The sequence below is a fragment of the Protopterus annectens genome, chromosome 9.part0, assembly GCF_019279795.1.
Source record: "Protopterus annectens isolate FY-2018-M chromosome 9.part0, PAN1.0, whole genome shotgun sequence".
NCBI classification, from domain to species: domain Eukaryota; kingdom Metazoa; phylum Chordata; order Ceratodontiformes; family Protopteridae; genus Protopterus; species Protopterus annectens.
Genome location: NC_056743.1, coordinates 924,275,892 through 924,347,980, shown reverse-complemented (window position 1 = coordinate 924,347,980; position 72,089 = coordinate 924,275,892).

Sequence of the window (72,089 nt, the reverse complement as noted above, 5' to 3'; positions counted from 1 at the left end):
TAATGAATATTGGTAAACCGTGTATTTACCATTAAACGTAAAATGTCAAACAGTTTTGCATTTACCTGACAGCCAAAGCTCATGGCCAAGCTTCTTTTCATCAGCACACCACTGACTTACATATCTGGGCACTTCAACTGCAGCTTGCTGAGCTTCAGTAAGCTGACAAGCAATTCACCAAGTTGAAACAGCCATTTTTGTAACTCGTTGAGAGTGCAGCAGATCGATAGGCAGCTATGAGACTGCATTACTGTTATGTTGTTACTGTAAACATGTTTGTATTTCAATGTAGAATGACAAAGGAAACGGTAATCCATTTGGCTACCCTTGCTGGACTACCTGCTGCAATAATACAATAATGCTCCCCCCTCTTGACTCGGGAGATTCCAAAAGTGGTTAACCAGCCTCAGCTGTGCAAAGCTTTAAAATGTGGCATGCTGTGGCTTCTATATAGCATGTTGTTCAGCACCATGTCATCTTCTAGTGCAAAATATCAAGAATCATCCCAAGGAGCTAAACGACAGGTTTGTAGAACTGTGTTGTCCCAGTGCGATAAGCCTACATTAGTAATAAAGGCATTTGATACCACAGGGAGTGCATCAGCAAGAAAGGGTCTTAGGGGAACATGTGCAGAAATGTACCATCCAGGGCTGGCTGACTGGCACCCTAGGGAAAAGGCTCAGTGGCAACTGTCCTTCCCATCCTGGCCTACTGACTATCCAGATTACTTTCTTACTTCCTTTTTCTCAAAAGTTATCTTACTCTTCGTTTTTTTAAGCAGCTATTCATTTATTCCACAGTTATTCATTCATTCATTCAACATGTTCTATTTTGGAAAAAATGCACTCTGATAACCAGATAACCACAGAGGAGACAACTGCATTAAGCTGAGAGTCTGAAGGTCACAAGGCCCCCAGAAGCCATGACATTTCTAGATACTCCCATCTCCATTTTAGAGTTTTTTTCAGTAACCATTTTCATCCAAAAACTACCTGAACAAAAACAATAATCCAAAAAAGAAATTCAGTCTTACTCTTCAACATTGCTTTTTCTTGCATCCTTTCAACCCATCCTAACTAACCAAGACTACACTGCAGTAAGTGCAGTGGAAATAAACACTGTTTAGCTGGGGGCCTGGGGTTTGCTAGGCCCCCAGAAGCCATGAGGTTCCTGTGTGCTCCACGATGCATTTCAGAGTTTATTTACCTTCTTATCCAATGATTACTTAGACAAAAACCATTATGGAAAGAAATTCAGTATTATTATTAAACTCTGTTTTGTCCTACATCCTTTTCATGCATTCTAACCAAGACTACTAAGTAATAGCTAAACTAAGCTGGAGTCTGTTAGGAACCCAGAAGCCATGGAGTTATAGATGCTCCGAGGTGCATTTTACATTTTATTTCTAACATTGTAATCCAATGATGGCCTGAACAAAATCATGCATATGGAAAAAAAATAATTCCTACTTTTTTATTTCAAGGAGGAAATAAGTTGTATCAAAGTTTTAACTCTCAAAGCTGATTAAATAAACAGACTCGAAAAGGCAAATGCCTGCTGGGATATATATATCTGGAATAGTACCTGCCCCCTCTCCTCACACACATACATCAAAATTGATGGTCACTTTCTGTGTACTCCACTCTGGTGTTAAACTGGGATTCAATTAAGGCATAATGCCCACAGTCATATTTATATACAGCATACCTTCTTACCCGCACCCCCACCTCCAAAATGTATCCACCTTCTGTGCACTCTTCTGATGTCAGACTTAGACAAAACTGAAAAAAAAATATGAAATGTAACATATTTGCTGCCAGGCTTATATAAGTAGCATGCTTACTTATTCTACCCACAAATACAGCCACCTGCATATGCAAAGATTGTGAGGAAAATGAAAAAAAAATGATTGCAATAATGTTTTCAGTTTATTACCTCTACAAACAGTACAGTGCTCCTCTACAAAATATAGTAACCTTCTGTGCACACCTCTGAAGTGTGTGAGGAAAGTTAAAGAAATAATGCCTACACTGTCCCAAGCCCAACAACACAAGATTTAGTGATCTCTGGGGGTTTGGGAGGAATATTAAAAAAAAAAAGATCCTCTGCTGTGAAAAATAAGGAAATATACACCTCTATGATACTCTGCTATGATTTTTAAAGGCCAGTGCTATGATTTTTACTGCTTGGAAGTTAAGAGGTATGCCTCCTGGATGAGTACATCAAACAGCTCAGGAACTTACATTTATTTATCATCTTAGTTTAAGGAAGTATGAAGGTGGGCAATATATCAGCAGCCTAAATAATAATAAACTTCCAATTCCAAAAGCAGGCAACCACTTTAAACATATTAAAAGCTACTGACTTATTATACTAAGCTCATCTGCCACAATTCTTCAGACATAACACCTTAAAGTTAATACCTTTCTAAGCACAATATAATGACTCAAAAATAATTCAAAACCACACCACTGGGTCAAAGCAGTTCTGTCTGAATTTATGCATTACTCTACTCATTTTGCTGCAACTTTGTTCCAATTTATTTCTATCAAACAGACTCATTTGTGTGCATATATGAAACATTTCTTCTCTGCTCAAGAACTGTGAGCAAAGCCCCCCCCCCCCCAAAAAAAAAAAACAACAGGGGGATAAAATCAGGGGCAGTTTTAAATGTTACTCTAAGTCACTTACAAAGTTAGTAGAACAGATTTTGCAACAACATGCATTTTTCAGAATAAGCATGAAACAAAATTAATGGCATTACTGATTGACTAGTTAGTGGTTAACAAGAAAGCAAGGTTTATGGGAGAAAGGGCAAACTATGACAATCAGCAGAATAACTTGCAGTAAGTATGAAACTCTAATGGCAGGCATTTATGACTGTCTCATTGTAATGCTCTGCGATTTACCAGAAACAAGTGTACCTCAGGAATATTCCTCATTTTGAGTCTTAAAAAGTCCATGTTCCTCATCTTTCCACACGGACAGGGTCTGTCACACATTCAGTGTTAAGAATTTAACTGCTATTGTTTATGGTAAATAATACTGAATATTAATTCATCAGAACAACTTTTTATAAACATAAAAGGGTGGCAGCTTGTACAGAGGACTAAAGCTCTGAGATCTTAATGAGCTACTTTCTGCATCCAGGGTTTGATTACTTCCACTTCATTTGCTCATGGTATAACTCTGAGTAAGTCACTTAAAGCTCCCAGCTCACTGAAAAGGAATGAGTAGTCCAGTAGGCTTACCCTGTCAAAGAATTACAAAAAAGGAAAAACAAAATTTTAACCATACTGTGAGCTTCCTAGTTTGTTATTAGTAAACTGTTAACTAAGTGCTCTACATTTTGCCCACGTGTTCCATGTTATGAGAGGTAGAGCTCCACATTTTGCACATCTGTTCTGCATTATGTAGGATCATAGGAGGTTACTAGGCTAATGGCCCTGGGGCCCTTACAAGCCTAGCAAAGAGGGTTTATCCCCAAAAAGAAACCTCAGTCAGCACCTGTCAATGAGGAACACAGGTGGAACCCTTGGGACAAATTTGCGGGTTTCCATCCACTCATCAAGGTTGCGCTTGAAGAGGGTCTCGAGGTGCCCTATTTGACATGTATGGGAAGTCTATTCCAGAGACGGAACCCCAACCAAATAAAAAATTTGGACGCCGACACTGAAGAATCACTGCTCGTCCTAGTGATGAAATATATTTGTTTATTGTAACTCCAATGTCTTTAAAGTTTTTGGCGGCAACTAGAGCAATTATACAATTAAGTTCAAAAGGTAGAGTACTTAAGCAGTAGAATACTAGCAGTATGTTGTTCTGATGAAGACTGTGTATAACAGTTGAAAGCGCTTAACCCTGTCTTTTGTATCATGTGGAGTTACAATAAACAAATATATTTCATCACTAGGACGAGCAGTGATTCTTCAGTGTCGGCGTCCAGATTTTTTATTCCAGAGACGGGGCAGCCTCTGAAAGACAAACCTCTCTCTCCAGCAGGTTTTGTTGATGTCGCTTATTAGATTCCTGACTTTTGAGCAGGTAGTGTGCAAGTAGTCATACTTACAGATATGGAGCATCTCTAGTAGGGTCCGAGATTGCCTTGTAGGCGAGACACAGATCACCCCTTAGCAATCTGTACGATACCGAGTACAGCGATAGTGATTTGAGCCTGTCTACATAGGACATGTGTTGGAGGCCATGGAATCTCTTTGTGAGGTATTTCAATGGCCTTTCCAGTTGGTGCCAATGTTTGGAGAGGTACATCCCAAACGGGGTGTTATACTCAATTATTGGTCTAATAAGGGAGGAGTATAGAGAGGTAATAACCTCCTTTTTTCTGGATGCAATCCCTTTACTTGTGAGATGAACCAAGCAAAAGGCTGTTCTGACCACTGCTGCTATATGATGGTCGAATGTACGGTTATCAACCTAAGTGCACAGGTCTCTCACAACAGCTTGTGTGCTTAGGGGGGTATCGTATCAGTAAGGGTCGTGTTTTTGCCGAATGGTATGATGATACTTTTTTTGCATTTAGCTTGAGGCCATGACTTTGGCATCAGTCATTAGTTGCTGTGAGACCTTCTTGCAGTATGTTAACATCATGTGGTGTGTCAATGACAGCACCCAACTTACAGCCATTTGCAAACTTGGTCAGCCACAGGCCTTTTGTCTTTGCCTGGACCTCTGAGAAATATATGCAAAAAAAGTAGGGGTCCAGGACAGATCCCTGGGGAACTCCACTAGTGACAGGTCTGCTATTGGAGGTGAAGGTGCCTATTTTGACTTTGAGGGTTTTGTCGGTGAGCCAGTTGGCCACCCACCTGAAAAAAAAATTAACTCTTCCTCCTTTTGAGCCAGCAGCATCTTCAGAATTGCAATTTCTCTCCTGGAAAACAGTTTTCCTGTTGGCAACTACTTCAGCAAGAAGAGTCTCGGAGATACAGGCCCTCATGGCAGTACCTCCATTTCTCATTTTCCATCAGGACAGAGTCTCTTTAAGAACCAATCCTTCATTCATGCCAAAAGTGATATCCAGGGTTTCTCTAAATCAAGCAATTCACCTGCCTACTTTCTTTCCCAATCCTCAAAATAAAGGAGAAAAGCTTCTGCACACTTTGGACATACACAGACAATTGCGCTACTACTTGGACAGAACAAAGGCCAACAGAAAGTCTGACCAACTATTTGTAGCTTACGCTGCTGGAGTACAAGGAAAGGCAATTTCCAAACAAACAATTTCAAAATGGATTGGAGACTGCATCAGATTCTGCTACTCTTTCCATAGAAAAGGTGTGCCAGCCAATATCAGGCCACACTCCACCAGAGCTACAGCCACCTCCACAGCCTTTCTAAGAGGGGTGGCTACAAAGAATATTCTAGAAGCTGCTACATGGAGCTCCGTGCATACATTTTCCAAACATTACAACCTGCCTTTATATTCCAGATCCCGAGCAAGCTTTGCTTCTGCAGTCCTGCAGGGCATTTTAGCTACACCATCCTTATCTTGGATCCTACCACCCCCAGCTTGGCTATGGTATTCAACCCATATGTCAGGACTGCAGTTGCATTCTTGAAGGACATAGTACAGTTTTGTACCTACCATAAATGTAGATGTCCGATAGATATGCAACTGCAGTCAGGTTTTCCCTCCCTCCTACCCCTCTGTAATTCTCTTTTTTGGGTCCACTCCCCCCTTATCAAATTAGCTGGGGATATCTGTTATGGTGCATCTGTTTATTACTGTTGTGCATGTCTGGAATTTTTATCCATTCTCTAAATTTAGCCTTCCTCAGAGGGCACCTGGCATCTGGGGCAAGAAACACTGAAGAAGATGGCGTCGGCTGATGCTTTTATACCCCAGCCGTTCTGACGTCGGGGAAGAGGCGACATCAGCCGACGCCGGACCCAGACTTTGGAATCCGGCTGACCGAAGGGCTGCCTGAGGCAGGACAACCCATATGTCAGGACTGCAGTTGCATATCTATCGGACATCTACATTTATGGTAGGTACAAAACTGTACTTTCCTGCAAGCCTTAGGATACATGGCATCTTGCATCCCTCTAATTGCTCTGGCCAGGCTTCACAAGAAAACTTCAGTGGTACCTAAAGAACCTTTGGTGTCAGTACACTCAACCTCTAGGGACCTCTCTACCTCTGATTCCCCTGTATAAGGGCTGAGTGTCTTTGGTGGGCAGGGGCCCGTGCCCAGAACAAGGGTCTTTCCTTCAACTTCCGCCCAACTGGGCAGACCATTAACACCAATGCCTCAGACATAGCTTGGGGTGCTCACCTAGAAGGCAGGTGCATCCAAGGTATTTGGAATGCCCAGCATCTTCCCTTACACATCAACCAGAAGGAAACGATGGCAGTACAAAAGGCTCTGACATCCTTCAAACCCCATCTCAAGCCAGGGGTTCTCCTTATCAAAACAGTCAACACCACAGTAATACTGTACATCAACAGACAGGGAGGGACCCAATCTTACCCTCTGTGCAGGCTAGCCATGAGCCGCTGACTGACAACCTCTTCCATGGGACTACACTTAATAGCCCAACACCTACCAGGGATCAACACCACCCTGGCAGACCACTTAAGCAGAAACTTACCAGACCCCCACGAATGGCAGCTCCACAGAAAACTATTTTTACAAATCACTCAGCCATGGGGGACTCTGCTGGTGGATCTCTTTGTTTCACATCTCAACCATCAGCTGAAAAGATTTCTGTACAAGAGAGTATCACCTACTAGCCTGGAAAGTGGATGCTTTGACCTTCCCATGGAACACCTTCTTTGTGTACGGTTTCCCTCCTCTGCCTCTTATTCCCAAGGTACTGATCAAATAAGGGAGGGAGAGACCAAAGGCCATCCTCATTGCTCCAGACTGGCCCAGACAACATTGGTACCTCTTACTGCGCAGCCTGACCTTACAGCCTCCCAGGCAGCTTCCCCTGATCACAGACCTCAACTCGGGGGAGGGGGGTGTTGCACCCAGACTTGTAGACTCTCAAACTATCAGCATGGCTAATACTCTAAAGTCAAACAAGGGGCCACTGTTAAGCAAACAGGTCCTAGACATTATCTCAGAGGCCAGAATGACCAGCACCAGAAAATCTTATGCAGGAAAATGGAAAAGATTCTGCTCCTGGAGCCAATCCAGAGGGGGCAATACCTCACAGCCTTCCATCCCTCTTATCCTGGACTACCTAGCAGAGCTACTTAATAGTGGCCTCTCCTTCTCCTCTATTAAAATCCATGCCTCAGCCATTCCAGCTCATTTTTGATACAGAGCAGCCCCTGTTCTCCAATCCTTCTATTAAACAATTCCTCAGAGGGACTTGTAATGTCAGACCTCCCAGAAGGCCACCCACACCAGCCTGGGACCTGAATTATGTTTTGAATAAAGTATCTTTACCACCCTTCAAACCTGCTGCTTCAGCAGTACTAAGATTCCTCTCCTGGAAGACTGTTTTTCTCCTAGCTATCACCTTAGCCAGAAGGGCTTCAGAACCTCAGACATTGATGGCCAATGAGCCTTTCATCATCTTCCATGCAGACAGGGTCTCCCAGAGGACTATTCCCTCCTTTATGCTCAAGGTGGTATGTAGTGTAACTCTCAACCAGGCCATAAATCTTATCCACCTTCTTTCCTAACCGCAAGGGGGGAAAGAACTCTGCACTCACTAGACGTGCACAGACAGCTCAGACACTATCTGGACCGTACTAAACCCTTCAGGAAAACAGACCAGCTACTTGTCAGCTTTGCACCAGGGGCAGAGGGGTAGCCCATTTTCAAATGGATATCACACTGTATCCATTTCTGCGACAGATTGCATGGGAAGCCCTCCCAAGTCTATTAGAATCCATTCCACTAGGGCAGCCTCCATTTCCACAGCATTCCTCGGAGTTCCCACCAGGGACATCCTTGAAGCTGCCACCTGGACTTCTGTCCATACATTTAACAAGCATTACCACCCACCTCTATTTTCTAAGGCGAGGGCAGGGTTTGCCTCTGCAGTTCTGCAGGGCATGCTGACCCATTCCTAGGTCTCTTACTAATCCTACCACCCCTCTCCTCAGCTTTGGGAATCTTCCCACAGGTGATGAGTGCAGCAGTGAAACACGAAGAACATAGTACAGTTGTGCACACTCACCATAAATGTAGATGTTCAAAGTGTATTCACTGTTGTAGTCATGGCTTCCCACCCTCCTTCCCCCTGATATCTTCTTTCTTCAGGGAGACATACATTTCTAACGGTGGCTTTTAGACACCAGGACCACTTTACCTTATTTACTTGGGCCTCCGACTGGTTAGGGCAAGAAAAACTGATGTAATGGCATCGGCTGCCTTCCTTTATAGCACTGACGACCTGACGTCAGACAGCAAGCAACAGCAGCCAACGCAGAAAAATACTGACTCTGTATTCGGGCTGGCCGAAGGCTACCACAGCAGGGATAACCCACAGGTGATGACTGCAACAGTGAATACACTCGAACATCTAAATTTATGGTAAGTGTACACAACTGTACTTTCTTTGCCTTGGATAGGGCCTGTAACACTTGATCTATGGAGATGTGAGGTGCGGGACAAGTATCAGGGATGGCAAAAGTGCCTTTGGGGGAGACAGGGGGGTGAAGCTTGTGCTGAACTACTAGCAGGTTGGCCAAGTTAACAAGATCAGTGTAAGTGATACTGTTAAGTACTAATTTGGAACAAACCTGGATTCCTGATGTCAAAGAAGACTTTATAGTTTCCCTTTGTTTTGGAGCCTAGTTTTGATACACAATTGGCCTTGGAGGTTTTCACTAGTGATCTAATTTGCTTGTTGAGGCTAAGGAGGGAGATTTTCAATTTGGAATTTGTTCCTTTTTACCCTTGGACAACAGTTTATTCCTTCTGTTGTAAAGTCTGTTGATAGAGGATGTCCACCAAACAGGTTTCTGTTTCCCTGAGGAGCAGGTTTTAGTTCTATTGGGTATGGCTGAGTCCATGCAGTTGTACAGGTGCTTGTATACTGGATTGGCATACTTTTCAGCATAGTTGTTTGCATCTTCTGAGGGGGTGGTGGTGTGACGCTACAGCCTTAGGAGGTTGTAGTCAGTTTTTGAGAAGTTTTCAGCTTGATTACGGCTGGGGGTTGGGGGGGTAGAAACTTTGAATGAGACCATCCAATGATCTGAACTCACCAGGGAAGGACATACTATGGGAGTGGTGCAGCAGGCACCCATGTTGGTGAGAAGCAAGTCTAGAATGTTATCTCCCCTTGTGGGGTATGAGACAAGCTGGCCTAGTGCATTAGAATTGATGAAGTTGAGGAATCATTGAGAGAGTGCATTAGTGCAAGAATAGTTCACCCAGTCTATGGTGGGGTAGTTGAAGTCACCAAAAATCAGGGTGTTGGGGGTACCTTGATGGCGTCAAGTAGATCTAGGTAAGAGGAGTGGGTGTCCTGAGTCATGGAGGGGGATCTATAGCTAGCTATAACTTGGATGGGTGTCTTGCCAACTGTCAGTTGTACTGGGAGTAGTTCCAGTGTGTCATACCAGCAAACCAGTCTAGAGCTGTGCCTGTCCTTAATGAAGATAGAGATGCCACCACCCTTTCTATGAGTAACCTAGTCAGCCTTAGGCATAAGCCAACTAGGTGGCCACCTAGGGTGCTGTTCTAGCATGGGCACTTTTGCAGTAACCTGGATGGTGTAGGTAGACCAAAATGAGGGCACTAGGTGGTGTCGGGGGGGGTGCTGTGCAGCCCTTTTGTCTAAGGCCCCAGTTAACCAAAGGCCGTCCCTGATGAGTGACATGCAAAAATAAAGCAAAATCAGCAGAACGTATGCAGAGTAATATGTATGAAATTCTAATGTCTGGCATTATTTATTGCCTGACTATAATCCTCAGTGCACAGCAACCTCTTACCACAAGAAATGGGACAAAAACAAAACCAGTGAGGGGCAAAGGCCCCAAATCAGGGACAATATAGTTCTTACATAGTTAAAACGTTGCCAAGATACAGGTTTTCTATTAACATGTATTTTCTGAAGAGCATCATCTAAAACTCAAATGTCTTGGTGTTATTTTAATAACTGTTGTCTTCAACAGTTTATCAGAAAACCACACATTTTGTAAAGTACATTCACTAGATCTGAGGCAAACCCAGAAGTCTAAAAATCATGGACTTTTGGGATGAGTCATGGCTCACTCATTGATTGCCAAAAAAATATCAAAAATTTCTTAAATGCCAGTATACTGCCAGAGAGATAGAGAGAAAACAAAAATGAGAAAAAGGATACAAGTTCTGCCACTGGTCTGTCAATTCACAGATATGGTAATCGTCTTTAATAAAAAGAAATTTGATAAAAAAAAATATGGCAATCGTCATTGGTGATTTGATTTTTGGTGTCAACTTAAGATCAAGCATCACGTGCCTGGCCAGCACTGGAGTCGTCAACTGCTTAGTTAACTTGATTGAACAGGTGCTGTCCCACTGCTGGCCAAGTGAAGTTCCTGCGAGAAAGTACAACTTCCGACTCCTAACCAAGTACCTACTGACAGGCCGAGAATATCTCCAAAATAAACTGTTGTGCCTGTCTACCCGCCTGTACTAGTACTGCCAGAAGAGAGGGAAATAAAAGAGTCTAGTAAATGGCAGCAACTAGTGTTAAGCCTATGAGATATTCTGTTCATTTTTCCATTTCCAGAATTCCCGAATCCTCCTACCTAAGCTAGCATTAGGAGAATATTGTTTGCTCAACCGAGTGATCGAGTTTACAGTGTGGGAATACAAAAGTGCAACTTCATCTTCAGCTTGGAATTTGCAACTTCATCTGGTCCCTACAAGTTAACAAGATTATGTCTCTGATTCAAACAGTTAGAATTAGCACTTACATTTTATGTATTATGGCAGCCAATCCATCCACGACCACGGTCCTCCGACAAACTTCTCTCAATAGCTAATAGTACTACATATGCACATAGTCTATAATATTTTTACAGCTGTACTGACTTTTTTTTTAATCCCGGTATCTTCCATCCTCAGCAGTTGGCACCTGCAGGGAATATCAAATCAAGTTACGTTAAGTACCAAACGGTTAAAACCTGGAGCTTGACCGAGTCTTGCAATTGCCAAGCGAATCGAGGGAGAAGGTTGGTTGAACCAACAAGATGGTCATAGCGAACATGGGGAGACAACACAAATGGCGGGAGAAATAAATTTGAAGTAAGCACGATGGACTTTCCAAATCTTAAAATAAAGATTAAATGAAGTAAGACATAGTGAAAATTTAGATTTTAAGTACAAAAATTGAAAACTCCCTGTCCTCGTTCCCCAAATGGAAGAAGCCAAATGTTATTAGGTAAGTATGTTCATCTCTTCTTGAAAGAAAACAAAAATGTGTAATTTAGAGTGGGGTACGTGTTTGGGCTAAGAAAACGGGATAAAATGGATTTCTTTTTTCTTGATATTTTGTGGGCCCTAGCGAGCATTGTGTTAGGCCCGGTCCTGGCGGGTGCATTTTTAGGAACACTTCTTATTTACTTTTTAAAGCAAAGAAACACTGTTCTAAATAAGTAATTATGGCAAGCGTGTCTGCACAAGCACGGCACCTAGGGTTACCACTTGTCCCACTTTACGAGGGACAGTCCCTCTTTGGGAAGTTGTGTCCTGCAAAAAAATTGTAAAAATGGCAAATATCCTGAGATTTTAGGACAAAATTATTTCCTATATTTTATGCAAGAGTTGCATAAAACAATTATTCTATATCTGAAACACCTAAATGTTATAAGAAACAGAATAAGCAACTAAAATGCTACAAGGATAAGCTTTTGTTTAGGCAAACAAGTGAAGTTATGTCCTTCGTACTGGCCGTGGGTATGATTCTGCCGGCAAAATCTGACGTGTGTACCAAAAATGTCCCACTTTGGGCATTTGAAAAGGTGCCAATAGTAGATCCAAACAGGAGTCACCACACGGAAAAGTCAAATAAAACTTTCTTTATTTTTCCATAAAAACTGCACAAGCGCTTTCACGTAGGTTAGCTACGCTTCATCAGGTGTAAATATTGAGAGCAAATGAACCATCTTTATACATGGCTTTTAGGCGGGAAAAACCAGGTGATCAATTAACAATTAAAACTCAATTGAAACAATTAATGTTTTGCTTAAAGTGGCAAAACCCTAACATTAAAAAATAATATAAACAACATTTCAAAATCATTCAGTGGCAAAAACATCCAGTGCTCTATTAATGCAATATATTTAGTGTATAGCGCACAAATGATAGTATCATAAAAAACAAATACGTCACAAATAATGAATTAAAGCCAGTCAATACTAGCTTACAGTTTGTTGCCACACTCTTATATAGAATGCATTCTGATGTTATTACAAAATCATTACCCTAATAATGTTGTATTCATCTGACAGGGAACATATGTTAACAGATTGAAGTTGTTTAACTTTTAAAGCCGGCGAGACCATCTTTTTAAAACTAAATCGCCAGACCACATAAAGTCTACATGGCATAAAGATATGTAAAATGCCTCATTAGAACATTACTAATAGGGATATATATATAACAAAAGATCCCTCAGATAAACTCGAAACAGTCACCAAACCACCTTTAGATCTTAAATTCTTAAAAACCAGACATCATCCATCAATCTTACTGCCGCACAAGGTCCCTAGCATCCGACAACCTTTTCAACTAGTAATAAAAATCTAGAAGTAAAAACTAAAACATAATGAATATAGTAACTAGACTGTTCTCCTTATGAACATCATTCTTACTTTCCAGCATTATATAAGGAAAGAAACGAAAACTCCCCAGTTCAAAAACATTCATATACGGGAACGCCCCACATCTAGACTTGGAATCCACACACCTCAAACCTTACAAATGTCTGTCACTCCCATACCAAGCTGCATAACAAAATTCGAGATGACCAAACCTGGCGAGTAAACAACTGCCATATCATAACTTATTAAAAAAATATTATTCGCCAGATAGCTGAAGTGATTAAAAACGCCCTCAATGGCAGAATACAATAGCGTTTAAACATCTAGCAGCGTCTCTTTTTGCCAGTAGCATCACAGATGACCAACCAACACTTGTAAAACTATTAACAAGTGAAATATATTTAATAAACTTAAAATATGACCAGAATCCATAGTAATTAAAACTACTCACCATATGATGCATCAGCCTTGACTTCCAAACATTCCCCACATGCAAAACAAACCACGCAAAACAAGGCAAGACATGAGCAATCCAAGTCAGAGATGTTCGTATTCGTGTCAGAAGTACTGACAGTCAAAATTGATTGCTCATATCTCTGATGCTCTCAGAGCCTCTGTCTCTACCACATGCTGCTACAACAGACTTTGTGGCAACAAAGTCTAAAAAATAAATAAAATCTAACCCTGTCTGAGCCCATTAAGACGTGTTTACCAAATATGTCCCACTTTGTGCATTTGAAAAGGTGGCAACCTTAACGGCACCCTAAATGGTATGGTGGCAGGCAAACCAGTTTGTTGATCGAATAAGGCAAGGCCTTGTGAGGTTCATTGTCCATCAACGTTCTTCTGCTTCAGAAGAGGTGGTAAGTGGCAACTGCACAATTGGTGCAAGCGATAAAAACTGAGGGTAGCACTTCTAGAGATATCCACAGTGGTAGTAGGTTGCTGTATAGAGACAGCCAGCAGAGAAGTAGTGTAGCACCTAACATGAAATAGTGACCATATAGTAGTTCATCCAGAAGTGCAAGAAAAAGGAGATGGCCACCACCGTAAAGACTTTCATTTCAGTACCGGATGTCTGTCCCAGTAGTGGGGGATGTGCCCATATGCAATGATGTGCACATAATACAGAAGGACAAGGTGGATGTCTAGGCAATAGGTGGGCTTACAAATAGAGTGAAGCCTAGTAGTCCTGTTTGGTTGGTGGATGGTCCATACCTTCGTACCTTCACCATGAGCATTATTTTGCTACCAGCTGTATATTTACTTATCTACTGCTGTTAAATGGTGAACTGAACCGAGATCCCTCTTCAGCTATGGTACTGACCAAAATGCCAGCTCACAGTAGAGTTCAAACAATTATACACATGAGCAACCTTACAAGAGCAACCTTACACCTGCTCCTGATGACTCTACCTTAAAAGACGGTGATATTCACCCTAACCCTGGCCCCATAAATCCTTCTCCACAAACATCCAGACCAACCTCAAATAACACCCTACTGCTAGGACATCTTAACATACGCAGTGTAAACAACAAAGTACCCTACCTACATGCTCTCCTAGATACTCATAGTTTTGACATTCTCTGTCTCTCCGAAACCTGGCTTAAGCCAGCTACCAAAGACACTGAAATTATACCCCAAGGATATAACATACTAAGGCTTGACCGTACTAAACGCAAAGGTGGTGGAGTTGCAATTCTGTTTAAAAATCACCTCAACATCTCTACCCTGTCTGCCTGTCCAACCCAGGACAGTAAAGTGGAAGCCGTCATTAGTAAACTCCAACTAAATGCAAAAAAAGCCCTTTATATCATCTGTATGTATATACCTCCTGGTAACAATATACCTATCTTAGAAAACTTTCTTAGCTGGGTCTCCATCAACTACCCCAGGAAACTATAATTCTCGGTGACTTTAATATAGACTGGAATACCATCAACAGTGGAAATCACAAGGCTCACATCAACCTAAATGGTTTCACTCAAACCATTACCTCCACTACCAGGCTTAACAAACCAAGTAAAAAGCAAACCATTTTAGACTGGATACTAATAAATAAACTTAACATCACATATAATGTAGGTACTTTGCCTGATGACCTCAGTGATCATTGCCTAACCTTTATCACAAGAGAGAAGACTGACTTTCCTCACCTCCCTAATATTAGAAATATACGATCTACCAAACACTTTAAAACAGACCTATTTCAAAACGAACTCAGAGCTTGTAACTGGAACCCTTAAAATACTTCCACTTAACGAAGCAGTAGCATTCTTCAATTCTACTTTTCTTTCCATTCTGAATAAACATGCCGAGCATTACCATTAGAATGAGGTTAAATACAGCCCCATGGCTCTCAAATGAAACTAAAAAACTTATCCTCTCTAGAAACAAAGTCTGGGCCAAATGGAGGCACCTTAGAATAAACTCTGATTTCCTTCACTTTCGTCAACTAAGAAACTTGACCAAAAAAGCTATATTAAATGACAAAAGAAAGTTTTACTGTGAACTACAAGAAACCCATTTTAATAAACCAAAACAATTTTGGTCTTCCGTCAATAAACTCCTTTCCCCAGGTTCAGTCAAAACTCCCTCCCCACTCAATGCTGACCCAGACACCCCTGACCAAACTGCCAATGCTTTCAACTCCTTCTTTACTGAAACCATTCAATCTCTTGCAAGTCAACTGAACACTAATAACTTCTACCCTCCAAATATTTTATCAAGCTCTTCCTACAACTTCTCTACAACCAGTCTCTACCTCCTTCATCCATCGACTTCTCCTCAAACTGAAACCTTGTACACCCTCTGCTGACAAGCTTCCTCCCTCTTTCTGCAAAAGGCTGCCAAAGAAATTGCCTACCCAATTTCTATACTTATTAATAGAACCACCCAAGAAGGAACTATCCCTGACATCTGGAAAGTTTCTCATATTATCCCACTACACAAAGGCGGTAACTCTATCGAGTATTCTAACTTTAGGCCAATTGCACTTCTCTCACCTTTAGCAAAGATTATGGAGAAGTGTATTCATCAACAACTTGTTCAATATCTGTCCCTACACAATATCTTAGCTAACTGTCAACATGGTTTTAGACCCCACCATAGCACTACCACTGCTCTCCTTTCCTTTGTAGATACTATCAATAGCAATCGCAATAATAACCTTCTCTCTTCTGCACTATTCATTGACCTTTCAAAAGCTTTTGACATGGTTAACCACTCTTCTTTAATTAAGATCCTGGAATCCCTCTCATTTGACAAACTTTCCATAAAATGGTTTAGTTCATATCTCTGCAACAGACAACAAGCCGTTCTCTGGGATAACCACATCTCCTCCTTATTGCCCATATCTATTGGAGTCCCTCAGGGCTCTATTCTTGGCCCACTTCTCTTCTCCCTCTTTATTAATGATCTCCACTCTGTTATCCCACAAGCCACCTGCATTCAATACGCTGACGACTCCACAATTATTTGTTCAGCAACCTCATCTTCCGACCTAATTACACTAACCCAAACTATCTTCAACACAGTAGAAACATGGTTTACTAGACGATACCTCCTCCTTAATGCTAAAAAAACTAAACTTCTTCTCTTCACCCCACCACTGTACCTCCCACTACATTTTACCATCCTCTCTAACAATAATACTGTCATCTCTCCAGACTCTACAACTAAACTGCTTGGAATAACCATTGATAACAATCTCTTTTGATCAACACATTAACAACACTATCAAATCTGTAAACAGAAAAATGGGATCCTTATACCGGATCAAACCATTTCTCACCCCATCAGCAAGAGCCACTATCGCCCACTCTCATCTTATATCCACTCTCTTTTATGCCTCTCCTATCTTTACTAACCTCAAGAAATCTAACTTAAACAAACTAGCAACTTGCTACAATAACATTGCCGCGCCACTGGCAACCCCTTTAGAACCCATCACTGCCTTAATTTGAAACTTCTAGGCTGGCTAGAACTACAAAACTATCTTACACTGACACAACTCTCTATTGCACACAAAATTTTGTACCAACCTAATAACACTCCAATTCTTTCACAGCTTTTACCCGGTTATAACAATCTTACCTCTCTTCGCTCCTCTTCTAAACTCTTGACCAAACCTATAAAAGCTCACAACTTAGCTGGTGACTCACTATTCACTAATACCACAGGCCAAGTATGGAATTCTCTACCTAGGGATATAACACTAATCACATCCCTACCCTCTTCAAACAACAAATCAAACTGTACTTCCAAAATCACTGGCTTTGCTCTTGTAATACTCCTGACTAACTTTTCTACACCCCTCTCCTGACCTTTAACCTCTCCTGGTGCTTTATATCTAGCATGTACCTTTCCTCTCACTTCAATTCACTCGTTGTTCTGACCTATTTTTCTTACCTTTCCCATATCCTCTTGTTAGTCTCTCTTTTTCTCTCATCTCTTGACTACTATCTCATTCCTTTCCTCTCACATTACTTAATTCCTCCTCCTTCTCTTTCCATTCTTTTTATTATTGTAGTAGGAGCCTTATGGTATAGCCTGTATGGAATGTATTAAGTAACCCTTGAAACTGTCCTATCTCTAGTCAGGACTTTTATTGATAATGTACCTTCTTTTTGTGAATTTGATTCGCCTAGTTTATTATTAGCAATTTGTACTCATTCTTGTTTTTTACGATTGTTGTCTTACTTGTATTCTTTGTGTTTATTAAAAGTATGTCTCACTGTTATGTTCTATGTGGAGCTTTTCTCCCCGGGCCTCTACTGAAAATGGAGATATATCCAGCTAGACTAGCCCGGTTAACAAATGTAAAATAAATAAAAATAAATAAAATACACAACCGATCACAACAATTCACATAGAAATACAAAGCCTGTAACAGCAACAATGTAGTAAAGGTCATAAAATGTATATATTAACAACGCAGATGGATATTTAGTCAGTAGAAGCACTATAAATGTACAGTTGACTTAAGCAGACCAACATAACTAGTGCTAGATTTTTATTGGCGCAACGGTGTTCATCAGAAAAGCATTTGACATCAAACTGTTTTGAGGCAAACTGGCAAAAGGAAGTTATGGTAAAGAAATCGAGAAATACTTAGTTAATGAATAGAGAGCAGCCAGCCATTGCCTTGGAAGCACAAGCATGCATTTTCTTTCATTAAGTAGGCTTTAAGAGATTTTTTTTTAATTGGTTAGGTTGTCAGTCTCCAGGATTTTTCTGTGATAATGTTCTAACATGCCGGTGTATTTTTTAATGGAGGCCCTTTGTGTAATGGCAGTTTTAGAGGGAGGAAGGACTAACTGAAGAGGAGAAATATAGTGCAGGAAGGCCATGTTGTCCCTTGTGAAAAGTAGATTATTTAGATGGTTTGACAATACTGATTGGTGTTAATTTTGATAAGATTATCAAAATGTATGAAGCCATTAATTGCACACGTTTTTAAATGGCTATTATTCTAGATAACTTAAACATTGATTCGCTGTCTATAATTATACATTGACACCCTCATTTAATGCCACAATTCTATACAGCTCCACTCAACTTATTTCAGCTCCCTCTAGGTACAACAAAAGTAGCACTAGGGAAGTAACTCAACTGAATTCCCATTTCCTCTCAGCAAAATAATTTCCTGTGGGACCCTACGTGTAATTATTGTACCTCTCAAGTGTACCTAATTACGAGGAACGTACCTCATTTGTGGTCTTAAAAAGTTCATATTCCTTGAAGTTCCACATTGAAAGGCTCTGTCTCACATATTTATTTTTATTTATTTATTTATTGACATTTGTTAACCGGGTTTGTCCAACTGGGCTTGTGGCCCGTTTTCAGTGGAGACCTGAGGAGAAAAGCTCCAGTAGTACATTTTAAAACAAGTACAATTTTAAACAATATTGATATAATAGCAGTTATAGCAAAGAGATTCACATATGTTGGGTTACATGCATAAAGTTAAAGTAGCATTAAAAAGAAGCTAAGTAACAATTTTACATTGATATAGTTCAATAGGTCAACAATAAATATTTTTTGTTTGTATAAAATTATGCAAATGCATAGTAGACACATTGGAGAGAGAGGTGTAATGAGGTACTAAGTATGGTCCTTTTGAGGGTACATAAAGGGAAGGAAGACTAGGTAGGGTCATGGCAAAGGCAGGTTCTGGAATTGAGAAAATAAGCTTTTATTTCATTTTTAAAGTGTGAGGTGTGGGAGATTGAACGTAAGTCAAGGAGAAGTTTGTTCCAAGCCATGGGCAAGGGAGTGTTTGTAGAGTAGTTTGCCTACTGACCTTTTAGGGTGGTAGATATCAAGTAATTGTTGGTTAGAAGTACGGAGGGTCCGGGATGGTATGTAGATTGAGACTAAGAAAGATAGAGATGGACAGAAGGAGGGTTTATAAAGAATAGAGTGTAGCATATGAAATTGATAAGATAGCAGAAATTGAGGAAGTTCAAGCCATTGAAGAGAGTTTAAAGAAATGCAGTGGCGTGAGTTGTATGGGGAGTTAGTAATAAATCTGGCTATTTCATGGTAAGTCTGTTGGAGTTTGTTCAGACTGGAGGCCTGGATATTGGTAAGAACTGGGGCAGTGTATAAGAGGGAGGGGAGGAGGAATATCTGGCTAAGGGTAAATCTAGATTCAGGGGTTAGGAATTTTTTGTTCCGATATAGCAGACCTAGTTTCTGCTTTGTTTTTTTTATACATTGGAGTATGTGTAGGTTGAACTTTGGTTCGTCATCGATAATGACCCCTAGGAGTTTTGTGTGGGTGTCAGGTTGGATAGTTGTATTGTTAGAAGATGTAATAAAAAAGGAGGTTTTGTGATGAGAAAAAGAACGAGGAAGGAAAAGTAGGAGTTTGGTCTTTTTGGGGATTTAGGATCAATAGGTTGTGAAAGAGCCATTGTTCAGTGGATAGTAGGACATGTTGGGTCAGGGAGTGTAGTTCAGGAATGTTATTTGAAATGGATATAAGTGTGGAGTCATCGGCATACTGAATAAGGGAGGATTCTTTGCATGAGGTGCAAAGATCATTGGTGAAGATGTTAAACAAAAGGGGTCCCAAGATGGAGCCTTGGGGAACACCAGTGGAGATGGCAAGGAGAGGTGAGGAGGATGAGTGCCATTTTACAGATTGTTCCCTGCCAGATACGTAACTATTAAACCAGGCAAGTGCAAAGAGGGATAGGTGGAAATTTGTGAATTTGAATAGTAGTAGAGGATGAGAGACAGTATCAAAGGCTTTGGAGAGATCTAGGAAGAGATTGGAAATGAGTTTATTGTTATCTAGGGCCTCTGCAATGATATGAGTGAAGGAGAGGATGGCAGTGGTGGTGCTGTGGTGAAGACAAAATCCATGTTAGGTAGGGGTAAGTAAGTGGTGTTTGAGGAGGTGATTGAGAAGCTGTGAGCAAATACATTTTTCTAATATCTTGGAGAGGGGGGACAGAATGGCAATGGGTCAGTAGTTTGAGGGGTCAGTGGAGTTTTCACCTTTATGAAGAGGGGATAGTAAAGAAAGATTTCCAAAGGGTGGGGACAGTTGATTCCAGAATAGATCGATTAATTAGTATAGATATAGGATAGGCAATTGAGTCAGCAGCAAGTTTGAGGAATGTAGGAAATAGATTGTCAGTGGAAGGAGAGCAAGGTTTTAGCTTGAGTAGTAGAGATTTGATGTAAGTAATGGGAACTGGCTCAAAAGAAAACAAAGTTCTGTTAGTGGGACTTGGAGAGGTGGGTGTCGAAGTAGAGTTTGGCTTAGAGGTTACCAGATTTTGGATGGAAGAGATAAAGTGTTTATTCAGGAGGGTAGCTGTTTCCTGAGAGGATGAGTTAGGGTATAGGGAGGGATTAGAGGGCTTTCCAGGATAGAGGATGTTGTTGAAAGTTGACCAAAATTTTCAAGGATTGGATTTGTTGTTAAGCTGAGCAGAGCTATAGTATAACTTTTTGTCATTAGTTGTATGTTTTTTTGCAAGGTTCCTCGGTTGCCTGTATTTTTGAAGAAAAGGTGGTGGTTTAGTTTTAGTCCAGGTTTTCCAAGCACATTAAGTATTAGGAATTTTTTTAAGTGAAATCCATGGTAAATAGAAAATAATCATCTTAATTAATTAAAAGATCCTCTTTATAAGTAAAGCCAGCATATTTTAACCATCCTATGACCTTCCTAGTTGAAGTTGTTAGTAAGCCCATTAGTATGTGTTCCACATTTTGCCCATTTGTTCCACATTATGAAGGCTAGTGTTCCTCATTTTGGAGATGGAAGGCTGAGAGCTATGCTGTCAGCCTGTATTCAAAAATATCATCCTTGCATCCAAGTATGCAATTTTATTGCTTTCCATAAAGAAGTTTCATCAACAGTCAAAAGCTATATAATTGGAATGTTCTTAAGTCTTTGGGTATAGTCAGTGAAAATGTATCATGACAAAGAAAGTTAAAGCTAAACAGCACCATGGCCATCAAATATTATTAAGCAACTCATGTTGCAGAGGGGCAAATTTTGGTAATTATGGACACGGAATACATCCCGCTCCCAAAAAAATACAAAATTTTGAGATACCTCAAAAATCATACTAAGTGCAATAACAAATAAATTCAACTGCCTGAAGAACTCTTTGGTGGTATTCTCAAGAGATAAAGGAAAACTCCACCCTAGAACTAAAAAAAAAAAAAAATCTGTCTTTGTTTCCTGACCTATTTTAACACCTCAAAATCACTCTTAAGTGCTTTATTTATAATTTTAGCCAGTTTTTCACAACATGGCTACCAATGGGGCTTGATGTATCAACGTGATCTTGTTCTCCCTCAACCCGTTCTGTCTCCCATAATGCTTTGTATGACTCATGCCAGGCATAAGGAAGTAACTGTGAATTCCCATGCCACTGACATATAATGGGATTTGTGTGAGTCAGTGTTATCTTTACCTCTGTAAAAGGACTGCTGCTTTTCTGTGTCTAATTACCCTCATTTATGTTTGGCTCAGACCTTGTTTTACACTATACTTAGAAGTTATCCAGCTATAGCCAGAAAAGTAACTAAACTGCAGGACTTTGTTCAGGGTTTTCTTTTATAGTACAACAGGAATTGATTCTGCAAGGGTCTCAGTGCAGTGACAGTTTTAACACCTCTGCAGTAGTGTGGGGGAGGGGACTGTCAATTCCTCAAGTACAAAAGAAACCCTGAACAAAGGCCTGTAATTTATCTACTTTTCTGGCTGTAGCTGGAATAGATCTGTTTATCTCCTTTTAAAATGGATAATTGGAAAAAGTCTTTGAGACACCCTTGCAGCCATGCTTAGAGGTCAGATGCATTGTCATTACCTTGGACAGGAATGTTCCTTTCTGCTGATACCCAAGGTACTACTTTTTCTTATTGCTCTGACATCTGCAAGGCGAGTCTTTAAAGTACAACCTCTTATGCTTGGCCAACCTTATCTGATTTTTCCAGAAGGAACAGTTTGTTTTATGCACTAATCCATCTTTCATGCCAAAAGTTATTTCTAAATTTACCGTGACTCGAGCCATCGAACACCAGGTTTCTTTTCGGTACCTAAAAATAAGAGAGAAGATTCTACATACCTTGGGCATGCACAGGCAGCTCCGGTACTACCTTGATAGAACTAAGCCTTTCAAAAAAGCTGAACAACTGTTTATTTCTTATTCTATGGCTAAGAAGGACCAGTCTGTCTCTAAGCAAATGATTTCTCATTGGTTGTACTCTGCTATAGTTTTTGTTACTTCCACCATGATAAATCTATTCCAGACAAGGTTAAGGCACATTCCACCAGAGCCTTATCCTTGGTGGCATATTGGAAAGGAGCAGACTCTAGAAACATTCAGGAGGCAGCAACTTGGTCTTCTTTTCCTACCGTTACAAAATATTGCAAACTGGATTCCTTCTCAAGTTCCAGAGCTGGCTTTGTGAAGACCATTCTCCAGGGGTTCCTAGATCCTTATCCTTCCTCCTCCCTGGTAGGGTAAGCTTTAGGAATCTACCCATATGCCACTGAGGCAGTGTGAATGGTGAACATAGTACAGTTGTGTTAAGCCCTACTTACCTATAGCAGTAGATGTTTGAATTTCACACTGCCTTAGTGACAATGCCAACCACCATCCCCATTATTAAGGTATGGTTCGATTGAATGTATAGGGCGGCCATGGTGGTGCAGCAGTTAGCGTTGCTGCCTCTCAGCAAGAGGTTCTCCGGTTCGATTCTCGGCTGGTGTGCCTTCTGTGCGGAGTCTGCATGTCCTCCCTGTGGTCGCGTGGGTTTCCTCCGGGTACTCCGGTTTCCTCCCACATCACAAAGACATGCAGTAGGTGGATTGGACACTCTAAATTGGCCCTAGGTGTGAGTGTGTGCATGTGTGTGCCTTCTGTGGAAGTTTGGGTGCCGGGCTGGCAACTCGACACCATAAAAAACTCCACTGCCAATCATGAGCGGACAGGTGATCCGCTGTGGCGACCCCTAACCGGGAAAAGCCGAAAGAAGAAGGTTCGATTGAATGTATAACCTTGTTGTGTTGTTGGTTGGCTTTGGTTATTTGTTTTTTGGCTGCATATTGGTTGGTTTCAGGCAGTTCTTGCTTTTGATCCTTCTTGGTTCTTCCTACATAGCATTAAAAGGCTGAACAACTGACTTCTAGTAACGGAGGTTAGGCCTCCTGTGATGGGAAGGGCTTAGTTGATCTCTTGTCATAGGGAGTCAGAGGAGGGAATTCTGAGCTCTGGAAAGCTGACAGTATGGGTTTGTGTAAGCATAGGACTTATATGCCATTGAGGTAATGCGAAATTTGTACATCTGCTGTTAAAGGTAAGTAGGACTTATGCAACTTTACTTTCTCCTAGTTTGCCAACAGTTTACATATGTCAAGCCTGGATGGATTGGCATCCTCATATACGATCAACATAAACTGAACTCTGTGTATCCCCTATCCTTGTAGACTGGGACAGAGTTGCTAGCTGCTGCCCTTTCATGTATGCAGAACAGCATGGTAAAATGTACTGTTGACTCTGGTCTGTCTAAGGGCAGAGACTGTGGGCTTGCATGAGCTAATGAGGTAATTTCTATGAGAAAGCTACACAGATGTCCTTCAGGAATCTGTCTTGTATAGCTTTCCCGTATTCTTTAAATACTGTAGATGGGCAGGATACATAACACCTAGTGCCAGTTGCTAGTGAACAGGTCTAAGTGTGGCACCTTTCTCGTTGTAGCACTGGATGCCCTGAAGGGTCTATTTAGGGTCTAGTCCTTTTCAGCACATTCATTAACAATCTCCACATGACAAGTAAGCATGCCACCATCTTCCAGTATGTAGATGACTCAACCCTAACCTGCTCTGCTGAGAACCTGTGAAACCTGTAACAGATAACCTAGGAATTCCTGCTATTTATTAATCATTGGCAGCACGACTCACAGGTGCTCCAAACGCTCCTGTAAAAATCAAAACTAGTCCTGGTATTTCCATATTATAAATATCTCAAAATTTTACAGGATATTCCTCAAAGCAAGAAATCGTGGAAACGTACATCACAACAAATTTTAATTTTTTTTTTTATCTTAAAACACTCCTATCAGTTACTTCTCACTCAGCTAGCAAATGTCTGATAACATATATGCTGTAAGTGGGAAACTATGTTCAGTGTCTGATATAAATAACTTATCCTTTAGTTTCAGCACCTAGATGGCATATCAATGAAATTAACTACTTCTAGTTTGTATATAGTGTACAGTTATGCAAATTTATGTTGATGTTATTGTGAATGTTTTTTTTTTTTTTTTTTTTTTGTTTAATGCAATGTATGCAAATCTTAATTTGTTTGCAAACAAAAAGCTAGTCCTTTTCACCCCAAGCAACTCTTCTCATCAGGAGAATCTGTTTAGCATAACTTTTTCTAACTGTTTCAAAGTTGAAATAATTTCCCAAACAAAACTTCTATGGATCATCATTAATGAAAATAAGAAATTTGACTTTCAATCTAAAACAAGCAGGAAAAAAAATCAAAGCTTGATGCCCTCTATAGTATAAGGCCCCACCTTACAGACGACACTAGGAGAGCCATTTCCATAAGTTACCTCTTCTAAACCCTTCTATATGGTGGTCCCATTTTTATAAATATGCAAGCCACCCAATCCCACCTACTTCGGCAATGGAGCAATAAAGTAGTAAAATATGCTGTGAGTACTCCAGGGAGACTTGTACAACTCTAAAACAAATTCAGTGGACTGAACTGCAATATTCCCTAACCTCTCAACTGGCACACAACCAAGCTACAAATCAGATAAATGCTCTAGGAACAGCAACATAATTCTCTACTCTGTAAGTAGAATCCTCCACTCAACAAATAAACAATCAATACTAGTCACAAAACCTCATAACTCTGCAGGTGACTCCCTCCACTCCTATGTATTTAAAATCTGTAACTCCATCCCACTTCCCCTAAAACAAACCCATAACCTATAAACAACATCTGATGGGAACATGATCATATTTTTGCAATTCACCTGGGTGATACCTCATTTCTTTAATATTCATTTAACTTCATCCTCCAGATGCCATAAATATCCACCTACAGGAAGTAATTTGTGTTGATATCCTTTATATACCTACTTTTTACTTACAAATCCTCTATGTCCTCCCATACTTTTCATCTCCCCCCTCTGGTTAACCTTCTGTCTCACACCTCTTCCATCCTACTAATGTAGATGGTTCTATCTTTCAACTCCGTATCCCTGCATCAGTACTACTTTACAAAACTACTCTTCTGTCTTACAACTCAGTATCCCTGTACCAGTAGTGCTTTACAGACTACTCTTCTGTCTTGCAACTCAGTATCCCTGTACCAGTAGTGCTTTACAGAACTACTCTTCTGTCTTACAACTCCGTATCCCTGTACCAGTAGTGCTTTACAAGCTACTCTTCTGTCTTGCAACTCAGTATCCCTGTACCAGTAGTGCTTTGCAGACTACTTTTCTGTCTTACAACTCAGTATCCCTGTACCAGTAGTGCTTTACAAGCTACTCTTCTGTCTTGCGACTCAGTATCCCTGTACCAGTAGTGCTTTATAAAACTACTTTTCTGTCTTACAACTCAGTATCCCTGTACCTATTTACCACCATTCTGTTGTACCTTAAGAACTACTCCTAGCATCTCTCTTACCTGACCTGTAACAGGCAAGTCATTCATCTGTAAACACTGTATATAGCCTTCTTCTTATTCTTTCAGCTTTTCCTGGTTAGGGGTCGCCACAGCGGAACCCCCATCTGCTAATGATTGGCAGTCGATTTTTATGGTGGCGAGGTGCCAGCCCGATGCCCAACCTTCAATGAAGGCACGCCCATTCACGCATGTCTTTCGAACACCTCTCAACTGTGGGGAGGACATGCAGACTCCACACAGAAGGCACTCCAGCCGAGAATCGAACGGGAGAACCTCTTGCTGTGAGGCGACAACGCTACCATTGCACCACCGCAGCTAAACACTGTATATAGCCTAAACCAATGTAAATGTGCACTACACTGTAGTAATTCTTCTTATCCTTGATTTGATTCTTACGCTTCCCTTTCTTTTTTGTTGAATATTTAGAACCTTTAGCCACCAACGTCTGTAACATGTACAATGCACATAAGGTATTTCTGTACTCTAGTTGCTGTTAATGTTCAACATGTTTTATTTCCTTCAGTTTTGATTTAATAGTTAAGAATACTTAGCCATGTCTGTAACATTTATTTTCTGTCCTCTACCCGTTTACTAATTTATTAAAACCATTAATAACAATGTTCTTGCCTCTCTTACTGTAATGTTTAGTAAACTTAATATATGAATTTTGTGTGGAGCTTTACTTTACAGGCAGTTGTGAGCAGTTGGCCTATCCCAGTAAACAAATGCAACTAAAATTCATAAATACATTGGTTTATGCCATAACATACCGCATTCAGCTGTGACGTGGGCAGCTATCCTACTGTCCTTCATTTGCAGTGCTTCCAGTACATTTACATCTATACATGTGCCCTGAATAATGGACGTTGTCTGGCATTCATCAATTGTTTTCTGTCCCATGCAACAGCACAAGTGCCATTAATTGGTTGTGTCAGGCATGCCAGTCAGTGGATTTGTTGGACATTTGGGGTTCCTTTGATTGCTGCATCCCCTAGTGCCCTTTCCCAGAGTGTCTACCTGCTGGAGGGCTGGTTGTGGAGCTGGTCATATCTTAACTACAAGTAGTCTGCCAATACCTGTGCAACCTGTCATGAGGTACTACTCTGGAGTGTTGTTGCTTGTGATAAAATGGCATTGATGGGCTATACAATCTTCATTACAGCTACCTTAACCTAGGTACTGCTATGTTGACTGCACAACTGTCTTTACTGGGAGCCGTGTGTATATCAATTCTTGTTTATTCACCAAAACTGCTGCACTATTGTCTATGTCTGCCTTATGATGGCATGTGGAATGCTACTGTATTGTGAAGTAGGACATTATGGCACAAGTAAGCAAATTTCCTATGGTTTCCACACTTGGAGTGCTGTTGGCCGCTGTGATCTTTGGTGGCATGCGGACTACTCTTATGAGCACTGTAGACCTATGTGAGGAATCTGTTTTTCCTTTGATGCAGTACACATGGCCAGAATTGTTTTGGCAGCATGTAGATTACAGTGAAGCTCCTCTGAAACATTTTAGTAACTATTTGCTCCTCTGAGAATTATATGTGGAACATTTTTTGTCTCACTGTATGGTTTTAAGTGTTCTAGATAATGTTGGTGCCATGTGGATTATACTGAAGTGGCTGTGGGTTGTGTGGAGTAACTGTCTGCTCCTCAGGTAGGTATGTATGGATGTATGTATGTATATGTGAGGAGCCGTTTTTTTCCCCTTCTCCCTGCACTTAATTTTGAGTGTTCTGGACATTAGTAGTATGTGGATTATACTGAAGCTGTTGCAGGATGTGTGGAGGAATAATTTCGTCCTCAGAGACTTATGTGACAAGCATGTTTTGTTGTTTTTTTTTTCTTTCTGTCCACTGCATTTGGAGTGATATGGACATCACTAGTGTAATCGGGATTAGCTTACTTTTTCCCTGGTTTCACCTCTAATTTTAGATTAATTGGGGGGGCTATTGTATGCGTTAGGATGCATTTCCATATGTGCAAACATTTTTTTAGCTAGTTTCTAGGTATGCAGTCAAGTAGATGATTGAGAACCTAGCCCAATTTTTCATTTGACCCAGCATACCCTGATTAAGTGACCTATTCAGTTGCACAGTGTGCAAACAGAGACTAAGGGAATCTGTCAGTGACAGGAAGCATCTCATTAGCAGTTCATAGCTTTAATCTTCTGTGCTAACTGACAGACGAGCAGTGGCCCAGGTAGGGCTTGAATTGCAAGCATGTTGCCAACTCTGGAGTCTGATGCCTTTGCCGTTAGGCCATTGAATCCTGTCCTTGATTAGTGTGCCGTTGAGCCCTGTCCTTTGTTTTTGCTGCATTGTATTGCCTATGTTTTGTTAAAATTTACTCCTTGTCTTCAGGTCGATACACTCCTTGCAGCCATTCATGGGGTCTATAAAACATTTGGCAGGTCTTCTGGGAGCCCTCCCCCACCTGTCTCCCTCATCACCCTAGAAAATGGGGATATATTTTTCACCCTGCTGTTTGCTGAGCTCTTAGCAGCTACTTGTGAGATGTGTTTAACTAACTAACTGAGCAGGCAGTGCTTAACCCTGTGAGCATCTATAAAACCTGTACCAGGGAACAATAAACTGTACAGTGAAGCAGGATTAGAGGGATTGGAGATTGACCATGCAGCAATCTAGTTCCTCACTCTTGGTTCTAAGGGTAGTAGAACAGAGGGATGTGGTAAGAGGGATGATGTTAAGAGAAAGGGTAGTGACTAGTGGAGTGCCATAGGAAGTAGTCCTGGGTTAGGTAGTCTTCACTGTGTCCGTCTTTGACATATCTTACTTTCTAAAGAACATGATCAGCGTATTTGCTGATAATACAGTGACAGAAATTTAGAAGTAAAGAATGGGCGAAAGGTTAAAGGAAGGACTGACCCAGCTGACCAACAGACCAGAAAGGATCATTGCAGAGAAATTGTGTACTGGACTTGAGTCACAATAACCCTAGTGTAAAGGAAGTGGAACTAATAACAGAGCAGGAAATGCATCTGGAGGGTATTTACTACCTGGAATATATCATTAAGAGCAGAAAGAGGACAGCGGCAGCAGTGAACAGAATGCTAGGATTTACTCTGGAGGGAATAAAATCCAGAAGCAAAGAAATAATTCTTCCACATTGCCAGATTATGCGTTGAATAAATGTGCAGTTCTGAAGGTTGTACAAGGAAAGCAACACCAGGCTTCTGGAATGAGTCAAGAAAAAAAACACCAAAAATGTACATGAGGTAGAGGAGAAAATATATTACCAGAGACTTCAGGAGCTAGCGCTCTTTTTTTTTTCCTAGATACCATAAAAGAATGATATTGCAACACATGAGCATGTCCAGGAGACGTGAAGTGGTCACCTTGAACATGAAGGACAAAGTGGAATAGGGGCACACACAGCAAACTGATGAGATTTAACTACTCACTGGCTCTCCAAATGTATGTCATCATAGAGAGGACTGTAGACCTGTGGAACTTGACTGCTAGAATGGATGGTAGAGAAGAAGTCCAGAGTTATTCTAAAGGGCATGGAGTAAGTGGAGAGGGGAGCTAGAATATTAATGTATTTAAATACAATTATAGGCAGGCTTATTGCCTCTTTCTGGTATTGGTTTAAAGCAGCATAATGTAATATAGTGGTGACAGGATTGAGAATGTGTATATGACTCCAGTACAGACCACCTCCCAAAAAAGTGAATATGTTGGTGGTACAATATCCTGAGATGTTAACCATGACAGCAGATTGCCAAATTCTTAAGGACTTTAGATGTAAAGTAATTCCATCCCACTGAAGTGTATTCTGTCCATAACATACTCATAAAAGTGCAGTGAACAGCAGCACTCATTACTAAAGAGAACACCTTGCAATATGCACCATCCTCTCACAAAGCAACACATCAGCATCTCACGTGTTTTGACCCCAACGGATAAACCCGCCCTCCGCAGCAAAATATACAAGCACAAGAGTTAGTATAAAGTTGATGAAAATTCACTGCAAAAACATGATCTGTAAGAGACCACTGTCATCACTGCCTATGACAAGAAGACACCATTAAATAGCAGCAGTAAAGAATGGTGTGAGAGACATTGTGCTTACAAATACATGCCTAGTGACTGACACTCAAAAGTGAAACACCAGACAATAGCACACTGCTGGAACTGTACTACAGACTAACAACAAATTAACAAACCAACATTACTTTTGACATTGGTGCTGCCATTGGGTTAGTTTGCTTGTTACTTTGGAAGATGGTCTGAACTACAGCAATCAGAATGCATTCAGTTTGCTACAGAGCTGCTTGGTGGAACTGTAGCCACTACACTCCAGTGCGCTTATGATGAACGTCTTCATTCACTAGAGTTTGAGAGTGCGGGTGTCAGTGGTGTTGGGTTTAAAAAGAGAGTATGGTTACATGAAGTTCTTAGCATCAGTAGGACTTGACCTATTTTTTCCAGCAATCTCCGCATCCTTTTTCTGTAGGGTTGCATCTGTTTTGTGCTGAAGTGAGAAACTAAACCATTCAAACCCAGCAAATGTAAATATAACTATTTACATATTTTGGATTACCAGAAATAAAGATAACTGAAGGGAGAGCGTGGGAGAAAACGAGCTGTATTGCAAGAGTCTGTGTTTCACAGAGATCTAGTATTATAATGAGCACGTCACACACAATGGTACTGTCTTACTTCAAGAAGGACTTTTGAAACTGGTGCCAGAGCCATGGCCTAAAGTTAAATGCCAAGAAATGCATAGTCATACCCTTCGGGAAAAACAAGGTTACCCCTAGCTACCATATAGGTGGCAATCCACTGAGCACAGAAGAAGTCATCAGGGATCTGGGGACCCAGGTTGACAGTAGCCTTTCGTTTGACACTCATGTTGCTAAAGTAGTTAGGAAAACCTTCTACATTGCCCACTTGATCATGAAGGGATTCACATCTAGATCAAGGGAGGTCATCGTCCCCCTGTACTCATCACTCATTAGACCTATGATTGAGTACAATGCCCCATTCGGAATGTATCTAACTCGACACCTGCAGCAGCTGGAAAGGCCCCAAAAGTTCCTCACCAAAAGGATAAAGGGTCTCAAAAATATGTCTTATGCTGCCCGACTGAAAGAACTTCAGCTCTATTCAGTCTCATACCGCTTGCTCAGAGGTGACCTGTGCCTGACATATAAGGCCATGTCAAACCCTGATTTGATGAATATGCTCCACCTCAAAAAATCTAGATCCCTCAGAACCACAAGGGCGGGAGACTTAAACCTTGACACGGTTATTAATAGAACGTGCTGGAGGGACAGATTCATCACCCAGAGACTCCCTATGCTGTGGAACAAAATCCCGGTACATGTGAGGCAGAGCACCTTGCTGGCCTTGTTCAAGAGGAATCTTGACCAATGGATGGGGGATCGCAGATATACCCCAGGGATTACTTCAGTGTCACTGCTTGACAGAGGCACAGCAAAATAATAGGCATAGTTTTATTCAAACTAAAGGGGTGGCGAAAGCCAAATAACTATGGGCTAGGCTTATAAATGCCCTTGGGCAGATAGCCTAGTATGAACCTATGAACCTATGAAACCATACAATATGTGGGCAGACTCTCAAGTTGTGTATCCCCAGTGAAAAGTGGTTAGAATGGTAGAGGATATGGTTATGGCAGACTACTGTATAGGACTGCCATGTCAAATCCGATCCATTTCTGAGCTGAATATTCATCTCGCAATAATAAATGTATACCCCTTAGGACATTTTGCAGCTCCACAGATGTCTTGAGAAAGCAGATTTTGAAGTATACTGCATCAATAGTAGTTTTCCTTCTGTAGTAAACTCTTAATGCATGTGTTACAGTTTTCTGCATTTATGATACCAGAAATAAATACACTAAACTGATCACTTAGTGTACTGGCATTTTTGTTTTACAATTAATTTAATTCCTAGTTATATATCTTCTGTTAAAGTTGCAATGGAGTTTGCATAAAATGAAGGTTATAGTTGCTCATTTTTTAATTTCATTGTTTACTCATGTACCCACAAAATTATGTCACTGTAGGTACTGGACAGTGATTTTCATACAATTGTGAAGCATTACTGGTACACAAACATAACTTCTTTAGAAGACCAGCTTCTTGATTACATTGTGGTTTCACCCCTGTATGGTGACGTGTTAATTTTCAGTATAAAGTCTCTAATCTGTAAGACCCAGTTGATAACTTATCTTTGTAGGAAGTAAGGAAATCCTACTGATGCATTTAAAGTCGTTCTAAGGGGATCCAGTATCTGTCTGCCTGGGACGACATGAGCGACAGACCATGATGCTTTACCAGAGATGGCCTGCACCGGTTGCCACTGGGATTCCGGATACTGGCTAAGGCTCTTGCCACCCCTATAGTGCCTTTTTAGGCAAAGTTCAAACAGCAAACTCACCACCATAGTAGGTATAAGCAAGCAAAATCTGAGGGTAATGCTACTCCATGCTAGAAGTCTAAACCTCAAAATGCACTCACTCGAGGCACTCCTTAAAATGGAGAACATTAACATCTGTGCAGTGATGGAGACCTAGTTCAAGGCTTCAGAGAGCACCCGTGCATTACCAGGCTATAACTCATACCACACCTTTCGGCCACCTAACCTGGACCAAAACACTAAAGGAGGAGGCGTGAATATTCATTAAGGATATCCACACCTCCAGGCTAGTTGCTCAACATAATGCATCAGAAATTATCCAAGTACAACTAATACTGGGCAAGACTGCAGTCCAGGTTGTAGCTTGTTACAGATCCCTAATAATGGGTGATTTCAACTACCCTACCATCAACTGGGAAAACTACTCATGTACTAACTCATTTGCTGAACGCTTTCTGGAATTTATAAATTCCAACGCCCTGGATCAGCTTGTCCATACCCCCACCAGGGGCAGCAATATCCTGAACCAGGTCATTACCAATATGGGCAACCGATGTTCCATGTCAGAGGTCAACTCCTCACTGGTCAGATCCGACCAAAATCTAATCACCCTAGACATCAGTATCCTGCCCCCAGCCCCATTAAGGAAACCACCGTAAAAAACTTCTCCAAGGCCAACTTCATGCTTCTTAAGACAGAAGTGGCAAGCTTCCCGACACCCATACAGACAGAAAATAGAGGTATGATTGCTGAATCCTATACAAATGCACTGTATAAGCATATAAACAAGTACATGGATCGTGCTATCCTCCAAAAAAAAGGAAGCCAGTCTGGTGGTCCCCTGCCATAAACAAAAGAAGGAAGAAGCTATTGCAAAAAAGGGTAAAATCCCCTGATTGCAGGAACTCCCTGGTCAGCCTCAGAAGTTGAGATCTCTCATATAATCCTCCAAAGCTAGTTGCAAAAATAAAATTGCCACTGATTCTAAAGACAACCACAAAGCATTCTACAGCTATGTCAAGAATACAATGGCACTAGATATACAGAGCCAACTGATATTTCCAACATCCTGGGAGATAGGTTCACTGCAAACTTCACCCCCCAAAGGGCCCATCGCTATACCAGAAGAATGCAAAGCCCCTGTAGTCATGGCTGCACAAGTAAAGACTGCACGCTCCAAAGCCAAGAACACAACATCAATGGGACCTGACAACATCCCAGGCTGCGTTCTGCATGAACTACAGAATGAAATGGCATCCCACGTAAGTACCATGTTCTGCCATAGCCTCACTTCAGGCCTTATGCCTACTGAATGGCACTCAGCGACCATTTATCCCACTCCACAAAGGGGGTGCCACCATAGACATTGGGAACTACCACCCCATTAGCCTGATGAACCTGGTCTGCAAGGCCATGGAACGTATCATCTTGGAGCTTATAAACAAGGACATCGGTAATCTCCAAACTCTGGACCCCACTCAGTTTGGGTTTGTAAAAGGTAGGTCATGTCTCCAAAACCTGATTGACTTCTTTGAAGCAGTCACTAGAGCCGTGGATGAGGGTAAGGTGGTGCACAGAGCCTACCTTGACCTCGTCAAGGCTTTTGACACCATCCCCCACTCTGGAATTATAAATAAACTCATTAGACTGGGCATAAATCCCTATGTCACAAGTTGGGTGGCCAACTGGCTCACTGACAGAACCCACACAGTGTAAGTAGCCAACTCCAAATCCAACTTCAGACCAGTGACAAGTGGAGTACCACAGGTCTCAGTCCTGGGTCCTCTCCTGTTTGGCATCTACTTCTCAGAAGTCCAGGCTAATGCAGCAGGTCTTTGGCTAACGAAGTTCGCAGAAAACTGCAAACTAGGTGCCATAATAGAATCTCCTAATGATGTGGACATTCTACAAAGGGGCCTCACTGAGACTGATGTTTGGTGTCAAAGTCATGGCCTTAAGCTCAATGCCAAGAAGTGCATTGTCATCCCCTTTGGGAAAAACACTGTACCCATAAACTACCACATAGGCGTTAGCCTACTAAACACAGAAAGTGTGATGAGACCTTGGGACACAAGTGGACAGTAGTCTCTCCTTTGATAATCACTGCCACAGTAGTCAGGAAATCCCTCTCTGTGGCACACCTAGTCACAAAAGGGTTCACCTCCAGAAAAAAAAGAGGTCATTGTTCCTCTCTACTCATCCCTCATCAGACCCATTATAGAGTATAACGCCCCATTTGGCATGTACCTCACAAGACATCTACAACAACTAGAAAGGCCACAGAAATACCTCACTAAGAGGATTACCGGCATCAAACAGATGCCATACGCAGACCGTCTCAAAAAACTCCAGCTCTACTCCGTCACTTGTCCTACCCAGAGGCGACCTCTGCCTAACATACAAAGCCATGTCAAACCCAGATCTGTTATACATGCTACACTTAAAGAAACCCCAATCCCTTTGAGCCACGTGCTCCAGGAACCTAAACCTTGCCACCACAATAAACAGAATTTGTTGGAGGGATAGATTCCTGTCCTAGAGACTTCCCATGCTCTGGAACAGCCTATACATTCATGTCAAGCAAAGCTCCTCATTAGCCCTCTTTAAGAAAAATCTTGACAATTGGATGGGAAATAGGAAATTCACCCCAGGGATCACTTCTGTGGCTCTGCTAGACAGGGGCACAAAAAAATTGCCTGGCAAAAGCCAGGGAACCTTTTTGGCTAGACTTATATAGGCCCCAGGGCCGATAGCCTAGTACCTACCTATGAACCTATAAAGTACAGTAGCGTGTAGGGTTTCAGCAGATTGATTTCATTGGCTAGCTTCTACAAGGATGTGCAGATGAGTTCCATGTTGGGATTACCTTCCACAGTATTAGTATTTCTGAAGGAATTGGCTTTATTTTGGTCATAAAACTAATTTGGTACTCCTCCTGAGATGTTTTAATGGTTATCACTAAAGTTTTACCACAGAAACATATACATTGACTTTATGGTTCACTGAGGAGAACTCGTTGTAAATATTTGTAGCCACTTTCAGGCATTTCATTTGGCAGTTGGTCTTGGATCCTGGTAAGGATTTCCTGGTGTATTTGAATTTTTTAGAGGAAATTCTTCTGCTTGTGTATAACAGAGTTGTGAGGTACTGGGAGGTGTTTATTTGTCACTTGCCATTTAACTTTTACCTCAAACACTATTTTTTACTTAGAGGGCATGTCTAACCCTTCTAATCTCTGCTGTCTGCATGTCAGATACTGTTGTTGGCTGACATATGTTTCTGAGTCCCAGTACAGATTCTTAATGATATTTTTCAGGAAAAAAAGGTATATTGTTAAAATGTGTTTCTGGGGACTGGGACTTTGGTGTTTAGTGGCTGTCAAAATTGAGCTTTAACACTAAACCTTAAAATGACTTGTAATACACTCACCAGAGATCACCAACCATTAGGAATTGAAGGGTCTAATTGTAAGTTGCTGCTCCAAGCCATTACAATGAAACATAAGCTGATGATAAACTCATATGAAATGATTATATCCATCAGATTTAAATCAAACATTCTCTTTGCTAAATACTGGGAAACATATGCGCATGTCTTAACGGAAACACAGAAATTACAATCCATAGCCACTAAGTTGAAACTGACTCCTTACAAAAATTTACAATACACTCAGTTCATGATTATAAATAATGCATACTTGTCTCCAAAAATGCTCAATAAATTCAACCCAGAAATCCCCAGTATATGTTCCTACTGCAAAAATCAAGAAGCTGATCTATTCCTTATTTTCTGGAGTTGTAAATGTGTCCACAAATTATGGTGCTCATTGAGGATACAACTGTGGAAAATGGGTTATGAAAAAACAACCCTATTTTGGAAATTTACACTTTTACATATACCTCCCCAGAACGTCTCAAAAAATAGGTTGCATGTTCTAATTACACTGTTTTCCCTACTCAAGCTATACATTACTCATAATTGGACAGGCAGAACACTAGCCTCTTGGGATTGTTTTAAGAAAATGGCAATAAGATACATTACTGCACGTAATTACATAACCACTAATGTAACTTAGAGCCCTTCTCAAACAATATTGGGATACACTCTTTAACCATATTTTGCATAGTTAAGGAGAAAAGACAAATTAATAAAGTTAGTTAAGACATATAATAAGTAAGAGTATCAACTTGTACTGAATGATTCTAGTTACTGATCTTCAAACCATACACATTCTAAGGAACTCATATTTCTTCATGGTTAGTAGGCCTTATTGAACAGAAAAGACTCGCAGCACTTCTGTATATAGTTGTGGAACAGTTGTATGCTAGATTGTGATTTTGTTTTTGTACTTGTTTTTGCTGTATAATCCTGCTATGGTAATAATTATGAGGAACATGTAAAGTTACATTGCTTTGAACCTTATAGATATCTATCATATGTACAAAATCTTAAGCTGAATGGTTTATCTATATAATGCTCTGTAATGTACGAACAATTAGTAATTGTACAAATGTTTCTGTTTTTTGTTTTTATGTATGTGACTTACTAGAAATAAATATATTTGGGGGGAAAAAATTCTTTCAGGAGGTAAAACAAACTCTCAAACTTTATCCACTTTTAAGCCATTTTTTGTTTGGTTAACAGTTAGTAATAGTTCCTTATGGAGATTCCTTTGTGGATTAGCTGTTTTTATAAAATGAGTGATTTTTCTTTCTGTTTTGATTGCCAGGTATTTACCTCTCTCAGTTTTTCTTTCAGGAGGCAGTATTGTCTCTTTCAAGACATGCTATCGGCTTGTCAAGACAATTTTTAAGTGACACTGGGCATAATTCCAGAAAACTTGCTTTCAGTGTAAGTGACAGCTTACACTGAGCAGGTATTTTGAACTGAAGTCACTTGCACTGAGAGCAAGTCTTTTGGAATCAGAGCAGACTTATACTGAAAGTAGCTCTTTTTGAATCTGGCCCACTGTCTTAATTCTCTTTGAAATGGCCTTTAATAATCACTTTTTAATGGAAAAAAATGTAATTTTATATCAAAACTAGTTGCTATGGTCTGAAGTTGGTATGTTTGGTGTCCATTTATAAAAAATAGACAAACATGCATAAATATTTACCACAAAAGTTTAAATTTCAGTCATGAGGTAAAGAAAAGTTTTCAGACTCTGTTATCCACTTGTCAAATACCTGTTGTGGTTAGAACCTGGACCTGGGTCCTGATATTTTGTTTGTTCCTTCCCTGGGCAGAAAAGTAGAAAAAAATTAGTGGGGGGAGGCTGTATCCCTTAATGTAGAAACCCGCACTTACCACCAAAATCCTATGCATTTGATAAAGTGCACATTTAATATTTTCAATATGTACAGCACACTTTCAACTAAATGAACATTCGGTCATATGCCATTGTCGTGTGGGTGTGTGTGTGTGTATAATCTACACACACACACAATTGCATTCCGCAGAGAAAGAAGATAATTCCTGAAATTATATTACAATTGAACTGTTGCAGTTCAACTAATGTAATTTGATCACTGCAACCACCAAAGAAATTTACCAATAATCACAGTACACAATAAATTGCATGTTGAAACCAAATTCACTGTTAACTATATGTGTCTTTATTTATTTATTTTATAGATTCTTATAGTTATCATTTCAAAAACATTTTAACTGCTTTTGTCTTGCTATCCAAATCCATACAATAAAGCTTCCATTTTCTCAGTTTTTGTATTATCCTTTTCATTCCTTCTCAATGATGGGTCTCGGATCCAACACTGGGCCGCATTTCCAAGACTTATGATCCGAGTCTGGAGCTCCTTTCTCTCCCTTAATGCATCATACCTTGTCTAAACCCTCAGATCTCTTTTGAAGCCATCGCATCGAGACGTGGTCCGTGAGTCTTGACTGCTTCTTTGCAGATAAGTATACTAAAGTGTGTTCTCTTTATTGTGCGATGATGTCTGATAAACCTCCAGGTTTCAAGAGATGCACTTCTTGTGGGCATAAAATTCCAAATTCAGATGCCAACAAGAAGTGTGTCTATTGCTTAGGACCCATTACTTAAATGTTGACTGCCAGATGTGTGGCCTTTAACCCAAGGACCCTTTCAGATAGAAGATATAAATTGGTACTGAAAGGATGGTTGCCTTCTTCTGAGGCTCAAACCCCCTCAAAACCTTCCAGTTCCAGAGAACTAAAGAGACAAAGCCCTCTTTGCCTCCCTGACAGCTTTGTCTCATACTTCTGAAAAGTGACAAAAGTTATCAGATCCAACCCCTTTGTATCCAACTAAGACTACATCTTCTTCAGATCCTACAGCTTCCTCTGATCTGACAGCTACCATTGTGCAATCAGGATCTCCAAGCCTGAGTGCATCAAACTCTGATCCTAGGGCTTCGGATCCGAAGGCTTAGAGCCATACACCAGTATCAGCTATGAAACTGGTATCTCTGGTCCCTCCATCTCAGATCCTGCAAACGTCAACCAAATCTAGGCACCCTTCCTCATCCTTTTCCTCTAGGTCTTCACTGAGTTTCTCTAGAGGCGGATGTGGACAAGATGATGCAGAGGTTCCTCAACGCTCAGATACAGATGGGAGTCCTGCCTTCTCTGTCTCATCTTGGATCCATGAGTGCTCTGTCACCTACACTGCAAACTCATTTTCCAATCCAACCCTTTGTTTCAGAAACCCAGGATCCGGGATTCATGAGAGAGTCTGTTTTATTCCGAGGAAGCCCCTTCTTTCAATCCTACTATGTCCCTGTCCATCCCTGTTCCAACTATGTCTGATCAGAGCGGGACTCAGATCCGAGATGTTAGCATCGGCTCTAGCTTTGTCAGATCCATCCCTTCCCATCGGGGCTTCAGCTCTTGACAGTTCAGGCCACTTCTGCCTGGAGGCCTCTGATCTGGTGTGAGCTTTGTTCCCTCCCCTCTGGCAGCTTCAACTCTGAGGGAGGTAGAGAGAAGAGACCTCTCTGGGTCTGTTGACCTTCCAAGTTGCAGAAGGGGCTTTCTCTATAATCAGAGAAATGTTTCCTCAAACCTGGGATCCTCCCTATCCTTCGTCTGATCTGAGCATTGAGCCCATCAATCTTGCCATAGGTCAACTTTCCCCGAAAAGCATCCAGACTACTCCCAGCAAGGGGTTCCCCTTCTTTCTGATACCTCCCATGAACACCCCACAGAGGAGGTCGCTGGCAAGAAAACGTGGTGCAAGAGGAGGCACGAGTCCTTGACTGAGTACGCAGATTTTGATGAGGGTGAAGGATACCCCAGATCACCACCTGATGACGTCTCCTTTGGAGATGTCCTTGAACTACATAGGCAAAAAGGTGGATGGTCCTCCCAACCTCCTCCTCCTGAGGAGGCAGTTTTTCTGTAGGTTTTTGCTGTGGGCCCATCTACGTCCTGGGTGACCCCCCTCCCCCCGGCAGACAGATAGACTTAGTTTCCTGCCGAGTTTGGAAGGAACTGGACACAGTCAAGTCAATTCCTAAACTTCCTGATATGTTCCTCAGACCACCCTCCAACCAGTTGTATTGGAGTAAAAGTGCTCAGTTGATGCCATTGTTATGCTGGCATCCATGAAAAAGGAGCTAGCTGAACAAAGCTCCTCTATTCATCCTCCAAACAAGGAGTCTCTGGTATTGGACAGACATGGAAAGCATGTTTATGCCTCAGCTACCTTCACACTGAGGTCATTAAATTACTTGGCACACTTCACATGTTTGCAGAGAGACCTGGTTAAAGAACTAACCAACTCTCTTGCTGAGACCTTGTCGGAGGAAGACCTGAAGGAGTTTTCTCCCATTTGGCGACTCTTATCTTCCCTTGCTAATTCCTTGATGAGGCTGATTTCTCATATTGCAGAAGGCACCACATGAGCAGACGGTGCAGGCATAGCCATAAGGAGACATGCCTAGATGAAGCTTTGTGACTTCGCAAAACCCTTCAAGGCACCTTAAATTAATGCCTCGTTTGATGGCTCTTCCTTATTTGGACCATCAGTGAAAGAAATGCTTACCCATAGAGAGCAAGAACAAAAGACCTTGTCTGCTATGGGGATCAAATTTTCTACCCCTCGGAGGGCTTTCTCAAGGAATCAGCAAGGTGGGAAGAAGACTAGGTTCAGGAAAACTCAAGGTCCATTCCAGGACCTGCACAGGGATACTTCCTCCAGAGGCAGTGGGGGAAGATTTCAGTGGTAAGCACCACCCCGGAGGCAGAGTGGGTCTGAAAAGTCAGGGATTCAGGGAGCCTTTTCCTGATAAGCCCTATCAGTGATGCTGAAGCACTGCCAGACTGTCTCTGGAGGCAGTTGGGGGACATCTATCCCTGCAGCTAGATGCCTGGACAAATGTAAACAACACCAAGGTGCTTAAAATAATAGCCCGAGTTTACTACATTCCCTTTTTCCCTTTACCTCCAAGTCCCGGGAGGAAACTCTCTTACATGCCACCCATTCAGTGGAAGTATGCTACTCAAGAAGTTCAAAAACTTCTTAAAAATCATCCAAAACATCAAAACCCAAAAAAACAGGATACGTAACTTCTTCACACTTCTTTTTGGTGCCAGAAAAAACAATGGACTTGACCTGTTCTAGATCTCAGCAGTCTAAACCAATATATCAAGAAGTCGAAGTTCTGGATGGTTATGGTCCAGACCTTTATGCCACTTTTATGCAAGGACAGTTGGATGTGCTCCATAGGTTTACAGGATGTGTATTATCATTTCAAAATGAGCAGATGCTACTGGAGACACTTGCACTTTTAGCTGAGACTTTATAGGAACACAACTGAAGACTTTAACACAAATAGCTTCACTACCTCTTCATCATAGAATATCTCTCAGACAACAAATTCAGATATAAGTAGATCTTACTTCTCCCCCAGAAAGGCTATGGGGTTTTTGCCAGCAGCCATCATTCTGGTACCCTTGGCAAGGCATTATATCCGAGTTCTACAATGGATCCTGGCTGTTTATCATCCTGTATCTGCTTGTATCAAACTGCCCTTAATCTGCAGACGTCCTCTACAATGGTGGATGCAGTCAAACAACCCATATCTGGGCAAGTCGTTCTCACTCTCCCTAATAGCCACAGTGACCACTGATGCTTTCCAGTTGGGGTGGGGGGCATTATCAGGGAAAGATGGTCAAAGCATGTGGTTCCCCACTGAGACCAAGTTGCATGTCGATGTCCTGGAGATGAGTAGTTCCTCTAAAGTTGCAAGCCTTTCAGGACTCCCTCCCTCTGGGGATGACTGCAGTTCATACAGACAGCATGTTAGTAGTCTGGTACTACATCGTTAAATAAGGAGGAACCCAATTCTGTCCCTTATGCAGAGAGGCCATGAGAGTATGAGAATGGGCAATCTCTTCAAACCACTTTCTGATTCCAACTCGCATTCCTAGAGAGACCAGTGCACTAGCAGACAAATTCAGCAGGTATGTCCTGACTCCTCACGAGTGGTCCCTAAATCAATCCATAGCAAATGAGATTTTCAGCCATTGGGGACAGCCTTGCTGTGATCTTTTTGCCTCTCACCTAAACAACAAATGTAACAAGTACTTTGCTATAAGTCCCCGAGGGATGCTGTAGTGCATGATTGGCCTCTGAGACTCCTTCATGCTTATCCTCCTCTACCATTGATCCTGCAATTCCTACAGAAAGCCAGCAGGTTGAAGGCCTCAGTAATCCTAGTAGATACTGGATCCCAGACAGGATCTCATCTCTCACCCATTACAACACCAGCACCACAATTTTCACACCCTCAGACTGACTGCATGGTTTCTCCACTTCCAATAATTGTAAGAAAGTCCAGGCTAGCTTCTCCAGCCTGGGACCTAATTCTGACTTCTCAAAAGGATTCTACAAAAAAGGTCTATAATAGTAAGTGGAAAGGGTTTTCCATATGGGCTTCAAAGGAGAATATTGTTCATTTCTCGGCTCCTACTTCAACTATACTCCTTTTTCCGAGTTTTCTTTTTCAAGAAGGCGCCAGTTTCTCTACCATAAAACTACAACTGGTTGCTGTTTCTGATTTCCAATCAGAAAAGGGGTCTTCTTCTCTTTCCTTGTCCAGATTATGTAAAGCATTCATGAGGGGTCTCTTTCTACTCAGACCTCCAATTAAAGATCCGTCTCCCCCCCCCCTTGGGTTCTTAGAATTGTTCTTCAAAGCCTTACTCAGAAGCCCTTTGAACCAGCTGACAGTTGTGACATGACATTTCTGTCTTGCAAAGCAGTTTGCCATCACTTCAGCTAAACAAGTGTCCGAACTGCATGCTGTCGCTCGTCCCAATATAGATGACAAACAGGCATGGTAGTTTGTTTAGATGCTTTACATAGAAGCACATCAGGATGGATAGCAGCATCAAAAAATATAAAAGAACTGATTAACAGACCTTACATGCTGGCTTACTACAAAATGGCAGTCAGGCTCGCACGTGCTCCGTATTTATACATTTGTGCAAGCCCTCGGGTAGTTTATTAAAGATGCATACACACATTGATCTACAGCTTCCCTCTTAAAGATTGCCCTTAGTTGAAAATAACACTGGAGTTAGACATGTATTACTATAGACATTAGAAACAGAGTGATCTGATGTTGTTAATCTTAGTTCATTCCTTACTGATGGGTTATCGGTTCCGTCCTTGGAACCGAGCTGGCCAAATATCAGGCTCGCGTCAGCCAAAAACTCTCGAGCCAAGGTCCTACCCAGAATGCTCTGCTCCCTGTTACCTCAGATCTCGTTTGCCGCATTGCTGTACAGCCATTTAAAGCCACTCCCTTCAGCTAAGTGTCTAATTTTTTGAATTCTTACTTTAAAGTTTTTCAAAAAGTTTCTACTAATATTTTCCTACCCTATTTCCCTTTATTACCTTTTTCTTAACCTTTTGAGATAATTCTTCATTACCATCATTGGTAATCCTTCCTTCTCTCTTATCCCTTTGGGTAGCCTTTCCTCTTCTTTTTGGTACTGTTCTTCTTCTCCATATCAATATGTCAGATAAAAAAGTAGCATTGGTTTTGAGCAGTGTAAGGATTACGGCCATAAGTTACTGCTTTCCGATGGCCATGACTTGTGTCTACTGTCTGAATGTCTCCCACCTAACTGTGGATCCCCCGTGTGGGATTTGTTTTGACCAGGACTCTTAATCAGAGAAAGAATAAATTTATATTGAAAGGTCTTCTCAAATCTCCTTTCTGTGAGGCTATTTCTGGGTCGGAGGGCTCACCCCTTCCTGCTAAACCCTGTAAGAGGCATTCTTCATCTTCCTCATCGAGGTTGCACCCTTCTTCTCCCTCTGGAGATCGTAGGGAGTCGACTCATAAGAAGGTGAAATTGATTACTATTTTGGCACTGCCCCCTGTGACACTGTCGGCTCCAGGCTTGGCACTGCCTCAAATGATTCTGGCTCTAGCCATGTCTTCCTTATCGACACCAGCATCGGAGTTCCCAGTGCAGATAATTATGACTGACAGTTCTTTCGCAGCCCTTACCAGCACCGTCCATGCAGGTACAGTCCCCTTCTGCACCATTGGTACAATCCCCTTCGTCTTCGAGTATGACATTACTGTTCTCCACGGCGCAGACATTTTCGGCACTGACATGTTCAGTGCAGTCCTTCTCGGCACCATCCTTGTTGCCGGTGCAGACACTTTCCTTGACAGCACTGTACCTATCGGGGCAGACTTTTGCCTTTATGGTGCAGACACCTTCAATTTCAGTGGTGCTGACGGCGCAGACTACTTCCACACTGTTTTCTTCAGTGCAGACGTCTTTGGTTCCGGGCTCTGCACCTCTTGATTTAGTAAGGAACAAGTATTCCCCTTTCTTGGATCCATTCGTTGGTAGCCAGTATAGTCACTAGAAAGGCCAGAATCACCATCAGGTCTCTCTCAGGTCAACCAGGAACCTCTCTGAGCAAGATGTGTTGCAGCTTGTTGACCAGTTGCTTGTGGCCAGAGGTCTCTTTCACCCAATAAAAGTCCACATTCCCGCCTTCAAGTGAACGTATATCTCCTCAAACTCCAATGTACACTCCTCCTTTGACTTCAGATTCATTCTCTGACCAACCCTATCAATGCTCCTGAAGCATTGCCGACTGCTCACCTCTGGACGTGGTCAGGGGTAGTTTTTCCTTCTAGCCCACTGCATGGTGAAATATAACCACCGACTCATGGTTACAACGGATAATATCCAGAGGTTATCGCATCCCCTTCCTTCTTTGTCCAGTCTCATGCACAGTATTACCCGACATTCGACCCAGTCAAAGGGAAGCAGCAGCACATGAAATCCAAAAGCTGCTGCAAAAAATAGTCATCCAGACAGTCCCCCAGACCAGATAGGATCTGTTTTTTACTCAAGATTCTTTTTAGTGCCAAAAAAGACAGGGGACTGGAGACCAATTCTGGATCTCGGCACACTGAACAAATTTGTAAAAACAGAGAAATTCTGGATGGTCACGGTTCAGTCTATCCTTCCTGTCCTGGAAGAAACCGATTGGATGTGCTCTGTAGATCTTCAAGATGCGTATTACCACATAAAAATGGACAAACGCAAAAGAAGATACCTCTGCTTTCACATAGGAGCCAGTCACTATCAATTTCAAGCTCTGCCCGTCTGTCTCTTTACAGCCCCAGAGTATTCACCAAATGCATGGCAGTGGTTATCTCTCACTTGTGACTTCAAGGATTCCAGGTGTTTCCATATCTAGATGACTAGCTCCTCACTGCCCCCACCAAGCATCTACTGGAAGAAAACCTGCACTACACTCTCTTCACATTACAAAGCCTGGGAATCACTATAAACTGGGAGAAATCCAGCATGACCCCAGCTCAGTCTCTGGAATTCATAGGGGTTCTGTTGGACATGAGAAATTGCACAGCATCTCTTCCGGACCACAGGCTTCAAAGAATAACAGGTTCAACCGCTGCTCTGTCACCAGAAATCTCCCATTCAATCTATACTCCAACTCTTGGGGTCAATGGCAGCCTCGATCGCCATTGTTCCTCTAGCCAGATTCCACATGAGGCTCCTTCAGTGGTTACTTCTCACTCAGTGGTACCCTGTACAGCATCCTTTGTCTTTTCTGATAAGTGTAACTCAGAGATGCAAGCAAGATTTATTCTGGTGGATGTCCCGAAATCCCCAACAATGATCTTGACCCTTCAGCCCCCATCAACCGAAAGCCACAGTGACCACGGACGCCTCCCTGATGGCATGGGGGGGATATGTCAGGGAAACTCTTTCCAAGGCACCTGGTTGGAGACAGAGGCCCTTTTGCATATCAGTGTCCTGGAACTGAGGGCGGTGCTATTAGCGTTGCAAGCATTCCATTCCATCCTTCCGTCTGGGACTATTGCGATCCAAACAGACATATCAGTGGTCTGGTACATCAACAAGCAAGGGGGTCCCAGATTTTACCCTTTATGCTGAGAGGCCTTGAGAATATGGCAATGGGTGATAGCTTCCAAACACTTTCTAATTGCAATGCCCATTCCCGGGAGCTCCACCGTAATAGCGGACAACTTGTGCAGGTGCATTCTACAACCTCATGAGTGGTTCTAAAATCCTATGATAGCGGCAAGAATCTTCAACCATTGGGGTCAGCCTTTCTATGATCTGTTTGCCTCCCCAACCAACTACAAGTGCAGCAACTATTTTGAACTGATCCCCCCCTCGGGAACAATCACAGAGAGATGCTCTTGTCCATGCTTGGCCCTCGGGTCTACTTTATGCTTATCCTCCTCTTCACCTCATCTCCCAATTTCTGAAGAAAGCATGACAGTTGAAGAGCAAAGTGATCCTCATTGCTCCATATTGGTCTCAACAAGTCTGGTTCCCCTTCCTTTGGCCTCACCTGCTAGGTCAATCGTGTTTCCTCAATCCATCCCCAACATTGATCTCCCATCCGCAGGGTCTTACTCACCCCAATCTAACAACCCTGAAACTGACACCTTGGCTTCTCCACTTCCAATGATTGCCAGGCAGGAAAACCTCTCATCCCCTGTGCGCAATATTATTATTGAATCTCATAAATCATCCACCAGACTAATCTATCTTAAATGGAAAAGGTTCTGTCTATGGGCAGCAAATAACCAATTAAACCCCTTGTCAGCCCCAGTTTCAGTGGTTTTGGATTACTTATCACATCTTTTCCACTCTGGGGTGTCTGCATCTACTATTTGTGTGCATTTAGCTGCCATCTCAAATTTCCACATTGGTTTTCAGGACTCTTCACTTATGTCACATAGACTCTGTAAAACAAAACCTCCCTTTAGAGAACCGGCACAACCTTGGGATTTGGCATTGGTTCTGCAAGCTCTAACAGCTCCCCCCTTTGAACCTGCATCTTTATGTGATGTGAAGTATCTCTCTTGGAAAACTTTGTTTCTGATTGCAATCACATCAGCCAGATGCCTGTCAGAACTTCAAGCCTTATGCATTAAACCTTCCTATCTTATCTTTCATAAGGATAGAGTATCACTGAGAACTAATTCTTCCTTTTTACCAAAAGTGGTGTTGGAGTGGTCTATCAACCAATCTATTGATCTTACAGTGTTCTTTCCTAACCACTCTAACAAGGGAGAGTATTGCCTGCACTCCTTGGATGTTAATAGACAATTACGATTTTATCTGGACAGAATAAAATCTATCCGTAAATCAGACCAACTGTTTCTGGCCTTTTCTGGACCTAGACGAGATCATCCTGTCTCAAAAGTTACATTGACATCATGGTTGAGAATTGTATTACCTTTATCTACAACAAAAACAATCTCACCTTGCCTCACAGAGTGACAATACATTCTACAAGGTCTGTGGCAACTTCAGCAGCTTTCCATGCTAAGGCTTCCCTCAATGATATTTGCTCAGCTGTGACTTGTGCCGAACCTCATACCTTTATTCTTCATTACAAATTGGACTTGGCCTCCAAAGTTAGAGCTTCTTTTGGCTCCATGGTGCTCAGGAATGTCCTTCCATGAGGGCCACCCAGAGATACAGGTAGTTGGGGACTCTGTCCCATCAGTAAGGAATGAACGAAGATTAACAACATCAGATAAAGAAGTTAAGTCTTACCATAATGTTCCATCTGTGTTGTTGATCTTCATTCATTCATTACTTCCCACCCTCCCTCCCCCTCTAGAGGTTCCTGGTTGATCTCATGTACTCCTTTATTCTAGGTCTGTTATGATCAGAGGTAGCCTCTACTTTTAGCTGTGAACTTGCAAACTCGATCTGAAGTAACAGGGAACAGAGCATTCTGGGTATGACCTTGGCTTGAGAGGTTTTGGCTGACGCGAGCTTGATATTTGGCCGGCCTGTTTCCGAGGATGGAACTGATAACCCATCAGTAATGAATGAACGAAGATCAACAACACAGATGGAACATTATGGTAAGACATAACTTCTTTTTTATGTCCAAGTTGCCATGTATCTGTAACATGATCTGGAGATGTGACCAGATCTAATAACATAACAATCTGGACTGGACTGGGTTTGGCAACAGGGATAGTCTTTGGTGAATAGCTCGTATCAGGAATTTTCAGGATTCATCACAGGAATGAGAATATTCTCTGGAACTGGAACACTGGACAACTCACTCTTAAGATAGTGTTTCTCACAGGCTATGTGCTGTGGTATAGGCTTGGACACCGGCATCGAATTGTTTCTGATTCTGCCTAAACTCTACTCCTTGTGATTCCGCAATCTAGAATTTCGGCTCTCAGCAAATATTTTTCACACCTCCAGTCTGATCATAACCTTTGGACATTTGCATCCTTACCACTTCTTCTTGTAATGGATTGAGCGGTTTGCTGGTCTTATCATAGTAGGACTTCTGGGTTAAACACTTCAACAGATTGGTTTTCAATTACCTGTCGTTCTTGACACATGGAACCAACAGTTGACTATTTATTGGTAATGTGGTTCTGGTTTGTCTTGACAGAAGTCTCTAGGCGGGTGAACCAAGATGTTTATCACAAGGAATATTTCTGGGATTCAAGAGCGTCAGAAAAATATCATTATTGTTTCATTTCGATTTCTCTAGTAACTATTTTGCACTTTGAACTGCATATTCTGCCAAACCATTTGACTGCGGATACTCTGGGCTACTGATGACATGAGTAAAATTCCACTCTTCAGCAAATCTTTTGAACTGTTGGCTTGTAAACTGTGTACCATTGTCAGAAATAACTTTGTGCAGACTTCCATGGACTGCAAAATGATGCTTCATCTTAGTAATGACTGTATTGGATGCTAGATTAGGAAGTAGGTCGATCTCAAACCAATTTGAATAAGAGTCTACTAACACCAAATAAATATTGACCATTCTATTTGAAAATGTTTGTAGCTACTGTCGATCAAGGTAGTTCAGGAATCTGGTTTAGCTGAAGTGGTTCTTTCTGTTGACGTGGCTTAGTACTATTACACAGAGAACAAGATGAAAGTACTCTCTCAATGTCTTGTGATATAGAAAGCCAAAATACTTGACTTCTTGGCCCTTCTTTTGGTAGAGTCTGCTCCTGGGTGACCACGATGCAAGATAGTAATGTACTCTTGTTGCAAGAACTTTTGGACCTTTCATAACAATACCATTGTCAGACAAAATCACATCTCTGTATGGAAAATAAGGTTGCACTTAAGGTAAACTAGATTGCTTTGATGGCTATCCTTGTTGAATAAAGTGGTTGAGCCTCTGTTAAAGTGGATCTGTGGCTGTGTGTTCTCTGAGCTCAAGATGTGTGAAGAAAAAATTCTCACTTCCATGACTTCAAAATCAAGGTTCTCATTCTCATGCTGTTCAGTTGTGCTTCTGGGCGATCTGGACAATGTATCGGCAAGATAAAGAAGTTTGCCTGACTTGTAGACGAGTGAAATTGTACTTTATCAGGATGGACAGCAGCATCATAAAATATAAATGATGAATTGATTAACAGACAGACCTTACAGACATACATGCTTACACCTTAACAGCTTACTACAAAATGGCAGTCAGGCTCGCACGTGCTCACTTTTTATACAGTTGTGCAAGCCTTCAGATAGCTTCTTAAAGATAGATACACACATTGATCTACACAAATCAGTCAATCCTCACATTATTTTTTCATAAAGACAGTATCACTAATAACATCCCTTCTTTTATGCTTAAATTAGTCACAGAATCAAATAAGTCAATTCAACTACCAGTTTTCTTACCAAATTGTTCTAATAAGGGTGAATATATTTTGCATCTTTTTGATGTTCACAGGCAGTTATATTTATGTCTTCAAAGAAGTACAGAAAATCTGAGCAACTGTTTGCTTGACTGAAGCGGTAAGGTGAGAAAGATGCAGTTTCCAAAATCAACTTGGCTAAATGGATAACTAACTGTATTTCTTCCATTTATTCTCAAAAAAGAATTGAATTGCCTAATCCTCCAAAAGTACACTCCACTATGTCCATGGCCACTTCCTCTGCCTTTTCTTCTTCAGCTTCTATTGATAAGATATGTACTGCAGCCATTTGGTCAAAGACTCATACCTTTGTCTCATACTATAGACACCATGTCTGGAGGTTGCATTACTTTTTACTGAAGAGCTGCAGAACTTTCTCCAGTCAGTGCGTCTTCCTCTCTTTTTGTAGCTGATGAAGTGCACTGTATTTTGTTTTTCCTGCCATCCAGACAGTAAACTTACTATCCATTTAGTGGATTTTACTGGGCTTTTCTGCTGAGTTTTTGTTTTCGTACTTGGAGAGCTAGATTTAAGCTATTACTCAATGTGCAGCTGCCTTTGAAGTCCCCTGTATTTTTTATTCTTGATCAAGTACAAAGTAGAAATCAAGGGGGTGATTTCAAGTTCTTATTAGAATATCAGGAGATGGTTTGGCAGTTCTGATTGAATGCGGGTATATAAGTACAGGTTTAAACATTATTTCTATCGAGTTTTTTTTTTAATGATGTATATATGTATATGTATATTAGTATTGCATTGGATCAACTGTCAGTTTTCACTGTTTCATTGTTTTTTTGACATTTAATTTTTTTCATTGTGGTTCCATGTTTGGATCTGACAATCAGGTATTTTATGATTAATATTCTGAAATTGGATTAGTTAATGAAGGTTTTTAAATATTGAATGTGGTCATGATCTGTGACTGATGAAGTTATTGATGTGAGGACAAAAATGCTTAGTATTACTAAATTTGGTCTCTGGGACTTCTGGCTGAGGTTTTTGGTTTTTCGATTCTTTCTCACAGGAGTGTCTCCTAGATACCTCAGTTCAAAGACCTTTTCTTCCAGAAGACAAAGTAGATCTGTATCTAAATCTATTCCTGAGTTTTACCACTGAGATTACTATCTCAGCCAGGGAATTTCTCTGGATTCTGGATCTCATGGCTTCTTTGATACTCCTAATTCCTCTAGCAAGACTGCAGATGAGAAAATTCAGTGGTATCATTTCTGTACGGTCCCAACAAAAACATCCTCTGATATTTAAGATTCAGAAAGAAATCAGTGCTACCTCATATCTGTATGGTTCCATCATCAGCATCCCCTGATATTCCAGATTTCAGTTTTGAGGCTTGTGAAAAGTGAGATTTTAGAGAGGCCAAATTTATCATTGTATAGGGCTCCCATTTTCCCTTCCAGCACAGTGTATAACAAAAGCTTTCAAAGCAGTGCCTATGGGGATGAAAGTGCAGGGTCTTTGGAACACAAAAGATAGACCAAAGTACAAAAAAACACACAATATTTTATTTATTTATTTTACATTTGTTGACCGGGATAGTCTAACTGGATTTATGTCCATTTTTAGTAGAGTCCCGGGGAGATAAGCTCCAAGAGATTACTAGACTACTAACATACAGATACTAGTTGTTATACAGTTAAATACTACAAATTTTAAACAGTTCAAGAATCTTCACAGTTTATACAAAAAAAATGTTACAAGCATTAGATAAGATATTTTAGACTTTATGCATAAGACTTCATTAGTAACTAGAAAGTAATTGTTAAACAAATGCATACTTCAAGTTTCAACAGTTCAGCAATGCGCAGTTTAAACAATACTTGTTGCCTGCCTTCGGTAGGATGATTTAGAATTATATGCAGAAGAATTTAACTAGAGATAATTTAAAATACCTATTAGGATAAGATATGTTTTTGCCAAGGATAGGCCTTGATCTAAAAAGACACAGAGAGCAGGAATTAGGTCTTAAGAGAGGGTATTTGGGATATAGTTTGAGATTAGTCTGGATTTGTACAGGAACACAACCAATGGGTTTTAAGATAGAGTTTCAGATTGTGTTTAAAAAGTGTAAATGAAGACAGTGATGTAAGTTCATGGGGGAGTTGGTTCCAATACTTTCCAACTGCATTTGAGAACAGAGCATTTCCTGCCATGTTATTAGATTTACATGTTGACACAAGTAGTTTATTAGAGGAGCATAAAGTTGAAAGGTTCTTATATTGGGTAATAAGACTAGCAAGTATTGGGGTATTGGTAGGTTGGGAAAGGGTTTTGTGCGCAATGGTGAGTTGTTTAAAGTGAATCTGATTCAGAAGCTCTAACCAGCCTAATTGTTTCAGCTTATGGCAGTGATGGGTCCTAAAGGAGGAAGCAGTAGCAAATCTGGGAATGCTATTGTAAGCGTTGGCTAGCTTGTTAAGGTTATTTTTTGACAAGTTAGTATATATGGAAGAAGCATAAAGAAATGTGGAGATAAGGTGGGAATAGGCAATAGTGGTTCTGGCTAGTGGGGAGAGAAAGGGTTTTATCCTTTAGAGGGAGCCTAGTTTCCTGACAGTTTTTATGGTATTGTTGATATGGGTTTCAAAGTTCAGGTTGTTATCAATGGTTACCCCTAGAAGTTTAGTTGTTGGATCGGGAGATATGAGTGTACCATTATTGGATAAGGTTGAAAAGTTCATTGGGAGTGATTTATGGGTAGGAGTGAAGAGGAGGAGTTTGTTTTTTTTGGGGGGGTACAAGAGGAGGCAGCGTTGTAGAAACCAGTTTTCTGTTTTATTGAACATTGTCCGAGTTAGTCTGTAGTTGGGATTGAGATTTAGCTGAGCAGATTATTGTCAAATCATCTGCATATTGTACACAGTTAGTTAAAGGAATAGCTAGGTTGAGGTAATTGGTAAATGTTGAGAAAAGGAGGGGGCCCAATATAGAGCCCTGAGGAACACCTAGGGTAACTGGGAGATGGGATGAGAGGAGGTTGTCCCATAGCACTGCCTGCTGTCTATTATCAAGGTAGGACTGGAACCATTTTATAGTCTTTGTGTCCAGAGAGAAGGATTTTAGAATATTGAGAAGTAAGTGGTGGTTGACAATGTCGAATGCTTTTGAAAGGTCGATGAAAAGTGCTGAAGAGAGAAGATTGTTATTACGGTTTGTATTGATGCTGTCAGTGAAGAATAGGAGTGCAGTTGTTGTACTGTGGAAAGGCCTGAAGCCATGTTAAGATCTGGCCAGTAAATTGTTCTGGAGTAGGTGGTCTAGTAACTGTCTGTTGATGCACTTTCCGTTATTTTAGCTAATGGGGAAAGTAGAGCTATGGGACGATAGTTAGAATATTCTCTGGAGTTTCCTCTCTTGTGTAGGGGGATAATGTAGGAGATTTTACAGATGGTGGGAATAGTGCTTTCTTGTGTGGTTCTATTCATCAGCAATGATACAGGATAAGCTGTGACTTTGGCTGCCTTTTGCAGGTATTCAGCAAGTAGCCAGTCAGCTGAGGGAGTAGTAGGTTTTAGTTTACTTAAGAGGTTGCAGATGAGGGAAGTTGGGACAGGTTGCAGGTTTAGAGTTGGGAGAGAGTAAGTAGTATTGGTTGGAAGGGCAGCGCTATCGACTGTTAGTTGATTAGCAAGTGTTTGGATGGTCTCAGCAAAGAAGGTATTAAAAGCATTAGCAGTTTGCTTTGGATTGTTGGAATTTGATCCTATAGGGGGTGGTGTTGTGGATTGGCCTGGTTGAAGTAGTCTGTTTTTGCTAGCCCAGAACTTTTGTGGATTATTTTGGTTGGTCTGTTGGAGGTGGAAGTAAAAGTTTATCTTCAAATATAGCTTTCTTAGTCTCATTTCATTTTTGCCTGAATTGTTGTTGGTCTATGGGGTTTTTAGTTGTTCTCCATAGTGCCCAAACTTTATTTGTCTGTTGAATTTTCAGCCTGGTTTTCTTTGTAAGCCATGAGGAGGGTTTAGATTTAATTTTGATGGAACGCTTTGGTACATGGTGGTTAAGGATTGTTAAGAATTTTGAGTTAAAGTAGTTTGTTGCTTCATCAAGTGGGAGGTATTTCATAGGTGACCAATCACATTCTTTTAGTTCAGCTTGGAAGTTATTGGGGTTAAAGTTTCTGTTGCTTCTTATTGTTTTATATATGGCTGGATTGTGTGAGCTCGACCTTTGCCTGATTATGTACGTGAGAGAATGCTCACTCACATCGTCAGGGAGGGTCCCTACATTATAGAGTTGCTGGTGATTATTTATTAGAATCCAGTCTAGGATGGATTCTTTGTTACTGGGTTTATTAATTCTGGTTGGGGAGTTAATTGTTTGTGAGAAGCCATTCTATGTTGGCATCTATAAATGCTAACTCTCCCAGTCATCTATAGTCCCCAGGACTATTTTAAATGTTTACTAATAATACCAGAGTGATGTGGTATATAAAAAAACAAGGGGGAGCCAGACCGTAGCTTATGTACAGACTAGCCATGGTAACCTCGGATATAACTTTTCAGCACAATCTCACGCAATAAGCATATTAACATACCATAAGAGCAAAACTGTAAGACAAGATGAGCAGGACCAGGACAGACTCTCACAAACGGAAATTGAATCAGGGCCTTCCAGGAATTGATCCAGATGTGGGAAACATCTCAGGTAGATCTTTTCACCTCTACACACAAAAATTAGTTGGCAGAATTCTATGGCAGCACACCATACAAGTAGACCTGTTAGACAGTTATTTTTTTCTTGTATGATTTTCAACCATGTCCACTAATATCCAGGGTCATTCTGAAGATTCAGAAAGACTCTGCAAAGATTGTGATGACTCAATTCTGACTCAGGCAGCAGTGGTTCTCTCTTCTTTTAGAAATGGCCAGGGGCAATTACCACAAGCTTCCTCACAGAATGACTTTAATACCCCAGCCTTCAACTGCCTGCCTGTATGATAACATTTTATTACCTTTTTAGGAACTTTTTTCATGTAGTAGATATTAAAGGCAGCGAAAGAAACTTGGTACTAGAAAATCACATTTGGCAAGTGGAAAAGATTTTCTAGTTGGTGCCATGAGAAGAACCACAGCCCTTTCAGGTTTTAGACTCCTTGTTTATATAGTATTTGTGTGACCGACTGCCCTCTGGCCTTTCTTAATCTTCTATCAAGATTCCCCTTTTAAACCATCTCTGCTTGTCTGCCCATAAATCCCTTTTTCTACTCTACATAAAGTAAAACAGTTTTTGAAAGGGATTTTACATATCTGTCTACCTAGAAGGCACGTGACTCCTTGAGATCTTAATTTTTGTAGAGGAAAACTTGCACTATTTTCTTTTGAATCTGCTCACAAGGCTAATTTGAAACTTTTATTTGCAAGATTGTGATGTACATTGTTCTGACTTCTGCAACATGAGTGTCTGAAGATTGCCAAGTGCTGACGCGTCAAAAAAGAAAGATCGAAAATGCAGAAGAGTGGATCCCAAAAAACACTCTTCCTTTAAACTTTTTTTTTTTTTTTTTTTTGAAGGGAGGTAAGCCCCCAGCACCTCTTGCTGTGGGCAGCAAGTACCCCCCACACCTCCAAAAACCTATATATATATATATATATATATATATATATATATATATATATATATATATATATATAAATTTTATTTATTTATATATAAAAAACTGTGAGATTGCCATACCTTGAAGAAAAGGGAATATTCTGAGAAACTGCCATTCAGTCTCCACATTAGGGGATTCACTGTAGTGGGTCCTAATATTTCAAATGGCTACTGTATCTGAGTTACAAGCTGATATGATAATTAATCTCTATCTCATCTTTCACAAAAGTAGGTTAAAAGTGGAAACAAATCCTTCCTTTATAACAGAGGTTGTTGCAGAATTTCCATTGGGCCAGGCAATTCATCTCCCTGTTTTCTTCTAAGAGCCAAAAGAATTGAGGGGGAAAATAATTTGTCATATTCCGGGTGTTCTTAAGCAACTCCGATACTACAGTTACAGGACAAATAAAAATCACGACTTCTGATTAACCGGTTATTTCCTACGAAGTTAAGAAACGGGGAGAATTTTTGTTATTCTTGCCGTAACAAGCCACTACTTGGCAAAGTCAGGGCCCATTGAACCTGGGCTCTGACTACTCCTTTGGCTTTTTGAAAAGGGGTAGACTTTAGAAATTAGTATATGTCTAGAGTCCACCACTTTTCAAAAGTCAGTAAAGGCAGCAGCACACTTTTACCAAGCACTGTAAAGCAGTTTTTCTTTCGTTTGTTTATTTTTTAACCAGTTCCTTTCTTTAGGTCCAGGGCAGACTTTGCTAAGACTATTCTACTTGCACAACTGGACCCTTCTTCCTCCTCCCTCCCCTAAGTTGTGATTGTTCCATACAGTGTAGGTTACTGCAACTGTGATGCAGTGAACATCATTCACTTACCATAACAGTAGATGTTCAAATAGGTCACAGTCGCAGTTGCAGCTCCCTCCATTCAGCTTCCTCTTTTATTGCTATTTTTCTGCCCCTCTCCTCAAGTTATGCAATGGCTACAATGTGTGTAAGGTGTCCTAAAGATGTAGAAGCTGACTGGTTGGTTCAGTTCTTTGCAGGACGCTCCATATAGCTTAGGCTAATGCAAAAGTTATTACGCAACTGTAGTTTCCTACTGTAATGCGATATTGTCCTCCTGGGAATATGTGTGACCATGAAGTGCTAAATGATGGAGCAGCACATCTTGGTTAGTTATGCAAAGAGCATTGCACACCGGCACCTTTCTCTGTGAATCCAAGCCCATGTTTCTGATGGGCCACAAAAAAGAATTTTTCAGTGATAGTCATGGCAATTAAGAGTTCTTAATATTCCATGTTTTCCATTTTATATTTGAGCATGTTACCCACAGTCAGTAAATAAAAATAACATCAAAAGCCATTTCTGTATGTTTATTAATACCACAACCACAAGGCATTCTTTAGACATGTCTGCAACTTCAAAGGCAATACACAATTGTGTGCAGAGCTCATTGTAAATGGAGCCACTTATACTGAGCCAGAAGATATGGCAAACCTACTGCCTGATAAATTCAGCTCCAATTTTCCCCTCAACCTTCCATCAGGAAGTACCATTGAATATAACTTCCCCTGCTATCACTAGAGAAGAGGTCCTTAATGCTCTCTCTAAGGCCAAGAACACTGCATCAATGGACCCAGACAGTATCTCAGGATGCCTTTTAAATAGCATGAAACATGACCTATCAGGGCCTGTGGAATTGCTATTTAACTATAACCTCTAAACAGGCTTTGTGCCTCTTGAGTGGAGAACAGCAGTAGTTGTCCCTTTGCACAAAGGTGCATCATCTACAGACCCTGGGAAACTACAGACCCATAAGTCTCGCTAGTCTTATATGTAAAAACCATGGAAAGAATTCTCATGAAAATGATCAATAGTGAAATAGTAAACCTCCAGACACTGTACCCCAACACATTTTGGTTTCGTCAAGGGCAGGTCATGCCTACTCAACCTGGTGGACTTCTTTGAGAGGGTCACCAAGGCAATGGATGAGGGCGAAATGGTTCACACTGCCTACCTTGACCTGGCCAAGACATTTGACACAGTACCCCACTTGGGCATTGTTGTCAAATGCAGGAGGTTAGGTATAAACTTGTATGTCACCCAGTGGATAGCCAACTGGCTCACAGACAGGATCCAGGAAGTTGGAATTGAGGAGTTCACCTCTACAATGAGACCAGTCGCAAGTGGAATCCCTCGGGGATCAGTCCTTGGACCACTCCTTTTTGGCATTTACTTCTCTGAAGTTAAGGCCAATGCCAGTGGTCTCTGGCTGACTAAATGTGCAGATGATTGCAAATTAGGAGCTGTCATTGAATCCCACACTGACACAAATGTTCTACAGGAGGGCTGACACAGACAAACAACTGGTGTCAGAACCATAGACTAATATTAAATGCCAAGAAATGCATAGTAGTATTCTTTTGGAAGTCATCCACCCCTGGTAACTTATATTGACAACACACCCCTTAGAGTTGACCCATTAGTCAGGGACTTGGGGACACACAAAGATAGTAATCTAGCCTTTGACCATCACATGTGTACACTAGTGAAGAAATCATTCTATGTTGCGCAACTTATAAACAAAGGTATGGCATCTAAGTCCAAGAAAGTCATTGTTACACTGTATTTGGCATTTGTCAGACCTATCTTTGAGGACAATGCCTTCTTTGGTATGTACCTAACCAGGCATATCCAACAATTGGAACGTCCATAGAGGTTCCTCACTAAAAGAATACAGGGCTTAAGTAAAATATCCTATGCAGACCACCTCAAGGTTCTATCCCTGTATTCTGCTCCTATAGGCTTCTGAGGAGAGATCTATGCCTGACATACAGAGCATTGTCAGACCCCACTCTGATGGACCTCCTGCATATCCACAAAACAACCTGTACCAGAATTATCCATTCTAAAGACTTAAACCTTGCCTGTGATATAAATAGGACCTGCTGGAGAGATGGGTATGTATCCCAGAGATTACCCTGCTTCTGGAACAGGCTTCCATGTGAAACAGAGTTCCTCTCTAATCCAATTCAAGTGCAACTTGACAGTTGGATGGGGAACAGAAAATTCATCCCTGGTTTGGCACCTGTGTCTTTAATGGATACAGGCAAACTGTAAATGGTTTGTCTCCCATGTCCTAGCTTATAAATGTTTCACCTCCCAGACCCCTCCTTACACTTATCAAGGGTATCAGAACTTGTCAGAGATTCGGGATGCATGGCTAGGCTTAAAAAGGCCCTTGTGGCCGTTAGCCTAGTAAACATTTATGAACCAAAAGGAGAGTCATGCATTATACTTAACATAGCTTTGTGAAACTGTGAAGGAATAACTGATTTCTGTCTTTTATACTGTAATTCATTGTATACAGTAAACTCCTCTCCATTTGGGATCTAAACATGACCATTTAGATGTAAAAGGTTCACATTGCCTTTCATTGGATTCCTTATCACTTCACATAGCAGCTGTACTTGAAAGACTTTCTTAAAGCTATAGCAACTTCAGTGGACTTGGGTAGTGGAGTAACAATTCTTATAACTCTGTTTTACTGACTATCCACCATATACATTTGTCGTCTGCTTTATAGTGAAACTGGTAGCCATATTTCTGCAAGGACAGTAAGACACTAACCTTGCTGAAGCTTTATGAAGAAAGTGACTTGTGATCCGATTTCACAGTGTCTCTGTTACCATAGATTTAGTTATGAAATTTGACATCCCAACACTATGGGCAATATTAGATTTTCAGTCTGAGCATAGTGTGCTATTAGTCAAGGCCTGTAAACCATCATATTTCCTTATTGCAGAAAAACTACATGTAGCTTATATTAGCTAGCATCATTTTGTAGGATTAGATGTTAAGCTACATTATATAATTTTATTTTATCCCTCTTTCCACTTGCTGCTGATGTCTTCCCATACCTTCTATAAGCCTGTTTGCTCTTATCCTCTTCTTTTTCAGTGAGGGGTCTGGATGAATCCTGCTGTCTAACACTGTAAGCAGGTAGATCTTTTTTTCTCTGTAGAGAACATCATCTTGGTCTACATTCCCTAAGGCTGTCACTCATCCCATTGAATAGTGGTGAGAGCTATGGCACAGTCATCAAATGTGAGGCTTGATGTGGATAGTTTTGGTATGTGGGAGGAGAATACCTAAATGGGTGCAGCTGGTATGATGTCACAGGCATCACTGCCCATGACACTAGCTTCCTGAGACTCCTTCTTAGACACCATTGGTTTGGTTGTCTGCTAGCAACTGGGGAAGTACAGCCATCCTCTGCAAAGTGGTGCCCAGCTGCCAGCAACACTCTCAATCCTTCCCCCTGGGATAGGCAGACTGACATAAGACTCATTCACAGTTCCTCCAACAGTATACTACCTGAACAGCCAGTAGAACTTGGATCAGCTGGATTGCAGTCAGGGCTTCATCCTTTCATGCCATACAGCTGCAGTATGATTTGAATGTTAGAGCTATGTAGCCAACTATTTAAGCATTTCATGTCTTCTCTCTTCTTCCATTGATCAAAACCAAGAAATGTTGTGGTTCAGTAGCTTCCTAAGTGGTAACATCACAGCTAACAAATGTGGAATAAACAAGAAAATGTATTGCATTATACCAGTAAATCATGTAACAGATGGCGTGTGCCACATTTGCATGTCTTTAACTTCATCTTTACAGGAATCCAGATAAGACCATCAGAAGTCAAAATGTAGCTTATAAACTTAAAAGTAGACACAGTGAGAGCTGATGTTCACTTTAACTTTTAAGCATTTTGCCTCAGTCTGCTAGCAACTTGGTTAAACAAAAATCATGCTCATGCTTAGTAATCCCCAGACTTGTCAATTATCAGTTATATTCGGAGCATCTTCTGGATTCAGTCACCCTTGCTCTTTGAAATACTTCAGAAGCTGAGAAAACACAGTCTTAGTAATTTATGTCTGCCAAAAGCAATCTTAAAGGTACAGAGCTGTGAGTTAGTTTCATCTAGATGAATCAGCCACAATTATTTATTAGCATCAAGAAAAGAGATGAGCTTAGCATTAGGCACAGGAATGGCTACTTTTTTGATTGTCTACATCTTAAGTGATGTGTTTAAATTGAAATGTACATTAACAGAAAACATGTATTTAAATATATTTTTTTGTTTCGTTTACTTTGAATCCTGTTGTGAATATGCTCCTAATCCTAAGCGAGTCTGCAAAGTCCCAGAACTCGAATTGCGCATGCTCTTAGAGTTCTGTTTTTTTTTTTTTTTTCCCGCCTAAATTTTTTTATTTAGACATGTCTGGAAATCTAGACTGCTGTAAAAGCAGTCCAAATTAAAGAGAATGCATCAGTGTGATGCCCAAAAGTCTATGCGGTGTAACCTCACAGTAAATTAGAAGGGAGTTCGGACTGCCATGTCCGCGGGCACGTACGTGACGTGGACGACTGGATTGCTACTGATTGGGTCTTGCTATCTTCTCAAAGAAGAGAGCGAGAAACCATCAGTAGCACCACTAAGAACACTAGCACAGACAGTACTTGTCTTCTTACGAATACGGAGGATAGTGGACTGGATACCGGCGTTGGTGACTGAAAGTAAAGTTAACAACTTTGTTTTTTTCGGCTTGAGTTGCTTGCCTTTTGCCTTGCTTATGAGCAGTTGCACTGCAGTCATCAAGGGATTAAGAAGGACAAGGTAAGGGCACTCAGCGCTGCTTTTACTTTGTGTTATGCTGGCATCGATGCCTCATTTATTCATTTCTATAGACAACAAATTAGATTTTTTTTCTTTTCGGGTTATTCTACACTTGTATATACTTGTGAGGATTGCACTGATTTCTCTTAGGCATTTTTTCTATTACTGTTTTGAAGTTCTGCAACTTAAAGACTATGCACTGGTAGTTGTATTGCACCTGAGACTTCCTCATTATCTGGGGTAAACCATTTTTACACTCTCATGGGGTTACCTGATGAGGAAGAGATCTGTGGGAGTGGGTTTGTGGACACTAACTTCTGAGTGCCAAGAGTCTTTAATTGTATTTATAAGAAATAGATTTTTAAACCTGACAACTGAAGCCAGGTATGGAGACCATTTAATTTTTTTTCTATGATGTTGCTGTCTATGTAAATTTTATCTGCAACACCAGACAATCGAGTCTTAATCATAGAGTAGACAGCTGTTAGAGAGTGGAATGCAGGAAATGTCAGTGAGGAATGAGAACAGCAATGGTTCTAGTGAGACATAGGGGTTGGATGGCTACTTATCAAGCTACTCAGACTGAGAAGTCTTATTCATATTGTTGGGAATAGTCATTATCAAGGACAAACTATGGCTATATCTTTGACAACTAGAGATGACATACAGTGTCAAAAGATTTTAATGAATCTTCCTATATATCATCTGTTTGTTTTTCATTGTTCACTTGATTATTATTGGGGGTTTTTTTTGTTTTGCATCTGTCTTTTTTCTCCCCTCCCTTCATTCTGACAGCCATCCCCGTGCCTTACAGCCTTCCCTGGATCTACCAGCACTCCAACCAATCCCCAGTACAATGCCCATGAGCCAGTGAGGCTCTTAAGGGCATCCTGTGGGGGGAGGGGGCATTGCTGTCCCATGTCAAGCCGTTTTTTTGTTTTTTTATTTTTGACCTACCCTGTTTCATCCCCTATCCAACCTTTGTGGATCTCATGGTTGCATCAGAGGAATAGGTATGTAATGGAAAGATGTAATGCATCACCCCACCTCCATAGCAGCTCAACCATGTAGCCACTCATTCCCACCTTTGCACCACACCTTCCAGCACAACATCCCCAGCCTCCACTAGGGATCATTGCAGGAAATGTCCACAGGACCACCCTGCCTCCTAGGGATGGCTATGCTTGTCCCTCCCTGCTGCTCCTTCAGGTACCCAAGCCACTAATCAAACTCAGGTGGGCTGGGCTGTAGTCAGTGCATTATCCCTCGACACCACAGGAGAGGCTTGTTTATAATTATTGTTGATAAATGAAGTTAAAGCAGTATAACTGTGTAGCAGTCTTTGAGCAAACCACATTGGTTAGAACATTTCCAATTATATTCTCTAAATACTGCTTTAGCTGTTCGGTAATGGATAGTTCTAGCATTTTGTAAAGGGCAGAAATTCATATTTTTCATTAATTTATTGAGAACACTATATGTGTAATCTAAAAGTGAGGCTATAAAGTGCACATATAAAAATGTGCTATAAGACTAGACAGTGGAAATGAAAAATACTTCACTTACAGCCAGATTATCATTTGACTCAAAGTCTAAATATAGACTTATGAGGTGTGAAATAAACTGAAGTATAAAAATGCTTAAACATTCATCTTCTGTCCGTATTACTACTATTTGAACAATTTTGCAATATAAATCACTAATTTCAAAAAGAAAATTTGCACTTCCATCAAAGCAGACACTCAAACAACCTGCACCTCCCGTCGGAAACCAGACAACACATAAAACACAAAATCAGTGTGCTGCACAGTCACAGCCTCTAAGGTGAAATAACATACCTAACACACTAGTAATAGGTAACTCTATAGTCAGGCACACTGATGTCCCACTCGCTAGGTTGGACAAGCAGAAGGTTACTGTTAGCTGCCTGTCAGGAGCCAGAATCCGCCACATAACACAAGCACTCAGGTCACTCCAGAACAAGTGCAAATATGACTATGTCATTGTTCATGTTGGTGTGAATGACTTGAGACATACCTCCCTGGACTACATGAAAAGAGACATGGAAGAGCTGTCTGATCATGTAGTCTAGGCTGGTATGACCCTAACCCTGAGTAGCAACCTGCCCTCACCAAAAATGATACCTCAGTATAAAGAAAAAAATAATCAATTTCAACAATTGGCTAAGCTTCTGGTGTCATTCAAAGGGGATCCAGTGTCTGTCAGCCCGGGACGACATGCTCAACAAGCCACGTTGCTTCGCAAGAGATGGTTTGCACCTGTCACCCCTAGGCTTTTGAATACTGGCCAAGGCTCTTGCTGCCCCCCATAGTGCCTTTTTTAGGCAAGGCTCAAAAGTCAAACCCATCTCTGTAAACAGCACAATTAACAAAAAACTGAGGGTTATAGGTTCATAGGTAGGTACTAGGCTATCTGCCCGAGGGCATTTTTAAGCCTAGCCAGAGTGTGTCTGCTTCCGCCGCCCCATTGATTAATTAACTGAGCCTCTGTCATGCAGAGCCAATGAAGTGATCCCAGGGGTGTATTTTCTGTTACCCATCTGGCTAGGTTTATTAATGCCCTCTGTCAGATAGCCTAGTACCTACCTATGAACCTGTAACTACCACATTCCTGTTTAAGACCAAGCCAGCCTACATTTTTGTTACTAACATAATATATTTTACTTGACAGTAGTTTACCTAGCACTGATTCACCTGCATAGGAAATTAAGTGCAACAACAAAATGGTATATGAAACGGTAGTCATTTCTAGGGCTTCGAAGTTAAACAATTTGAACACTTAATGCTAAAATTAAAACTAGTGAAGAGCTTTATTAGTTATTTTCAGTTTTCCTGATCATATTAATTCATTTTTAAATAATCCTTCTGAAATCTGTAAATCATTGTAGAACTAATAATGTCATCTCACAGGAAGATGTTCTCGATACAGCTATTTGGGAACATTTAATACTGTGTGTATTCAGTACATGGGATTAAAATTGTTCTAAAAGTCACTGTTCATCATATTGTAATTTTAGAAACACAGGAGAAATTAAATGCATTTCCACAACAAGGCAAGATTCGGGAAGTATGCATAAGAAAATGTGTACATGCGTGTGTGTGTGTGTGTGTGTGTGTGTGTGTGTGTGTGTGTGCGCATGTGGCAAATCATTAAAGATTGAAGTTAGTAAATAATGACATTTGAGTTTCAGATTTAATACCCTTCAGAAAATTCAAGACCTACTATTTTATTAACTTTCTAAGTTTGTAAGAGCAGTATTTAAAAATTGTCCTTATTGTTTGGGCCCTTTTCTCACTTTTATTTATGGCTTTGTCCAGATTTCTTGTTCTGAGGTTGAGAGTATGAAAATGCCAGGGCCATCACCATCAGCTGGAGACATTTCAAATTGTGACATACTTGTTTCACCCCACTCCCCCGTTTAGTGACTCTGTATGTGTCCAAGCAATGCAAGGAGCAGTTATGCAGTGTAACTGTACAGAGTATCCCCCCATCCAAGGTAGACACAAGTACTACAGTGGCATTTCATCTGCTCTTGATTTTTGCAGAATGTTCAAGATTTCTGTCATATTTTTATACTGTTGATTTATGCTTATTATTTAGAAAATGCATGTTGTTGCAGTGCCTGTTGCTCTGTGTTTACGTAGCAATGCTTTAATGACTATTTGGGTAAGCTTGTCTGAGATTGTAAGATGCAAGTACGCTTTTAATAAGCATACTGTTAAAGAATTATCAACTTTGAAAGCCTTTTTGTTCTTGCCATGCAGAGAATATTTAAATAATTAGATGACGTATAAGCCTTGGGTATTGAAATGCATATGACAGTATTTGTAATAAAGGACAGAATTACAGTATTTTCAGAAGCTCATTACATTTGTTGGAGACTTGCAGTCATCTTTGCAGGTTTTACCCATAAACTAAACAGAATGCCAATCTATCATGTGTGGTCCATAACCTGTGCAGTAATCCTTTAAGCAGTTTAACTTGAGCTTGTTTCTTGTTTGCTTTTCATTTTTTACTTTGATCATGTTTTCTCCATGAAACAAGTAGATAGTTGTCAGGCAGCAGGTCTTTTTTTGGGTAAGAAACATTTTTACAAGTGCAGGTATCACAGAGATTGCAACTGTCAGCATGTTACTTGGTACCTTTTATAAAGTTGAATATAAATTTTAATTAGAACTGCAGTGCAATGAGAAGTGGTTTGAGCTGAGTGCTGTTTGTTTTTTTATACTTGATTTTGACTGGCATTCCAGTAATGTATTTAAAAAGTAATTAATTTATTTTTTCATGCCTCACAACCTTTTTGTTTCCATCTAGATATTAAGTAAGCTGTCATGTATCCAATGCATTGAAATATATGTTTTTTTGTTCTCCACTTCATTTTGTCTTGATTGGACTCTCATAATGACGGTCTGGCACCCAGGGCAGCATATTTAAAGTCCCAGTTTTTGTGGTTTTGAGCATAGCACCCCCCCCCCTTTCTGGTTGGCCCCACCCGTTCAGCTGTGTCCTGCAGACCCCCTTTGATTTGAAGTCACCAGCCTGTGCTTGCTTTTGATCAATTTCTTCTAGTGTTGAAGATTTATGCCTATTCTTAATGTAGATTGCATTACAATTATTACCATGCTAGTCACCCACTTAGTTGGCTCAGTTTCCTTAATAATAACTCCCACAGAAAAAAAGGAAAACAAAAAAGTAACTTCCATAGATTCCAAGCATCTTAGGTCCTGCTCAGTTCTGTTTTTACTGACTGCAGCTGGAATTTATTCCAGTGTATGTATTTAAATGAAATCTTAATATTGTGGCATCTTTGAGGAGAAACTAAACCATCTCTCTAAGACATAAGCAAGAACTTGAAGATTCGAATAACATGCCCTCTTGAGATTTTGAGTACTTGTAACAGAACTGAAATTACATTTGCTAGTTATGTGTGTGTGTTCTTAATTGTAGACTGTTTTGATGAGCTTCAAAAATATGCAAATTATTCTCTGTGATAGCACAAGTGTCTCAGTTTACTGTCTCTTCATTGCTGCCAGATATCAGAACTCCAACTATCAACCTTCAATGTGCCACTTCCCACAAACCCCACAGCAGAAACCCTTTCAGCCAAACTTCAAATCAATAACCATAAATCCATCTACATAATCTGTTCCTACCTTCCCGCAGGAAACAATATCAATATTCTGGAAAATATACTTAGTAGCCTATCTATACACCTACCCCAGGAAACCATTGTCTTAGACGACTTTAATATGGACTGGTCTACTTGTAGGTCCCCAAATCCCATTAACCACATAAATCTTTTTGGTTTCTCACAAATAACCACCCCTACGAGAATCCACAAAGTGGTAAGGAAACCTTATTTGACTGGATTCTCATAAACAATCATCCTACTACTTATAAGCCAGGAACCCTTCCTGATGACATCAGTGACCATGCTCTTACCTATATAATTAAACAAAAACTTCATAGGCCCAATCCTACTATTTTTAAAACCTCCCGCTCAAAAAAAAACTTTCACCCTGAGAACTTCCAAACAGAACTGAAGGCTTGTGACTGGTCACCACTGCTTCATCTTCCACTTGATGAAGCAGTTACCTACTTTAATACTAAATTCCTTCAAATCCTAGACTTCTATGCCCCCCATCGCTCATCCAGAATAAAGACCAAAACTGCTCATTGGCTCACAAAACAAACAAGGCAAAAAATCCTCCTAAGAAATAAAATCTGGGCCAAGTGGAGAGCCTCTAAAAGCCCTTCTGACCACCTTTACTTTAAACAATTAAGAAATGCTACAAAAAAGACATCCTACTAGATAAAATAAACTTTTACATTCACCTCCAACAAGCCCACAAACAAAAACCACAACATTTCTAGTCCGCTATGAACAAACTACTTCATCCAGGTCATACCAAGTCTCCCACCCCATCAGGGATCACCCAAAATAACCCTAAACTAATAGCTGATTCCTTTAACAACTACTTTATTGAAGCCATACAAACTCTAGCTAATTCTCTACCACCCACCAGCTCCCTCCCACCTAATACCACATCAAACTCTATTCCTTCTTTTCACATACAACCAATTCTTACATCCCTCATTTGTAACCTCCTTCTAAAACTCAAGCCATGCACCCCCTCTGCAGAATACCTACAAATTGCAGCTAAAGTTATAGCCTACCCTATTTCTATCCTTATTAATAGAACTATTTCAGAAAGTAAAATCCCCCTTATATGGAAGGTATCTCACATCATTCCTTTACACAAAGGTGGGATATCAACTGACATTTCCAACTTTAGACCTATCGCCTACTCTCTCCTATAGCTAAAATAATGGAAAAATGTGTCCACCAAAAACTACATGACCATCTTCTCCACAACAATTTGCTTGCCAACTGCCAACATGGTTCAGACCATTCCATAGTACCTCAACTGCCCTGCTATACTTTTCTGACTGTATAAACAAAAATCGTAACAATAACACTCTTTCCACTGCTTTGTTTATTGACCTTTCAAAAGCCTTTGATATGGTCAACCATAATCTGCTTTTAGAGGTATTAAAAGCCCATTCACTGGACGCACAGGTGTTACTCTGGTTTAAATCCTACTTAGACAACCGTCATCAAGCAGTCCTTTGGGATAATATGCTGTCAGCTCCCCTCCCCATAAACCTTGGAGTACCTCAAGGTTCCATCCTAGGCCCTCTTTTCTTTTCAATGTTTATTAATGACCTAAATACTAAAATTCCTCAAGCCACCTGCATTCAGTATGCTGATGATTCTACTTTAATCTGCTCTGCTAGGTCCCCAACCACACTCCAGACCCTCACCCAGTCTGTATTTCATACTGTTGAAAATTGGTTCATGCAACACTGCCTCCTCCTGAATGCAAAAAAACAAAATTATTACTCTTTTCTCCCACTCTAAAATCGCCACAATTTCACTTCACTTCACTATAACCTCTAACAATGGAACCACCATATCCCCTGATACCACAACCCATCTCCTAGACATAACCATTGACAACAACCTTAGCTATGACAATCATATCAACACTACCATAAAATCTGTCAACAAAAAACTGGGTTCCCTGTATAGAATCAAACACTTCCTTACACCTACAGCCAGAACCACTACAGCCCAAACTCATCTGATCTCTACCCTGCGTTATGCTTCTGCCATTTATACTAACCTTTCCAAAAGCAACCTTAACAAACTTGCCACTAGCTATAACAACATAGCCAGATTTACTACTGGCAACCCTTTTAGAACACACCACTGTCTCAACCTCAAACAATTGGGATGGTTAGAACTGCAGCACCAACTACTCTATCATCAACTTACTATAACCCAAAAGATACTTTTCCACCCTAATAATATTCCAATCCTCAATAATCTGACTACCCCTTACAAAAACCTTACTACTCTTTGCTCAGCCGATAAGCTTCTAGTTTCCACTATTAAATCTAAAAACAAAGCTGGAGACTCTCTTTTTGCTAACACAGTTGGCAAGGCCTGGAACCAGCTTCCAAGTGAACTTTCTACTCTCTTCCACACATCTTTTTAAAAAAACACCTCAAAGAACATTTTAAAACTCACTGGCTCTGCCCCTGCACTAACCCTGACTGATCTCTCCACCTTTACACATTCCTGCTATCCCTTTTATTTCTCTTCTCCAGGGTACTTTACTGCTAATTATTCTATGGCCTTTTTGCTGTACTATGTTGTCATACAAAAAAAAAAAAAAAAAAAAAAATCACACTTTTTCATTTATTGTAAATTTGTTCTTGATCATCCTCTTTTGCAAATATCCCAAATAATGGTATTATCTGTATATGTTGATAGCTTTTCTGTATTATTAATGTATAATAATGTCTTTACCTGTCTGCTTTGAGCTTTTGTCCCCGGGCCTCTACTGAAAATGGACATGTATCCAGTTAGACTAGCCCGGTCAACAAATGTAAATAAATAAAAATAAATAAAATATTATTCTGATCACTAACTTGTCTTTCAGTATTAACTACCCTGGGCAATATTGCATTCTACAAATGAGCAGTGTGAATGTTTAATTCTGCAAAGTGTTTCACAACCATTGAAACCTAGCATATTATGTTGTTTTGGGGAGTTTGTCAAGGACAACAGTTGATATAATAGTGCTTCTCACAGATGAGTTCATAGTCGAGCCAAAAATGTTCTTGCAGGCTTCATTTGATTGATTCAGTATGTGAGAAAACTAACTGGAGACTTGTGCAAACTATCAGACAAATTTACTGCCTTGAATGTAGATTTTGGAAATATTTTGGATGGTGCAGTGGTACAGTGGCTTGCATTGTTGCCTCCCAGCAAGAGGTTCTCCAGTTCGATTCTTGGCTGGGGTGCCTTCTGTGCAGAGTCTGCATGTCCTCCCTGCAATCATGTGGGTTTCATCCAGGTGCTCTTGTTTCCTCCCACATTACAAAGACATGCGTCTTGAGTGCTTCTCCCCCAGCTTCCACTAAAACTTGGCTCGTTCCAAGTCGGACTTTCCCGGTAAATAAATGTTAAATAAGTATTGCATTTCTAACCTGTTTCATGCAGATTCCGTGCATTAACAGACTACCTGGCTGATTAGCCATCTTTGCTATGGCTGTTTCCATCATATTCACAGCACACACTTCAACAGTATCCACAAACAATTCTGTTTTGTCTTATTACTGAGTTTCTAATGCTTGCAGTCTTGCTGCATCTTTTCATTATGACTTAAATATCTTTGTGAAGTGATTACAGCCTCCGCATAATCTACTGATAAAGTTTAATTGCTTTATAATGTGCTTTATGCTGCCTGTAGCTACATCAATTACACTTGATTAGTTTTTAACCTGTTCTCTTATTACAAGTCACCATTTTGTTTTGTTATCTTAACCATTTTAGGCTTTAGTTTGTTCTGATTCACATTTTCAGCATTTATTTTACACACTTCCAGTTCTTCGTTCATACTTTTAAGTTGCATATCTGAAAATATACCCACACTACAAACATCTAACACTTTTTATCAAGTATCGGGACAACTTTTCATAACAGTTTGCCTCTTATTTGATCATTTATGATTCTGCGGAAATTTCTTACTTGTATTAGTGGATCTTGCAAGTTACCAAATTCTCAGTTGTATGCTCTGTGCTTCTTTTGATGCCGGACCCCTTGATTTCTAGTAAAAAAAAAAAAAAAAATTGGTAAATTCTTCCTTGACTCATGGTAAGCTTAAGATCATATCTGTCTTATCTTCTTCTTAAGAATAAATGTGTCAGATGCCATAACTGCTTCGTCTTTTGCAGTAAGAAGGAAGACTGCACACACATTGAAGAGAAACATGACAGATCTCTCAGGTTGTGTCATAGGCAGGTATAAGCCTAGCCATAAACATTCTCCTCCAAGGAGGATGCCATAATACAAGCAGAAATGACTTCAACAATTGGCGTAGCTTCTCGTGTCAGTCCAAGGGGATCCAGTGTCTGTCAGCTTGGGAAGACATGGTCGACAGGCCACGCTGCTTTGCCAGAGATGGTCTGCACCTGTCTTCTCTAGGTTTTTGGATACTGCCAAAGGTATTAGTCACACCTATTGTGCTTTTCTTAGGCAGTGTCAAAATAGCCAACCTCCCGATGTAACAAAATCCTTACTAGAAAAACTGAAGGTACTTCTGCTTAATGCTAGGAGTCTAAACAAGAAACTGTACTCCCTGGAAGCACTCCTCACTTTGGAAGATGCTGATGTCTGTGCATTCACTGAGACAAGTTGCGGAAAGCACCCTGACTGTGCAGAGCTAAAATGCCTTTCATACATTCAGACCACAAACTGAGCGTGAAAGAACCAAAGGAGGAGGTATATCCGTCTTCATTAAGGATAAGTACATCTTGAGACTGGTCAAACAGTATGACTATCTTGTGCTACCGTATATGCAATTAACTATAGCCAAAGCCACCTACTACATCATAGCTATAGGTTTTCCACCATGAAACAGGAAAAGCATACCACATACCCGGACTTATTGGAGTCACTTGCTATACAGCCTAACACCTTATTCAAGGGTGATTTTAATTATCCTACATTTACTGGAAAAGTACACAACTACAAACATGCTGGTTCAGAGGTTCTTGGATTTTGTCAATGCAGATGCTCTGGAACAGATTGCCAGCACACCCACAAAAGGCTAAAATTTCCTGGACATGGTACTCACTAAAATGGGAGAGCATTCCACCCCCCCCCCTCCGTGTGATATCCTCCCTGGTAAGATTAGACTATAAATCAGTCTCATTCAATGTAATTATAAGACCAGATACTCCATCAAGTTCAAAAATGCTTAAGTTTTGTAAGACAAATTACCTACGTCTAAGTGATGGTATAAGAATTTTCAAAGCCCCCTGTCCGAGCTCTCCAAGGCCAAATACATGGCATCAGTGGGACCAGACAACATCCCAGGTTGCCTTTTAAATGACTTAAAACATGACCTAGCAGACCCATTTGGATCCCTGTTTAACCATAGCCTGAGAACTGGCTATATTCTGGCGGAATGAAGGACAGCAACAGTAATCCCTCTGCACAAGGGGTGGACCATCAACCAACCCTGGGAATTATAGACCCATAAGCTTGACTAGCCTCATCTGCAAGGCCATGGAAAGGATCATTATGGACCTTGTACCAAGGATATAAGTAATCTCCAAACTCTGGACCCAACCCAGTTCTGATTCATTAAAGGTAAATCATGCCTGTAGAACATGGTTGACTTCTTCAAGAAAGTCAACAAGGCCCTGGACGGGGGAAAGACCGTGCATACCACCTATTTTGACCTAGCCAAGGTATTTGACACAATCCCCCACTTTGGTGTTATAGAGAAACTCTCCCAGTTGGGAATTAACCTCTACATTACCAGATGGGTAGTCAGCTGGTTCACTGACAAGACATGTACTGTTAAAGTGGGTGACTTCACCTCTAGCAAAACACCAGTCACCACTGGCATACCACAGGGTTCTGTGCTAGGCCAATTACTGTTTGGAATTTATTTCTCAAAAGTCCAGGCAAACTTCAGCCTGTAGCTGACCAAGTTCGCTAACTATTGCAAATTGTGAGAAATCATTGAGTCCCCTAATGATAATATACTGCAGACAAGCTTAATGCAGATAAATGATTGGTGCCAAAACCACATATTAAAAGTAAATGCAAAAAATGCATTATTATTTCCTTTGGGAAAGCTGAAATCCTTGCTAATTACATTATAGACAGCACCCCCAAGTGCAGACCCAGTGGT